Below are 72089 nucleotides of genomic sequence, written 5' to 3'. Positions count from 1 at the left end.
ATTTTCTTGGCGTTTTCTTTGCTTTTAAATTCCTTGTCATAATTTATAATTTTAAATTATTGCTTTTTTCTTCAGCTTGTGAAATGAGTATCCACAATCATTTACTATGTTTGCTGCTGTTTTACCGGAGCTACGCATAGGTGCCCTTCCTCGTGCACCCGGTCACGTCCATAGAATGAAGGATAATGAGTGAAGCTGTTATCCCTTTTCGGAAGTGGGTTTTCTAGTTCAATTGTCAATGTTACTGTAGGACGCCGAAAAAATGGTTTGTAAACTGTGAAAGTCTAGTTGGACATTTGCTGCGTACCTCAACTGTGACCAACCTCGTCGTGTTGGTGCACGGGGAATGACTCCACATTCTCAGAAACTGATAATGACCTTATCGCGTGGTCTCGGCTTCAAAGCAGCCGGTCCTATCTATGCAGAATAGGAAGGATATCATCAGCACTTGAAACGTTGCCCATCTTCCTACAGGGCGGCTAACCGAAAATGTTCGGCTTGAGCTTGATTGAGTAACGTTTCTATACCCATTAACTTTCGCCATTTTGCACTACGCAATTTTCCATATTTTGCACTACGTAAGTATTTGGAAGGTCTTAGAATCCATACCCGTTGAATCCATAGCTTAGGTCGTAGGTAGTGTCAATTTGGCAGATCTCTTGGCTCAAGCGATTTCCGCCGTGTGTCTACTGAAGCACGTTTGATAAAGTCCGGTCTCGATTCCAATACTAGCAATCTAAACCGTAATCAGAAAAAATAATTAGGAATACTTTGAAATTTAGCCATATTTTTACAGATTTGTACAGAAAAAATAATTGAATTTCATATTTAATTCATAAAAATTTGCTCAATAAACAATGGCTGAACACAGTTCTACGCTTTGTATGTCGCGACAGAAGAAATTATTCGCAGTTTGTCGCTGAACTGCGAATAATTTCTTGGGAAACCGGAAACGCATAACGAATCTCAAACCCTGAATGCTAGAACAAAGTGAATTCACAACAAAATTTCTAATTTTCACAGAATAAATAATTAACGAAGATTGCGTCTCTATCGTAATGGCGTCAATGAAAACTGGACAGACATGGAGCGGAGCACAGTGCCATGTCAAAGTGAACAGTGACGTGCTAAACGCTATATCGTGGATGTATCTCTAAACTGAAGTTATATCCGAGGAATATTGTTAGGCGGAAATGAAAATGAGCAATGGGACAGTTTTATCCCTATATGAGCTGTAAAGAATTAAATTCAGCAAAATGGAAACATCGCAGGCGCGACACTAAGAACAGAAGTTGGAAATTAGAAAGATTCAAAAAGGGTTCATAAAATCCAAGGGTCTTTACATCAGTAGCACCTATTTTACTGGGAACGAATGGAGTGAATTGGATTAAATGGTTTCCTATAGTGAGCTACTTTGTTGGTTACTGAATGGTTGTCTTCAACAATCATGGAAGTTTTTAGTTTCAGTTACTGTCGAATTCCTTTTCTTTGTTTATTTGAAATTGTACATTGCAGACGCACCAAGTTCAGCGATACTTTACCAAGTTAACTCACACTGTAGTGAGACAACTACGCTCCCTACACGACGTTGCTGGGTCTCTGCCCGCGGGCCCTAACAGACCAGGATCACTTAAAACAGATCAATGAATTTTCAAAGTCCACAAGGTATATTTTAATATAGAAAAGAATCCGCTGCAGCGACACAGGTATAAACTAACTGCATATTAGTTGACAAAAGCTCATTAATGTCAGGCATATTGAAATTTACAGTCATTACAAAGTTTGGTTAGTCAGGCAACAGCGGGCTTCCTTAATCTCGCAATCAGGTGCTTCCTGAGAGTCCTAGCCATGTACATTTTTTTTCTCTTCAGTCTTAGCCAGAGGTGGGGCGGCTGAAGAAAACTCACAGCGTTTAATGCGCGGCCAAGGCTGGCCCGCTACAACATTGTGAAATTCGAACTTTTATCGTCCATCGTCACAACGGAAAGAGTTTGTCTAATTGCTGGTAACACGATCATTTGCAGCTTGCTTCGTTTAAAAAAAATTCTGCGTTGTAAATGTCTTGCTTAAACGAACGCATGAGCAACCGCTTATCAACATGCGGCCGCGGTCGAACAGTTCGTGCCAAAGTAATGCAATTCTCTCTCGCTCATGCAATCGTAAATATTAATTGGATTACTGACTCCAATTGATAGTTTTCCAACGAATTGAATAATAATCTTCTTTGAAAGTCCCATTGCCTGCTGTGACTGATCAAATGAATCTAGTTTGTTGGCTTTAGACGAGTCGAATTCCCCCGAATGCGACGAAAATAATGTACCATTTTGCGCAACGTTTTATATTCTGTAGCGAAGCTGGCACTTGTTTCGGCTGATCGAATTGGTCAAGTTTGCTCCCTGTAGTCGGGTAAGTTGTGTCTCTTCCTAATTCAATTTACGTGCGATGTGCTGCAGCAGGCGGCCGCCTGTGCCAGGTCCACGTCAACGCGCCCCCCTGACTAACTTTCATACGTTCGACCTGACGACTTTTAGAGGTCGATTGAGTTGCTATGAGAGATGTTTTGTGGGTCTGTTCAAGATATGGGTTTCTTGTAATGTTCTTTTGCGCGTTGTTTGTGATGTGTTGATGTAACGTTTCAATTGGTGTGTTTGAGAACGGTAATATGCATTCGTCTCGTTTTAGTGGTGATTTTGTTATCGTTCCTGGCGCCATTCTTGTCGTAGTTTTTATGTCGCTTTTCGCAAAATTGCCGTTAACTTGTCGCAAAATTGCCGTTTCTGTTGCCAGTTTTATCGATCGACTTCTAAGCTAAACGAAAAATTGCTTTATGGCCGGAGCCTCTTGATGACTAGAAAAAAAGACAAAAGCTTGAATCGCGGTCGAAAATAAATTTATGAGTGTATACTCTGATGATGGATCAAGGATCTCTCGTGCTTTAGTGCGTGGAGTTGAGATAATTGCGCCGTTCATATGATCTTGATCATCAGTTTTGCAATGCACTGCATCTGTTACCAAATGAACGCATTGCCGTACGCAAGCAACAGATATTAATGCAAGCAGCAATTAAAGGTGGATAAGCGCTTGAATAATCCAGACATAATTCATTTGTCGGCCTTAAACATACAAATTTGCAAAACTATATTGTTAACTAGCAGGTTAGCCCATGAAACAAGATTTGATAGATAGATTTTAGGCAAACTTCCTCAAATTTATGATGGATTAGTTAGTATACTTGATTGTTCCTAATTTTCTTGACCAAAATATTAACATGCAATCCAATGATTTGATCGTAACATACTCGTAATTTGGTCTAGTTTGACAGTTTCAGTTTATTTCCTATTTATTTTAAATATTTATCGATATCTTTACGAAAGATGAAGGGCCAGATGATGTTGTGGTCTGAACAGCTCGTGGGTTTGTTGTCAGGTTTGCATTTAATGAGGGAATCTGGCCGCGGCAGCCATGCCTTTTGCTACAGGTTCACTCATTATGACCAAAGCAGTATGATAATTGTGTTTAATTCATCGCTTACCAATGATACTATGGCAACGCGTTGACAGCTTTACAAGAAAGATCCTGTTGTAAACGCAACCTTGGTTCAGACCCTGCCATAACGGCTCCCGTTTCCAGATCTTGCCATAATGGCTCCCGTTTCCAGACCTTGCCATAACGGCTCCCGTTTCCAGACTCTGCCATAATGGCTCCCGTTTCCAGACCTTGCCATAACGCCTCCCGTTTCCAGACCCTGCCATAACGGCTCCCGTTTCCAGACCTTGCCACAACGGCAACCGCTTCCAGGACCCTGCCATAACGGCTCCCGTTTCCAGACCCTGCCATATAACGGCTCCTGTTCTCCAGACCCTGCCATAACGGCTCCCGTTCTCCAGACCCTGCCATAACGGTCCCTGTTCTCCAGACCCTGCCATAACGACTCCCGTTCTCCAGACCCTGCCATAACGGCTCCCTGTTCTCCAGACCCTGCCATAACGACTCCCGTTCTCCAAACCCTGCCATTACGACTCCCCTTCTCCAGACCCTGCCATAACGGCTCCTCTCCTGTTCTCCAGACCCTGCCATAACGGCTCCCGTTGTCCGCAGATGAGCGCAGCATGGCTGTCATCAACTCGTGCTGTTGCTGGCGATCGCTGCGGCGAGGCAGCTATGCCTGCGCCCTCTACTCTCTGGTGAGTGTCACATCGATCTTTTCCCTTAAATCCTGCTTTTAAGTTGAGCAATAACGTTGTATTGATTTTATTTAGATATATGTGGTTTAGATATATGTTATTTATGTAGCTTTATGTATTCTCATCCCTCCGTGTGATGTACAGTCTTTTCTTATCAATCGACTTTTTTATGTTGTAATGATTCACCAGCGTCACGTTTGTCCTTAGACGGATATTATTTGTAACAGTTATACTCGTGCACATTTATTTATTTCACTTCAGTTTTACAGTTTTTTGTGTCTGCTAATAAATCCATGTATATGTCTGTACTTCCTATGTCGAAACGACCTCCTGAGATTGATGCATCGTTCGTGGCATTCGCTGAACTTGCGGTAGGCTTTTTGCGAGATTTATTACATCGCCGCCAGAACCTGCAGCTCTATCAGTCTCATGAAACCTGCTAGATTTAAAACGAGGAATTTCATGTTGCATTCGTACCTGTTCAGTATGAATTTAATGCTCATGTTGCATTCGTACCTGATCAGGTTGTGAATTTAATGCTCATGTTGCATTCGTACCTGTTCAGTATGAATTTAACGATTATAAAACACCTGCAATCTTGCGTGTTGCATTTTTGAAAAGTGTTCATGTTTGTAGCATTAGCTTGGGTTTAATTTGAGATGAATGCTTGTATTTCATGGAATGTTTACGTGAATAAATTGTTAGAAAATTGTAAATTTAGTACTTGTTTTTCAAGAAGCTGAGCATAATTTAGTGGCGCTTAATCTCGTAGGAATTGCTTGTGCGGCACCGGGAACTGCTGCTCCTTAAGACCTCGCATCAGGACGTGGGTTTTACTGGCTTATTAAGAGCGAGACGAGCATCGCTGCTGCTCTGCGTTCTATAAAAGGCCCTATTACGAGATCTTATTTATTCACCATGAAGCAACCATCTTTGTTTGCTCATCTCAGTCGAGGCTCTGAAATCCAACAACAAAAAAAGCGCACTCAAGCGCTGTCTACAAAGATCGTCTCGTGGAAACAACTTACCTACGCCTGAATATTTGCAACTTGATATAATCACTGCGAGTAAAAACAGATTAATTTAGCTCTGAGTTGCGGGTATGTAGCTAGAGTTTTGAATACGAATATTGCTTTCGAATTGGCTCTCTTAATTATATCAGTTATATTGAGGTAGCGTATTACGCTGAAAATGATTTCTGTCAATCTTGATATTTTGATTTTCTACGATACGTTCGTATTCCCTTATTGGCTGTCGGTCACATTTTTAGGTCAAAATTTGATGGAAATGACTCTGGTGGACGACAATCCTGGAATTAAAGAGGAATGAAGAAGACTATCACTTCTCTTCCTATCTTCATATTGTAATGAATGTGATGAATAAAATTACAATAATAATGTAATGCTTTAGAGTTTGAATGCGATCGAGTACGTAATTCATCCGCCTGCTGTCATTTATGAAGAGCGGGAAATGAAATGATTGCATCTTTTCAAAGATTGGCAGCCATCTGCTGTAACTGACGTGATGGTGAGACAGCCTATTCTAACAATACAAATAATCATCCGTTCACCTTCATCCAGCACGGCTTCATTTTTCTGTTCATTCTACTTGGAAATTCGACACTGCAGCTCTGCACCCGGATTCGAAATGAAGCTGCGAGCGGTCACGTCTGGCGCTCGTTATGCCGTGCATGTTCGAATATTTTGCAGCTCCTGTACACTAAACTTCGATTCTGGAAGTCTCGGCCCGAGATATTCTTCCCAACGATGCTGTTATCGTCAGGCATAAGCTTCTTCCGCTCGTCCCAATCATCAGTAATCAGGATTTGTGGCGTTGACGGTTTTTTCCTGCTTTAATTTTAAAGTATGGTGTTAACATGTTGAATAATAAATATATTTTACATGCGTTGAATAACTTATTCACTAGTTGGATGAAAATGAAACGAAATACAAATAGTTTTTCCATATATCGGTTTTGACTAAATATAACGTGTGTTAAGGTTTCGATTCATACGCGTTCTCGACAAGCGTGTAGTTCGTTCTGCAGCACGAGATCTGTGAAGAGACTTACGCTGCCCCGACATTGCTGGCATAACTGGCTTAGGGCAAGATTAAATTGCCTCTCCAGCCGCATGCCAATTTTAGCTGCCGTTGTCGTCTTTTTTTTCTCCAATTAAAGATTTTTTAGATAGATGCTTTTACATGAAACTTCGTTTGATTCACAAAATACGGTTTTTTATCTAGTGCTAAATTCTTTCTCATTGTAATTCAAATTCATGAATAAAATAATTAAGCCGCACGTCTAGGCATATGGCGGAGCGGGAAAAGGTAATTGAATTGTTCCGAATGGAGTGAAGCTTTAATCCTGTTCACTGAGCGAGCGTCAGACGCAATACTCGCATGCGAGACCCGATGGGCGTCTGGGCTCAGGACTGAAATGTATGAACGAGTTTAGGACTTATATTAACTGATTAACAAAATTCATTCAATGCAATAACAATAACATTACAGTTTAGTTGTTGACAATCCAAAGCAGAGTAATTAAGGTAATATAAGTAATTGAAATTTAAGCTTACGTTCACAACGTAAAATCTATGTAGAAGACGCAAATTTGCTTACTTGGAAATGCCAAGAAAATGTTCGGAATGGTCCACGCTACGGCACAATTGCTCGGATACTCTAAAGAGATCATTAAAATATACCGAAGTTTTACTTGCTTGGAAGTCATAGATCTTAACAATGGCCTCTGGTGAGTCGAAATTCAGATGAAATTCTTTACGAAACTCGCTAGGTTATACCGCTCTAACTTTTACAAGGTTAGCGATGTTGAGGGAATTCGGCCCTTCATCACATTTTCGATGCATCCACGAATTCATTGATCCTGGTGATGATTGGTGTATAAAAACGTATTTATGGATGATACTTCCCTGCATGATACATCCCTGCATGATAAATGCCTGCATGATACTTCCCTGCATGATACATCCCTGCATGATACATTCCTGCATGATAAATGCCTGCATGATACATCCCTGCATGATACTTCCATCGATCCTAACGTGAATAAAGATCGGTATATTGAATCGTGTATTGTATTATTATGAGGCTGTATTATCAAAAATAGTTACGAATTAGCCTTACTTAGTTAGTTAACTTCTTCAGCAATCACTGACGGCTTCTCATGCTGAACCCACCAATCACAGACGAAAAATAGACTGCTACGTTTATTTAGATCGCTTCGTGTAACTCAGCGAGTTTTCCTAGTACGGCCTCTGGGCGACATCAAGTCCTATTAATGAAAGATGTGTTGTTCTCCGTACCTTAGGGCTAATGTTGAGTCCTGCTAATGAATAATGGGCGTTTCCTTCATACATTAGGGCTCCAATCTTAAGGCTCGATACCTAAATACATTAGCGCTCAATTATCTTGCGAGTTTTAAATACCACATTACAACTTAACAACATTGCTGATTTGGTATTCATAGACAATATTTGGAATACGACAAATATTTGCAGCTGTCGTTGAAGGGTTAAAAGATTATCACCTTTCTGAGTTTGATTGTCATATGCGCAGGTAATATATGGTTCAACACCCGCGCCCGAATGCGGCCTGTCTGCTGGAATAAAATGCAATATGAATGCCATGTTTCCTTTAGGGAATTCTGGCCGAGCTGTGTTCATTAATATTCATTCACAGGGCTTAAATCAAAAATAATGTCCGTATAAAGAATTCTGTTAACGGCGGAATCGACGTGAAGCAATTACAGCAGGGAGGGCTGTAACGGGATCGAGGGAGGTCTCTTTTATGTTTAAATCGACGGTGAATAATGAGCTGTTCCGCAGTTATTAATATAAAGTTTTTTTCATGGAATACGTACGGTCCGGTACGAGGGTGGTATGCGGAACACGAATATATCATTTGGATTTACAAGTAGATGTTTTAATTGAAAGATTTGACTCACATATATTTATAACGACAAAAATTATTATACGATAAACGAGCAAGAATAATGAGGGAAAGGTAGAACTAAGATTTTGAGCTCTTATAGACAGTTGAGCGCCGCTGACCTGAAAGTGAAGTACGAATTAAGAACTCAATCAGAAATAATTCAGGTTTTTCGAGCACGATACGTATTTAATTAAAGTGACCAAATTAGGGCACAAGACGACATTAATTATGGTCCTCTTACTACGGCTCGAAGCTCGCTTTTCTTGTATGTGACAATGAAATTTACAAATCTTGTCATAAAGAGCGCAAGCTAGTAAGCCAAAAAGAAAAAAAGGTACCATGCAAGAAAGTCGGACTATTCTCCGACATCTTCTTAAAACTGTCGAGTTCCCATAAAATTGTTCTGTGCATAGTCTACCGTGCCCAGGGTGAGCTCATCAAGTTTTTAAATATTGATACTTTTATTAAATTTAGTTTCGATCTGTACGGTTTTATTGCATGCCGAAAAAAACTTTTTCTTTTACAATTCGACTCTTCTGTGACATTTAAATTGCATAATTGGCATCATTGACATGAATTTGTTCCTTCCATTTTATTTCAACAGATATTGATATTTATTAAGTATATTATCGGAACCTGAGAGACAGTACGCACGGTGCATTTTCTGCTATCATTGTGATGGAGGGGACAAAACATTTGTGTTCCTCAAAACATTGCTCTCATTTACATGAGTTTTATTCTAAAAAAATATCTAAATTTGGCGGCGTAAGTCGAATAGTGATTAGAAAATAGTGACTTGCAGCAAAAATGTTTCCAAGCGTGGATTAAACTCAATTATATGATCAACTTCCTACTAACGTAAGTCAATCCTACTTGGGTCTTGCGTATCCTGCCGCCCGGGAAAATGCGCAGGCGATCACAAGGCTTTTTGTGGACACAAAAACAACTGCAGTTATTATACGCACGGATTGCTTTTGCTTCCGGTATGATGCCGTTTTAATTGTCTGACATTAAAATAGCAATTCATCGAATGGTTTTAACGATAAACCGAGTCACGAAAGTCAAATGGTGCGGAATAGTTTTTTGTAAAGTTTGGAAGCGACTCTCATGGCATTTATATAATTTTGGACGGTCAAGCCAATGGGATTTCAAGGTTGCCTCCAGCCCTTATCTCAGTTGAGGGCTTCGCTTGCAATGGTTTCAGTGGCGTGCAATTTCTAGGCGATCCTACGCGGCTAATTTAAATTCTAAAATATCGACCTTGATTCGCGTTGGAAGGCTTGCCCAAGCTGCTGACATTCAACCTGTTTGAAAATCACGGTCGGTTTTTAAGTGGCCGTCGCTGATTCGGCTCTTATTTTCGAAAGGAACAAGTCATCATGTAATAGAATCCGGAATGATTTGGAATTTGAAGCGCGTCGTAACATTAACCAGTGCTAAAAAACTTGGGTTACGTCCTCTGCGACATTCCTGGCCTTCTTTACGATTCATTCATTGGCCGGTACAATGTGTTCCTTCCTTTGATGCTGATGACATCACTGCAGTCCGAAGCCGCCACTTTCTTGATTAAATAAATTTGTGTCCTCAGGAAAACGAAATTTTTGAAGGGTTTTCATGGTTTATTAGCATTTTTGATGCGACAATTTATATACCGAACTCAATTCGCTTACTTCAAAATAGCGTCGAATAATTTAATAAAAAATTCTATTGCAAAATCCGTAATTCAATGAATTGATTATTAAGAACGTATAATAATTAACTCATTCCTGCTAGGCATGGAATGCAGAGCTCATGATCTTCCATTTTCCTGCTCTGCATGGAATTTACCAGTGATGATCATTCCATGTCGAAGCTTGTAATTTGTTCTGCGGCGCATCACTGTCGAGTTTTGATGCCCCAGACTGCGTCGTAACTCAGACTCCATTACAGCGACGAGCTTCCTCGGCAACTTGTCTGACTTTGATTGGATGCGACATCCGAGCTCTGCTTTGTTCAGCCCTGTTACCAAGCGTCCGGCTGAGGCATATTGTTAAAAAGTGCTTACAACTTGTGTGAAAGTTTTCTCAGTTGCCGGTTGCTAAGGGAGCAACAACCTGACATGCTGCCAAAATCTTCCAATCGCAGTCTGGCAATCCGCACTTGCAATCATCGTATATCAGACGGTCGCCGTGAGACTTGCTGAGAATGCAGCTCGCTTCCTGAGCAATATTCGCGTAGTGCTGCCTTGTGCCAAATTTTTTCCTTTGTTCTGACCTGATGTGATCTAACTTCGATTTTGTTGCCACGCGGTCAGCAAAAATTACCTAAAGTAAATTATCTTGGGAATTTTGCTAATATTATCAACGTTAATTTCTTTTTCGTTGCAGTAAATTGTGCAGCTCCAATTATAATTACACTTAGTTTTATTTTGTAATAATAATTCGTTGGAGCCATGCGATTTATTTATAATTTTTTTGCATGTTAGTGATCTAAAAATTGGCTGTGACAGTACGGAGCAAAATACCGAGTCCTTTAAAAGTAGTCGTGTTAAGTAGATATTAGCATTAATGATTTATTATCCAACGTTATTTTTACATTAATGATGTATACCATTGTTTGAAGTTGTGTGAAAAAGCATTAGCATGCGTCAGTTGTAATGACTGGGCCAGTGAGTGATGGTTGTAATTGCCGGCTCTGCCGTGCTGTAAAGGGTCATTGATCACGAAGGCTTGGGAAAGCTTGGAACCTCCATATAGATTGAAGACATTACTTGATTAAATGCAAATACCGCGCTATTTTAGGGAATCGCATTAGCGTTCATGTTCATGAATGATTTCAGTATTGGAGAAGTCAGCTACTAGAGCAACATGACGTATAGAGATGAACTAAAATATTTTATAATCGGTGCCACCTTGTATTATATTAAAATTTAATTTATTCACTATTGAACTGAACTTAGAACTGAACTACGATATGAACATTAAATTATGATTCTTAGCTTTGACACGAAAATAACCTGTCGCCGCATTTTATCGGTTAAAGAAACCATGCTTGCAGAAGAGTGCATGCATGTTAAAGACATTTTTTGTGTTCAGAAGTGTTTCCATTTGAACGATGATGTTTGGCGCCAACTAAATGCTGAAATATTGAAAAATAACGTATTTAATGCGATTTTGGGATGATCTTTCGTATAACTTCCCTAACAAAATTCTGGGACGCCCATGAAGGCTTCTGCCGAATAGTCCTTATTTGTCTGCTTTATTCAAGCAAATCAATTAGTCTGTTTCTCACTCATATTTCTCTTCGGAACGCATTGCCATAGTTATATAACATGATTTTTGTACTTGGAAGTATCAGTTAAAAATCTGATTTTTATTTTGTACTTGAATAAAAATTATTATTTTTACGTTATTTTACAAATTTGACGCGCTGGCGACACCTGAAAATATTAATAATATGAGCTGAAATTTCACTCATAGTGAACTTTGAATAATTAATTTAATTAATTAATTTACTCTCGAGCATCACGCCAAGAGAGTTTCACTTATGGAAATTAATTTTAAACAACAATATCCAAACACAGATCTCATTTCCACCATCATATTTGACTGACGGTTGGCAAATAATGGTTTAGATAAGAATGTAAACAGACCTCGACAGGCATGACCAAGACAGGCATGACCAAGACAGGCATGACCAAGACGGGCATGACCAAGACAGGCATGACCAAGACAGGCATGACCAAGCCAGGCATGACCAAGACAGGCATGATCAAGACAGGCATGACCAAGACAGGCATGACCAAGACGGGCATGACCAAGACAGGCGTGACCAAGACAGGCATGACCAAGACAGGCATGACCAAGACAGACATGACTTTTTTCGTAGAAAAGCAACAAATAATCCGACTTCGTTATTGTGGATTGGGTAGATAGACGCCAACGAAATGGATAAGGGCTGCTGCAATACCAGAATCATTCCTTGCTTTACGCTATATTTTCTTATTGCTAAAAAAGGAAATGTTTCTCGGGTCGAATTTGCCAATCGGCAATTAATTAAGGTAATCATCGGAGACTTTCTTGCTAGTGCGTCACGACAAATTTACGTAATTTTAAATATTTCATTGTTTTTACATTGTTGAGAATCATTGCTGGCTAGATCAATAAGTAAAGTGGGCAAATTTTTTGCGTTTCTTTGTGTTTGTCTGGCGTGAAATACCTTACATTTGTGGCGTCACCGGTGCTTTCATGATTTCAATAAACTTTCATAGATGAAAGTTTATGAATTTCTTAAGTAAATGGCGATAAAATTTAGGGCTTAATAAGCAGCATTTATTAATGGAAGGCGACGATGTTTAGTGATGAACTCAGGTCTCTGATCCCATTCTCCGCCCACATTGAGATCGCTACTCGCAGTTATCACACGTGATATTGAACCAATAATTTCTCGTTGATGAAGTCCAGAGGCTGAGTCGTCTGAACGTTCAGCAGCACGCAAGACATCATCGCTGCAAGGCTTTGCGGTTAACGTCGACTAGCGCGCCAATGCAGCCGTTATTGCGTATGCGAATGCCCAGGACTAGCGCGCCATTGCAGCCATTATTGCGTATGCGAATGCCCAGCCTGACTGATGTTGATCCTCGTGGCAGCGTTCATGCTGCGTGACACCGCAATTTCGTGTGCTTCGCACAACGCTTAAAATGTTTCTTACGTTATGAGAAAATCTTATTTTCCTCGAGGTTTATTAAAGTAGGCGCCGACTGAATATGGAGAAGAACTTATAATATTTTCTTTTCGAACGAAACCATTTTGCCACTGGAGTAGATTTTCGCCGGAAGTCGCGGAAGAATAAATCAATTTTATTCATAAAAGTGTTACATTTAAGAATTACTAAGAATTAAATTAAGAACCTCTGAGGAGACGATATAATTGTATAAATTTTCTTCTGTTAGGAAGCACAAAACAATTTATTTAGCATTGAAAGATCGAGATGCAGTGCATGTTCTTGATGGCTTTCATTGCAGTTTGTGAGGCGACAACTCTGAGATAACATTTAATATTATTTTAGAATTAAATTAAAATGACGATATGTATTTATATAGTTTTAATAACTATAAGACGATAGGTCCATGTGCAGGGATGGATGTTTCCATGAGAACGGCACATATAGACTGAAATCGACTTACAAGTGTTACAGCCTCCTTACTTATAGTTACTGCAAAGCACCATGCCACTTATGAGTTGCGGCGTAAGTGATGCAGTCTCAACAAAAACTAGGTTAAGCCTGGAACACTCCTACAACACTTACTGTCTTACACTCCGTCTCATTAGGTGCAGGCTTCACCTAGTTGTTGTTGAGCTCCCGGCCTCCTAATGAGCATTCACGCTGCTGCTTTAATGAGCTGCTTGTCCAGCCCTAATTAGCAAATGGACAGAACAATTTTATTACTCGCCTCTTATTTATATGTTGTCTATGCAAGCTAGGATCTTCAAGGGTATTTAGATTGTAATTTGAGGCTCCGCCTAGCCAACAACACCACGTTTAATAATAAACACCGTCTATTTGTCGGATGTAAAATTAAATAATTCCAATTTGTACATTTTCTTTTAAAGTAATAATAGCGAACTTTTTCAAGTTCTGGTGATTCTGATTTGGCTCATTATAACGTGTGTGAATAATTATCGTAACTAGCATTTTTGTGATTGCAATATGTTATTGTGCGGCGGCAAGTTAGGTCTGATGAAATGTTATGCATAACCAGACTTTAGTGTTATGATTGCATAAAATATTTCAATTACTTATTCTAAGCAAACAGACGCAGACATACTAAACCTAACTTAGGAGAAAGTTTTGTTTCCGTGCATGTACCAGAGTTTACGATGAGCATTGTAATTTGTATAGAGAATTTATTTTGCCCGTAATAACGCCGAACAAATTGTTTGCACAGCTCACTGTTCGCGATGTTCATTGAATGTGCGATATTCACAGTTGTTCGCGTTTGTGTTCACGCGTTACTTTAGGAATTTGCGTGTCAGGCTGAGTTGCTCTCGACTTCAGTATGAAGCTGATCTAAACTTTTACTTCTATTAACATTTCATATTAATTGTTTGCAGCGCAACCTGTATTTGAATTTTAGAAAATTTAAACACGAAAAATTAACACTTTATGTTATCATCATTATACTGTGTTTGCTGGTGCACATTCAAATAACAAACAAATAACTCTGTCACGGGTGTGCCAAATAATAATCAGTGGCAAGTTGTTTAGACGGCAGTGCATGCAAATGAGACGAGCTTGTCACGCAGTCCCTAGCTGCACCGCGTGGGCACTGCACCTGGAGGCTGAAGGTCGTTAAGGCTTGTCATGTTTCTAGCGCTGAAGTCGTTGCTGTAGCATCCGAAGCTCCGGCTTGTAAAATTCGCCAGCTGCTTTCCTTGTTTCCTCCCCTTCCTCTCTGGCTGAATTTCAATTTTACTCAATCCCGTGTATTGCCCTAAAGGAATTCTATACCGTGCAAACTCCCGGACATCAGTGACTTGTAAATTTCATCTTATCTGTCCCTGTAAGGATCCGTCCTGACTTGAAGGGTTATTTCTTAGACTACCGCAAAGTTGGCGTAAACAGGTTCTGCCAGGATAGCAAAAAATTAAACTGAAAACAATACATTAAGAATAATTGAATTGTGTGTGGCAAACTTTCCCGTCTTTGTTTTTTTTTGTCAATTTCGATTGTTTTTTTTTATGTTTTTGTTTACGTTGTATTCAGGGTGTGGTATTGAGTTCCGTAATTCACGTAGGTAGCCGATTTAACAAGGGTCCGTAAATTTTTTAAATCGAGCTCTAAATGAACCCAGACTGCTAATCAAGACGCTATGGATTTATTGACCAGTTCTCTTGAAATGATATTGTCAATCTCAGTTATTATTTGACGAACTTCCTTCAGCTTCATTCAACACTGCAGTAGAAGTAACTCCTGTTCTATACTAATACTTCTTCCTGTTTGCCGGTTCTCTATCTTTTTGTTTGTGTGAGTGCTGGCAGTCAGTCCTTAACTTAATTTGTTATCACTTTGTAATTACTTTTTCTACGGGCCTCTCGACAAGATCACTTGATCAATTACTTAACCACGTTAAATTATTAATAAGTTGAATTTCAAATTTGCTAATTTTATATGTAGTTCAATTAAATTAGTGAGCTCATTGCCTTTGTTCTGCTGTAGTGAGCATCCGGGAGCCTGCTGAGAAACGCCTCTAAGTATATTTTTCTTCAACCGCACAATTTATTGCGGCTATAGTCTTTCAAGGTTTCAATCAATAAACTTATCGATCAATATTTGAATTATATAAATTTATTTGGATGCCTGTCACAATTTGTACCTAGCAACCTGTGCAGAACTAAGTAATTTATCGAAACGATTTAAATAAATATAATTATGTGAGGTGGTCGAAATTATTCACACATGATGGTATTTGCTGTGCGGTCACGTCAGAGCATTCACCTAAGTTAGAATAGAATAGAAGTGTCGGTACTGAAGAAATAGGCCCATGGCCTGTTGCCGATTCTTGAATTTTTCTTGGCTTGATTCACAAAGGATCCGGCCTTTGGAACCCGATCTTTCCATAACTGACGATTGATTGAGATAGCTGCTAGACTTATTGCCTGGTCCGTAATTTGCTAGGCATTTTAAGACTGAACATATGCTCCTGCATAGCTTCGTCTGGACTTATTGCCTGGTCCGTAATTTGCTAGGCATTTTAAGACTGAACATATGCTCCTGCATAGCTTCGTCTAGTCTGTTATTGAAGGCGTTCATACTCGGAGCGTCAACGATGCTACCAGGGAGGCTGTTCCACATGTCGGTGATTCGAAGCGAGAAGAAATGTTGTCGCATGGATGTGTTACATCGCAATTTTTTTAATTTATAGCCGTGGCCCCTGGTGTTAGTTCTTGTTTTAAATTCTAGTAATCCTTCTGGGACCTTGTATAAACCATGAGTATACTTGTATGCTTCAATGCGTTCCCCACGCAGACGTCGATAACTGAGGCTTGGAAGCTTCATAATCTCCAATCTCTCTTCATAGGACTTGCCTTTCAAGCCCGGAATTGTCCTTGTTGCACGTCTTTGAACACTCTCTATTAAATTTTTTCTCTTCTTCTTGTATTTCAAAACTTGTTAATTTAGAGCCGACTGGGCGCTCCTCAATAGCTGGAATACTGTTAATGTCCTCTTCAGTGAATGCGCTGCTGAAAAACTGATTAAGAACGTTAGCCTTGCCCTCATCAGAGGATATCTCTCGTTGATCTATTTTCAAATCAGAAATACCGTCCTTCATCTTGCACTTCGAGCTAGCGTACAAAAAGAATGCTTTCAGGTTCTTTTTTGCATTTTTTTAGCAATATTTTTTTCGAGGGTTTTTACTGACGTGCGATAGCTTTCTTTAGCTTGATTTCGAGCTCTTGCGTATAGGTTATAGTCAGCATTGCTACGAGTCTGTAAATAACGCTGGTAGGCTTCCTTCTTTGTTTTCAGCTTAGCTAGAACTGTACTGTTCATCCACTGAGTTTTTTGGCTCCACCAAGCTTAATTTTAGGTACACACGCATCAACTGCAGATATAACCGTGTCCTTGAGAAATGACCATGACTCTGCCACATTTATGTCCTTAATACAGTTCGAAATATTCACTACATTCACTGCTTCACGGAGTTTATCATAGTCGCCTTTCGCAAAATTCAAACGCTTACGCTTTCGAGGCGTCTTCTCTGTACAACACTTTAGACTGAAAAACAATGATTGGTGATGGATTGGTGGCTTTGTGCTAAATTACACAACTCCATTCATCTTAAACTCAGCACAAGTTGTATTGATAGAATAAGCATTTTTTGCAGCATTGTTCATACGAATCATACTGAATCTTACTCTTTCTCATTACTACCACTTACATCATTTTGCGCCATCACTCAAATCGTTTGGTCTCCCCCAAACTCAACCCTAACTACGGGGGATGGGAGCCTGCAGCAGCGTCGACATGCTCGTAAATCGTGACGCGTTGGAGTCATTAGCAGATATTCAGAGGAGCCGTCATCTCGGAACGAGCCTGAGCCCTCGACTAATTTGTAGTTGCCAAGATGCTGAATGCCTGCAATTTGTTAGCACGGCTTTTCCTGGGTATGTGATCCTGCTGCTTCTGGATCTGCTGTTAGACTTCGAGATTCCTTGTTCCTTAATGCCCATACAAGATGATCGTGTTAGAACGTGAGTACCATATAAGCTATTATTTGTTGTTGTTACATTTAGTATGTCATATCACGATCAAATATTTTTCATTGACATGAGTCCGTGCGTTCCCGGTGTTGCGAAAACTTCATCGTTGCAGTCGCGGGTCGCGGGAATGCGGGAATTCACTACGTAGAAAAATTAGGTAAAGATTGGCGTAAATATTGAACTCAATGTTCCCGAGCTAACGAACGCTACTACTTTATTAGAGCAATGGAACGGCATACGAAAATGATGAAAAATGTTTTATATTGAATGCAACGATAGATGGAAGGCATAACTAATTCATAAAGATTTCAGAAATAGTGAATAGATACGGCTGACTGCGACACATGCCTTCGTCCCTATGGCTACTGCACCCGTCCCTGTATGTAGACACGGCTGAGTGCACCGCTTGCTCAATAGGGTTAAGCGTGTAAAGAACCTTTTTTGGAAATTCGCTAATCCGACAAAGATTTTTTTTTACAACTGCCGAATAAATCTCCTAACTACTTTCCTTCAAAATACTTTTCAATATTAAGCTATTGAGTATTTGAGCCATTCAGCAAAATTTCGACTGATATAATCAATTTTTGAAAGGTTGCTGATTATCACCTAAATTGTTGAGGTGATATAGCAAAAAAAGGAGGTTCGATCTTCGAGCCTCATACACAAGTTAACCAACGCGCGAGTCTTCACCCCATCCTCCCTGTACAACTGGATTGACCGGAAGATTTTGCTGTCGTGTGTATCTTTATTATACCTGTGAAATGTTATTTGTGCATGTAGTCGATTCCTATCATTCCTATCTTTATTTTGGCCAAACGCCTGTAAATAAATATTTAGTTTCAGATTGGTTCAGATTGAGATGATATTTGTAGCCAATTATGCCAATAAAACCAATAACGATTGGTTTCAGCCTGTCCACGAGAATGACAGGTCATGATGTAAAGAGTTTTTTGGTGAACCGTTATTCGTTATTCTTAGCTATCTGTTTACCAAGCAATCCATTATAACTTGCAGTTGTGCCAAGACTTTTGTTTACCCGAAACTCGCTTTGTCATTGTATGTTTTGTTAACGCCTGCTCTGTTTTTCCACCTTGATCATGTTTCCGTGTCCTGCTCCAGCAATATGCTGGCACGAAGTGTGTTGGTTCGGAGAAATTTTCAACGTTCCCTCTGCTTACGTAAATCTTATCCTTTGTTTGTTATAAAAAAACAGTTTACTACTATGCATTATAGCAGCTGCATGATGCAATTTTAGCGCTTGGTGTTTAACGGTATGAAATTCTACAACTCTGTGGATATTAAATGTTTGTTAATTAGATATCATTGACGGGGGTTTAAATCACAGAGACTGCGAACGCGCGCTCCTCTCTCGACCACTGCATGGTCGCAACTGAACTGAGTGGACGAAAAACTTCATAGCCCGCGCACCATATTGCGCATGGCGCCACCTTCCTAGGACTAATGGCCGCCACGTGGCGCGCAATTCAAATAAGTAAGTTCCCGCGCCGCACCCTGTATATTCAGTAAACAAACGCTTATCACTTATTTCGAATGCATGCAGCCATTATGCACCATTCACTTGTAATTCAGAAAATCTTGTAGCGTAGGCAAAACAGAGTCTAAGATTTTTTAACCGCTTTTGGTCACATTAAGATTGCTCACGTACTGTTAACTTACTCATTGTACCCTCAAATAAATCCATCCGATATTTATTTTCTGGTGATTCTGTGACATCATAAAGCTCACACAATTCAGCATCCTTCCATGATGCAAATAATTAATAACCTTCTTCATTTTTTACATCATTCGTGAACATTATTTAACGTACACATTTGAACTTTAAATTTTTTGGTTGCAGTGTATGCGAGAAAGTCCGTGCAGTTGAGTTGGCTGGGTTGTTGTGAGTGGCGATGCGTTGCAAATTCCACTAATGTGTCTGGTGAACAATAATCGTCTACAATTACTGATATGAGACGGGTAACATTCAGATGAACTAGTGCGTGCGAATATTAGTGTGATGCTCAGTTCTGTTTGAAGAGGCCGCCTATAAATTATTGAGACGTTAATAGGCCTTCAGTAGACGTTAACGATGTGCGAGGCGTAAGCAATGGCAGCCATAAAGTGGCGAACTGTCCATAAACTAATCGACTATTTACAAAATATTGTATGATCTACAATATTCTAAAGACGGCTGAACTCTCTACGTTACCACCGGCTTACCCGAACACGTATAACTTACGCTAAAAAGTTGCAAATCGGAGCTATTGAGAGTCATCCGCGAAATCATTTTGCGGAGTCAATTAAAGATATAATTCTGATCACCCAAAGTTCCCTTAGGCAGCTTTAACAATAATTGTTCGTCGATTTATTTTAATTCTTCAGTTGGCCACGATATACGAATTTCCATTTCAATATCACAAAGCCCAGTAGAGCACGATTGATTGAAAATTTTAACGCGGAAAATCCTATTTATATGGTAACTTCTATTCATAATAAAATGATTTATCTGTAATTCCTTAGTAGCTATAGAATGACACGCCCACATTTCCCAGCAAAACATTGATCATTAACTAAATATCACGACATATCATATGGTCTGTGAAGAGTCTCACTGTGGTTTTTAGTTTGAGTCAACGTCACTGATCGGTCATCAAACTGACGCTTCCGTTGGCGTGACGAGCAAGGGCCAGAATATTAGGTTTATATAAGTTTAATGCGATCCTCGTCGCTCGCGTGTAACCATTCTGACGATGCAACTGATCTGTTCATGATACCAACATTGCATTGTCGGTTATTTATAAGGAATAAAGTCACTATAAATCATTACTTACATGAAATGAAGTTTAATAATTATGATTTAAATTGCTCCGTGTTTAACGTATTATTGTAATGAAGATTAGGTAGAATAATGTTACGCCAGGAATTGTTGCTGCCTCAGGAGATTGAGATCCGATTTGTTGGCTGCAATATACACTCCAATTTGCTGTTATTCCGTCTAACTGTTTACAATTAATGCGTGTTAAACAGACCTAACAAATATAATGCACAGCCTAACGTTGAAGCCCTTGAGACGCACGCTAATTCCCCTTCGTTACATTTCCGTATTTTGTGCCACTTTACTTGCTGGATCGAATCCTACTTATCCGCCCGAATTTATTGTATTCAGCGCCTTAGGTTGTTCCATGTTTGTGTTGTTGTAAACGCGTAAGTCACTAACCTTAATAACTATTAAGCCAATAAGCCAATAACCGTAACCTTTTTTTGCTACCTTTACTTGGTAGGAGTGACCTTTTTTATTCTTCGTTCTGCTCTCAACCCTTATATTAATTAAAAGATTTACCAGGCGCTTCTAAAATCATCGAACGAGAACTTTATGTAAGGTTTACAAATAAAATTAAATTGATAAATATTATGTTTGAAATCTTTCATTATATTTACCTCAATATCACTAAAGTCATTTTAACCAGTTTTAATAGTCCATCATAAGTAAAGCCCAGTTTTTAAATTTCAATTTAAATTTCTGGAATCTCGCTCAATATAAATTTCTGGAATTGACGTTACGGGGTACGCAACGTACCTTTTTGGTGGCAGATGTTTCAGATGAGGTTGGGAACTATTGCTTTGTTCCAATCTTGTGCCGATCTTATTGGAAATATTGAATGCTTGCCGCATTGCTTTTAAGAATTGGGTTGTCGGGCTTTCCAGCTACCGCAACAGCCGAGACATCGCATATAGACTTTAAGTGATCGTTTGTACTATCGTTGTATGAGTATTTGTACCTAGCACTAAATATTCGCCATAGGGCACATGTAGTCGTTCCAGTTCGACAGATCAATATCACGAAGCAGAATGACACAGATCAATACGGTACAGATTGGCACAGTTTAATACGAGTTAACAAAGATTGTTAATTATAAAGTTTGTGTATGATCATTGATTCTGGATTCACTTATCTGTCTTCAGAACTACACTTTGTAGGCAATCACTCTTGACATGGCTAAAGATTCCAGATCACAAGTGAGTTGTCATATCTTGTGGTCAATACTTACGCGTCTCTTTTCAGTGCCACTTACGTGTCTCTTTCGTAGGTGTCAGTGCCACGTACGTGTCTTTACTACTTTTCTACTTTATATGTACAAAAGTATGTGGAAACTGGCTAATGTGAATAACTTTTTTCATATAATTTTCAGCCTACATTTTCAGAAGATATCCCTGGTTCGTAAGACTTCATTTGCAATCGTGTAAAGTGGATCACTAAAAACCTAATAAGCAACGAACGACAATATTTTGTTACCTTATTACCATAATGTGTAAAAAAAATTATCGCTGATACATTCACATGGCGTAAAGCAGTAAAAATAGTTCAGACAAACTGTGACCCGTACTGCAACACGACGCATTCCGTAGCCTAATTAAGCACTGCAGCGGAGACTGCGCCCCAACTGTTTCTGCTTAAATATTCCAGAGACAATTTTTAGCGCACTTTCTCATATATGGAAGAAATGCACTATTGTGCTCGCCATGTCCGTCCGTCTGCCTGTCCGTGACTTCACGTTTTCATCGACGAGAAAATGCGCTCTCTGTCACTCACTGCAGTGAGTACTGAGTTATATATTTTTATATGAATATTTTTCACTCTAAATGCGGCGAAGAGCTTTGTCGTCTCCTTTAAAACAACACGAGAAGCGCTGATCAGTTTGCTTGTCATTGATTTTGCTATAATCAAGACGTTTTTATGTCGGGTTACCGTAATAATATTTTGAAGACTTGAATTATTTGTTACGTTCAAACTATCCAATGAGAATTCGACAGACGACAGTTTTCAGGATAACTTAAATAGGAGGGCATCATCTGTAGGATCAAGAAAATTTAGAAAAAGAATGCAAATTAAATCCTTCCTATTTAAGCAAAAAACGTTTACTTAAATGTCTTCCTGCTTCTTTATCATCAAGATTAGAAGCTCAGATGTAACTTCTATGTATAGCGCGACATTCTGTCATTCTCATTTTGTGGTTCAGTTATCAGGTGTTTGTTTCAACGGTATCGTTGTGAAAGCTTATCGATGATTTAATTACAATATTTCCTAAGATTTGCATCTTTGCGATCTGAAGGCTTAACTTGGCGGGGAGTAAATCCGATATAGGATTTACTCGGCGTGCGCAAGTCTACGGATAATCAACCAAAGATTTAAATAACTCTTCCAACTGTTTAACATGCAAGAACTTCAGAGGGTATTATCATCTAGGAAGGAGAAAATATTATTATTAATATCACGTAAGGAAGTTGTTTAGAAGTAAGCTCTAATTTTTCCACTATTTTGAGAGATTATTGCTTTTCTACACAACCTTTTTGTAGTGGCTGATATTGGGCACTCCCGATCCGACTGATAACGCATCATACAGTTCCTAAGTGCATCCAAATCTACGACACAGTAAAGCACAAATTATTGCCCTCGCACGATTTGAGTATCGTATTAGGACCCAGAAATTGTCCGCAGAGTATCTCTTATTTTTCGGACGATGTCATCGTAAGTCTTGCCGCTTCCGCAGTTCCAGGAATCTTAGAGGCGCTGGCCTCTCTCACATTCTGTTTGGGTGGACACTTTTAACCCATGAAATATTTGAATCATATTCATCTGGATACTATAGCGTCGGCAATAGATTACGGCATTTTCTAGTAACATCTAGGGTTTTTCACAAAATAAACTTTATGTATGGTCAATTAATAGGTATGCTAGTGTTTTCAATAAAACAGAAAATAAATATAAAATTCACTCTGACATCGGCTTGAATCAAACTTTATATTCGTCAGAATTTTAAGATGCGTTTTTCACCGATAAATTTGCTGCTAAGTTTGGTACTCTGCTTCCAAAAGTGATAAACTTGAGGCTTGGTGCAGCAGAATTTGTTTACTTAACGACTAAATTAAAAATTTTGGGGCTGAGAATTTTGGAGTCTCTTGCCACAAAGTTGACGCTTGACAGAGAGCTCACGTTATTAGCCGAGTGCTCGACGCACACTGCGTTTCGTCCGCATTAACATAAAATATATTGCCGTGTACCTGCCGTGCTGAATTTTGTCCTGTTAAATATTTTGCGTAGAACTCTTATAATTTCCTTGCTTCGGACATTGAACTTTATTTTTTAGGTTGAAGCTAAACAAGGTTGAAGCTTTTCTCGTTGTGAGTTGAGCGTAGATTACTGGAATTTTATACTTAGCCAACTAAATTCCAGTTGGCCTAACTTAACTAAGTATAGCCAAATACTTTTATACATATTTATTTTAGCTATACTTAGTTAATCAAATTCTGCACGTGGTGCGACACAATCAAGATGATAGAACTAGAAATACAATAATTATGGGAAGTTTTAAATATTTTTGAAAATAGTAGAAATTGAGAAATAATAATTATTGACCTATAAACATTCAACGATTTAGCTTGGTGAACATTATCTTAGATATATTTTTTTCATATAAATTCGAGCAATTGGAAACTTTAAAACTAATTTGATTATTTTTTCTTTTCACAGGCTTATTACAGTATGGTCCTGCTGGTGCTCTACTGCTTCAGTGAGGAAGAACCTGCCGGTGACTTGACTACCCGATCAGAATCTAGTTCGGAGGCTGGTAGCCATCACTTGGCGAAACGTGCTTTACTAGAACACCAAATAGTGGAACTTCAAAATAATCATTCTATTTTCAAGCCAGCTTTTCTAAGTAGCTCTAAAATAAAATTGTCTTCCCTAATTGGCATTTCAGATCAACTTTCTAGACAGCCGATCGTTGAGTTTAAAAGATCGGGATCGTTGACAGCAAGTGCGATTTTGAGGGCTGCAGAAAATTTTCACAAGGAAGATATACTTGGCAACAAAAGCAAGGGATCAAACACCTCGCCAGAAGAGCATCTTGCGAAGGTTTCCTCCACTAATACATCCTCAAATGACCGTCATTCGGCCGTAATGATCTCCAAAGAGCGTGATAACCTGCCTATTGCCGAACATGAGGCTCCTGTCTCTAACAGATTTTCCCAAAAGCCTTACTTTGAAAGTGGAGAAGCCAGGGAGCTTCTTGAAAGTCGCCACGAAATAGTACGTAAGGACACGTCATTAGAGAGTGCAGCTTCCTTTAATAATATAAAATTTGGACATGATCATGGCGGCGGAACATCCCAGTCAAGTAAATTACTTGCCAACAACTGTTACATCAATATTCGTGGTTTTAGCTTTTGTACTGAATTATTTGCGTGTTTTTGCAAAAATATTCGAACTTTTTTGTCTAACAGAGGAAGAAACTGTAATACCAACGTGGTGTTTAACATTGTAGAGCGTTCTGGTCTCAGCGACGAGTTTACTAGTATAAATGAATACCTTGTTGAAAAAGCCTCGACAACTCCTAATAAAATAAATAATAACTTGATTTATATCAAATTGAAAAATATAGTGGGAAAGTCGCCTGCTGAAATTTTTCACTTTGCTTGGTTTGTTGATAAATGCTCTCTTTGTAATTTATTTTCATTTCCGCACGCTATGCTTGCGGAAATGGTTTTTCAGTTATCTTGCAAAAATAGAAGAATGAACAATGAAAAGTTCTGGCGGAAAATTTGGAAGAAGAGAAGAAAGGACAATATTCGCTCCATGAACAGAGAATGTTCCCATTGCGCGAACAATCTTATCAAGACTCACAGGTACGATATACTGAGGACTGTCGTGCTTACGCCCGCTGATCGTAGCTCATTGTATTCTCGTCACTCGAATTCAGAAGAAAAAATTTGTGAATTATTTGAATTATTCAACAACGTCCCGGCCATGAGTGATGTATTTTGCCGACTTGGATGTAAAAAAGCACTGCAGTTTATAAATAATAACGTCCATAGGAGCGAGTTGTTCAATATTTCAATATGCAATTTTTTATTAGACGGAAAAAGGCAGAATTTTACAAAAGAATTTGAATTATTTACTGGAAAATTTAAAAGAGCAAAATTCAGTGGAAAACTTCGGACGGGCACCAAAAAATTGACTAGAGTTCCGAGGCCTTCCAGTCGTGGTGTGCTTGAGCTTTTTCCTCCGTCCGTTGCGCGGCCAACGAAGCAAAGCTCCATAACAACACAAATCCCGGCCCAAACTCCGCGGAACATTGCCCGCAATGGCGCTCAAAACTCATTTTCTAGCTCACTACTAGAACGCCGCTTGAGATCAGAAGACGTCTCCAAGCCTCTTCTTTTAGCGACAGCTCAGAAGGGGACGTTCGTTACCCAGGATTGTTGGATAAACTTCCCTCGACTGGATTGTTGGATCAACCTATGTGGTCCGAATTTGTGGATGAAATGTTTTATGCAGCCTAATTCAAATGTTGATGTGCACACTAATTTGAAAATGCCAGTACAAGGATTTCAGGAATTTACTCTTTATTTTTCTCTTGCTGAAATCATGAGGAATGGGTCCAAAGAAACATTTATTGGTCCTCTGCCGCTCCCTGAAAAACAGCATTTCCATGCAGAAAGTGACTCTACTAGAGCTCGAAATTACAAACCTAATGATAATAGGAGTAAATTATTGTTTGAAGATTGTCCTTTTATTTTACCAGCGGGTTTGCTTGGTGTCCAGAGTCAATGTTTCGAAGAAAGTGGCTATAAGGCTCCAACTTTACGCTGTGACGGTCGCAAGCGACGTGCTCACGGTGGCTGCTGCTTTATAAAAGGCAATAAACAGAGATGTTTTTAATGAAGTGTACAATAAGTGCCTCACAGAACTCTTCTGACGTCGAAAGGAGTGTACAATGAGTGCCCCACAGAACTCTTTCGTTTTTTTCGTTCACACAAGACCTGCACGTGTGAGCCTGCCTTTTTAACCTCACCGGTTAATGCTGAATTCATCTAAATCATTTTTTAGTTTCTGCAATGGTATATTAGCCTCGCAATGTCTGTAATTTTTTACTTGTTTAGAGTTTATCCTGTCCAAATTGATTGATAAATTTGCTACACCATTTTTTTTGTTTCTTCTGTGGCAGCGCTATTTTTGCGTTAATTATTAATGGTTTGTGACAAATGTTTTTGAGGTGTGCATGAAGATATTAGTATTAGATTACTGAATTAGCTTGTTTAAACAATAGTGATTAATGTCCAGAGAATTCATTGATTTAAACTTTCAGGGCCGAACAATTCTTCAGATGACATTGTGTTAGAAAGATAGGTTTAATGAAGTAATTTTAACTTTTTAACGACGTTTCGAATACAACAACGTTCATTTAGTGTTATAAGAAACGTGCTTCTAATGCTCAACATGTTTGTTATTAACACTTGTATTGACACATGACTGCTGAGTCCTAATAATTTATCAATGGAGTGAGGCTCCATTAGCTCTGTCTCGTTTTATAAGCGGTTAGATGTGATTGCCCAACAATTTCTAAGTTTCTGTTTTCTTGGGGATATTACGTTTTGTCTCGGTATTTTTCCGGATTTAATCAGAAAGTTGAAAAATATCTTGATTTTTATCGCTGATTGAGATTAAGCTCAGTACTTTGGATTGCTGAGGATCTAATTTAGTTTCTACACCATTCTAAATATCGTGTAAGTTTCTTCCCTAATTGGCATTTCAGATCAACTTTCTAGACAGCCGATCGTTGAGTTTAAAAGATCGGGATCGTTGACAGCAAGTGCGATTTTGAGGGCTGCAGAAAATTTTCACAAGGAAGATATACTTGTCAACAAAAGCAAGGGATCAAACACCTCGCCAGAAGAGCATCTTGCGAAGGTTTCCTCCGCTAATACATCCTCAAATGACCGTCATTCGGCCGTAATGATCTCCAAAGAGCGTGATAACCTGCCTATTGCCGAACATGAGGCTCCTGTCTCTAACAGATTTTCCAAAATGCCTTACTTTGAAAGTGGAGAAGCCAGGGAGCTTCTTGAAAGTCGCCACGAAATAGTACGTAAGGACACGTCATTAGAGAGTGCAGCTTCCTTTAATAATATAAAATTTGGACATGATCATGGCGGCGGAACATCCCAGTCAAGTAAATTACTTGCCAACAACTGTTACATCAATATTCGTGGTTTTAGCTTTTGTACTGAATTATTTGCGTGTTTTTGCAAAAATATTCGAACTTTTTTGTCTAACAGAGGAAGAAACTGTAATACCAACGTGGTGTTTAACATTGTAGAGCGTTCTGGTCTCAGCGACGAGTTTACTAGTATAAATGAATACCTTGTTGAAAAAGCCTCGACAACTCCTAATGAAATAAATAATAACTTGATTTATATCAAATTGAAAAATATAGTGGGAAAGTCGCCTGCTGAAATTTTTCACTTGGCTTGGTTTGTTGATAAATGCTCTCTTTGTAATTTATTTTCATTTCCGCACGCTATGCTTGCGGAAATGGTTTTTCAGTTATCTTGCAAAAATAGAAGAATTAACAATGAAAAGTTCTGGCGGAAAATTTGGAAGAAGAGAAGAAAGGACAATATTCGCTCCATGAACAGAGAATGTTCCCATTGCGCGAACAATCTTATCAAGACTCACAGGTACGATATACTGAGGACTGTCGTGCTTACGCCCGCTGATCGTAGCTCATTGTATTCTCATCACTCGAATTCAGAAGAAAAAATTTGTGAATTATTTGAATTATTCAACAGCGTCCCGGCCATAAGTGATGTATTTTGCCGACTTGGATGTAAAAAAGCACTGCAGTTTATAAATAATAACGTCCATAGGAGCGAGTTGTTCAATATTTCAATATGCAATTTTTTATTAAACAGAAAAAGACAGAATTTTACAAAAGAATTTGAATTATTTACTGGAAAATTTAAAAGAGCAAAATTCAGTGGAAAACTTCGGACGGGCACCAAAAAATTGACTAGAGTTCCGAGGCCTTCCAGTCGTGGTGTGCTTGAGCTTTTTCCTCCGTCCGTTGCGCGGCCAACGAAGCAAAGCTCCATAACAACACAAATCCCGGCCCAAACTCCGCGGAACATTGCCCGCAATGGCGTTCAAAACTCATTTTCTAGCTCACTACTAGAACGCCGCTTGAGATCAGAAGACGTCTCCAAGCCTCTTCTTTTAGCGACAGCTCAGAAGGGGACGTTCGTTACCCAGGATTGTTGGATAAACTTCCCTCGACTGGATTGTTGGATCAACCTATGTGGTCCGAATTTGTGGATGAAATGTTTTATGCAGCCTAATTCAAATGTTGATGTGCACACTAATTTGAAAATGCCAGTACAAGGATTTCAGGAATTTACTCTTTATTTTTCTCTTGCTGAAATCATGAGGAATGGGTCCAAAGAAACATTCATTGGTCCTCCGCCGCTTCATGTAAAACAGCATGTCCATGCAGAAGGCGATTTCACTGGGGCTCGAAACTACAAACCTAATGATAATAGGAGTGAATCTTTGTTTGAAGATTGTTCTTTTATTTTACCAGCGGTTTTGCTTAGTGTCCAGAGTCAATGTTTCGAAAAAAGTGGCTATAAGGCTCCAACTTTACGCTGTGACGGTCGCAAGCGACGTGCTCACGGTGGCTGCTGCTTTATAAAAGGCAATAAACAGAGATGGGGTCATGAATCTGAGATGAACGCCAAAAGACCGCTTAAGGTTAAGCCTGTGTTCATCTTATATAGTCCATGCTTGATCTCCCTTCAGAGAAGAAGAAAGTCTCTCTCAACGGTGCTGCGCAAGAGCTCAGAATTTAGCTCTTTTGTTCAATTAACCGCAAGTTTGTTCTACGATGTGACCAAAATTGGGCTTGTGATAACAGATTTATTTAAGCTCGGTAGTGATATTTTTAGGTCTCCAAATGCGTCCCAATTACCAATCAAAAGGACGAGTATATATAAGGGTTTTTGCGCTGATGCCGAGGCAAAAATTATAATCCCTCAGTTCTTCAATACAAGCTTTTTCCCGCCTAATATTTCGAATTCCGTTGAGGTAAAAATGATCCTCGCACTTCCCAATAACGCGATACAACAGACCTTTGTTGTCGATGAAGAAAAGGTTAAGATTTTGTTAACGAAAAATTGTCGAGAATTTCAGTATAATGGAGCCACTTTCCTAAGAATGTCGGCAGTATCTGGCTGTTTTTCCATCAACACTCGAAACTTCGGCTGGTTGCGAAATAAGACCAGCAGTTGCTATTTTAGAATCCCTTTACCGCAACGCTGTTTTCCGTCAAGTGGAAATATCTTTTGTCATTTACGACGACAGGAAGGAAAACAGCGGCCGCAAAGGATGAAAATTGATCGGCGGTCCTTGAACAAACATGAAGTTTTACTGGAGCTGCTGCCGCTCACGCGACTGCTCTCAAGCGACGCTTCTAATAATATGTGTGAACAGTTTCATGATGCTCTTGAGCGTGCAATTGGCTCACTTGGTATTCGCAGTGAACAGGATATGCATTTTGCTGACAATGAATTAAAGCTTGTTTTGCATAAGCAGTTCGTAATCTACTTCCTTGCTATGAAAAATGTCACGGCGACTCCGTATAACACGGAACTAATGACAGAGGATGCATCGTCTAAAAGTAAAGATAACGTTGCCGTCGATCTCACTGCCAGGAACAAGTTGGACGTGAGAAATGCGAAATTTTTACCCCTATCTTTTCCTATTGAGAGATTCTCAATTAACTTGCCTCAACCTGATGAAAACGGAAAAATTCATTCTGCATCTCTAAATAAAAGTTATGCGGTTCAAACAACACCAGCCGACAATTTGAAAGCCACTGCAACACAGGTTCAAAAAATTTCGTTTGAAAACCTTGAGCACTCAAATTCCTCTTTCCACGTCTCTCACTCGAGCCATACAACTCCTGTAACTCTCCAAAGAAAATTCCAAATTCCGTCACTATTTCATTCACCGCGCTTACGAACATCTCAGCCAGCATTTTCCCCGGTGCAACCAGCTTTGTTGAGCACATTTCGCCCTATGTCATTTCCTCAGCCTCAACCACCTGGGATGAGCGCACACACCTCCTTGTCATTCAGACAAACACCATCAGCTCTACAACAAACATCACCGTTAACTCTGGCAGTCTGGCCCGTATCGACATTATCGACTGATCCATATTCACGGCCTGCAGCTGGACGACAAACCCAGCATTTCTCCCCTTTGTCAAGGCGGAAGAGAAGCGACTTCGAGGCCATTGTCGCCACTGCCGCCACCGGACGACCTAGCATCGCCTATCCTGTCTCTCGCCACCCTTCCTTCTTATCAGGTGAGCTTTTCTTCGAAACTTCACACTATAATTATATCTTTGTTGGTGTTATGTTCGTTTCATATTTGTGGTAATGAGTATGATTGCGTATGCAGTGTTCATCAGCGTGACATCGTGAACTAATTTTATCGCAAATAAAATTTAATTATTATTCTATTAAATTATAAATCTTTAATCAACGTCTCACGTTGTCGTCACAAACACGATCCAACGGTTGACACTGGAAGATCTAAGTTTATTCATTCTTCTATCCTTCGCTCTTCGAGTTTCATAATCTTCTTGAAAATGTAAGTTGGGCACATGGTTGAACTAGTATAAGGTTGACCCATGAGAAGCTCATTTTCGCGGATGGAGCTTGTTTTTCGCCTATGACGTCACTGATCTCAATGACGTCACGGGCATTAACCAATCACCGAAATGCGTTCAAACCTGTCAACCAATTCGTCATGGGAATGACGGGTTTGTTTACGTTTCTCGATCTACGTGACGTAGCTAGAAAGCTGAACTGAAACTCGGAACTTCTCGTGGGTCTACCTTATATAGTTCAACCATTAGTTGGGCACTCAAAGCTTTAATTTTTATTCATTCCTGATTCTTATGATTTTTCTATACTTCTTCCACCTTGGAGTTTCTTAATCCTCTCAAAAATAAAAGTTGTGGACTACGAGATGTAGATAAACTTTCTGCATTCTCCTGCTCCGCTAAAGTGTGTGGGACGTCATGACCATAAAGAGGTCTGCCTTTGTCCATCACGAGCGGGCGGTCAATTTCATTAATCGAGCGGCTCCAGGAGAGAGTCTCGTTCAGGGCGGCTCGGTGTTCTTTTTCAGTCACTGCACGGGCGAGGTAATATCAACCGTCTCTCCTCTCTTCTTTTTTCACTGATTAACGTACGTCAACAATAGCTTGATAAAAAACCTAATTATAATACTTTTATAGCTGAGCGTATCGCTTTACAGTTTACCGAACATCGGTGTTTCTGTTTTCTGTTAAAAAAGAAATGGTAATTTAGAAAAAAAATTTTACTCCAGAATGAGCCCCCTGCAGCTCTGCCGTACCTGACATTGATTTGATCGTTGTCCGTGTCCCGACTAAATGTTACTTAAACAACAAATATTTGGAGTTGGGGTTCTAAATTAGCATTTTAAATGTTATTGTGTACTTTAAATTATTTCTATTGGCGTTTCACATGTATATTGAATTTTTCCTGCAATGAGGTGTTATTTCTTTGTACAGTAAAATGAAGCCCCACGTTGAAAGGAAGGCTCGGCCAGCCGTGGGTAAGGCGTTGACCTCGTGACCAGGGCTGGTGACCTCGCATGGTCCCAAATTACACTTCTTTAGCCTCACTCCCGAGATCTTATTATTGCAGTCGGGTCATTTAGTCCTTTCTTCATTACTTTTAGAGACTCTTAATTTGATCCCTCGCGATTTCGGTGGCGATTGACCCAAAGCAAAATCGATACCAGCGCCATTGTATTGATATCACTTTGCTCATGGGACCTGAACTTCTACTGTAATTTTTACAAGATTTTTCTGTATGTATTATGTAATTTTCTGTATCTCCAGTGAAAGTTTTCCTATTTGGTTCATTTGTAATCAATATATCATTTATTTTAAGGAATATTTTTCGGTAATTCTCATTTAAAATTTCCTTTGATTTTCTTTATCGCATATTTATAGAATTCGCATAGAGGACGAATATCGGTAATATGGTTCGATTACAACTTCGTTTAATATTATATTATTTAAAAACCTAATTTAAATGTAATAATTTGTATCATGGAATTTTTTCAACGTCATATTTGTCAGTTCTGAATCAGAGTTATGGGACGCGCACTATCGTCGTATCTGTAGCCATTATATTTGAATTAACATCTACCCACCTTTGATAAACAAATCTCAATATAGATATTCATATATTGCTTAAACGCTCGATATTTTGTGTTCTTGATAGACTTTACCTAAAGACTTGCAGTAAATTTTACCCCAGGTTGGTCGTGTTCTGAACTAAAAAGATTAGGGTAACATGGGGCAGCGAGCCCACTGCGGGTCATGGGCCCATAGCGGGTTTCTCGCTAAGTATGGCAGATATTGATCCGTGTTCTCTACCGCCGGTCGACAGTTTCACTGGAATGAAGTGTACGGATTTACGTATTGCTAAGGGTTTGCGTCTGTTTTAGCCCAGATAAAATTTTTTGCTGCTAAATAAAACTGTTTTCGATTACTGTAGATGAAGCTTTTGAAATTACTGTGAATTATATTTTGAAAATAATATTTATAGGGATAATTTTGAGATCAAGTTTAGACTATCAGCTTTTAAAATAAAATGTTGACACGATATAAATTGAAATGATACCTAGTGGGGCAACGGGCCCACGCGTGTTACGGGGCAAAGCGCCCATGGTGAAGTCTTGTGTTATACATCATTAGATTTGTCTCAATGACCTTTTCAAAATTATTACTATCTTTTGAATTACAAATTACACTTCATATTGCTTTATTTTTTATTTGCCGCCTCAAGGCAGCAGGTTTAGTTTCTAGTTATGCGTATTTATGACCCCTTATCGAGTTATTGACTCTTGCCTTGCCAAAAGTTGATTTCAGTCAACACCAATGAACCAAAAATTGATGAGTTTTTATGGTGTTGGCTGAAATCACGATTATAGGTACGAATTCTCTGCACATAATATCGGGATTATGGACGAAACTGGAAAGAAGTTTTGTTTGGTCAACTAAATATATTTTTTCTAGTGGATACATTTTTTCATGTCAAGGACGAATTTTTCAAGTCAAGGATATATTTTTCAAGTCAAGGATAGATATTTTTATTTCAATGAAATATTTTTCTTCGCGTCATTTTTTGAGTTGTTAATAAATGAATGAATGTCATATTTTTTATTACATTTTCCTTTTTTTAACTGTAATGTGTTGTTTTATCATTTTTAAACGAAAAATATGCAATTGTGGGAAAGGGACCAAGGGTGGGCGCCTTGCCCCAGGCCCATTGGCCCATTGCCCCAGGGGTGGGGCAATGGGCCCATTTTGACACTTTTTACAAAATAGTGTTTCATTAAAAATTAAATAACTCTATAAGCGTCTAATTCACATCATACATTCCTCATTAGTTGTACCTTTAAACAAAACAAAGAACCACCTCGTATCAATTAAAACTTCCTCAAAAATTTAGTTTACAAAAGTGGGGTGCTGCCCATGTTGCCCTACTTTTCATCTCCCTCGGATTTTACTAACCTAGTTTTAGTTTTTCAGGACCTGCAGGAGTCCAATTTTGCATGGCCTCTCATCTGTTCCTTTGTTCTCTGCCCTACTGTCAATAAATGTAATTTATTTTGTAAGGCCATAAATGAAAGCGCTGAAAATATCGCCATCCTTCATTGTTCATTCGCTGAAAATATCGCTACGTTTTGACACTCACAAACAGGCAAATATATAGGGCTGCTTTGGGTTCCCAGTGCCGAGGAAACGCTTAACGTTAGACTTTTTGGTGTAATGAACCTGCATTGGTTTTTAATTACTGAGCAACTGTGCTGTACGCACTACTACATATATAAATAATTTGCTGAGTAGCTAAATACTGAATATTATGTGTGCCCACCGAGCAATGACTTGTTGAATCCTGGTCCTCATTTCTATCGTTGTAAACTCTGAACTTAAATGACAGTCTGGAAGTACAAATAAATAATAAATTTTCAAGTCACAAATACTATTTTTTCATCATGCGACATCGAAAATACTTTTGCGATATTTGTCTTAATAAATAATAATACCTGCAGTTTTTCTGAGTGTAACTGCGTCTTGCGCTCCATGAGTGGCCGGGTAGGAGTAGGTTTCACTGCGTCTCTAGCTCAATGAGTGGCCGAGTAGGAGTAGGTTTCACTGCGTCTTGAGCTCAATGAGTGGCCGAGTAGGAGTAGGTTTCACTGCGTCTTGAGCTCAATGAGTGGCCGAGTAGGAGTAGGTTTCACTGCGTCTTGAGCTGCATGAGTGGCCGAGTAGGAGTAGGTTTCACTGCGTCTTGAGCTCCATGAGTGGCCGAGTAGGAGTAGGTTTCACTGCGTCTTGAGCTTCATGAGTGGCCGAGTAGGAGTAGGTTTCACTGCGTCTTGAGCTGCATGAGTGGCCGAGTAGGAGTAGGTTTCACTGCGTCTTGAGCTCCATGAGTGGCCGAGTAGGAGTAGGTTTCACTGCGTCTTGAGCTGCATGAGTGGCCGAGTAGGAGTAGGTGTAACTGCATCTTGAGCTCAATTAACGAGTGGTCGGGTAGGAGAAGACTCGTTGTCCCAAGGAAATTCTAGCACGCGATGGATCAGGTAGCGTTAAACTTATTGCTTTATTGACTCGTCGTATTGATTCATGGAAGCTCTATGACGCTATCACGTATAATTAATTACCTTCAGTGGTAAAGCTGCACGCTGAAAACATCGGGTGTACAACATTTATATCCTGTCGTCAACATTCGAAAATTAGATGATTTCTGCCCTAATTCTGCTAAAATTATCTTATTAGGCATCAGTATGGATAACTTAATGCATGAATTGATATTTAATTAGTGAATTAATAGTATTTTGGATGGGAGAATGAAATGATCGTATTTCCCATCTCAATCACTCTGGCGTCCACTTCGCAACGTTAAACGAAAGTGAAATTACCTATAATGCTGCTAAAATTCTTGACGTTACGTCTTCTAAAAATCGAAAAGGCAAAATCGGTATCTCAAATACCCATTCTGAAAGTTAAGTCAAGAAGTTAGCGAGGAACTGATTACGTATGCTATGCAGCATTCGAATCATGCTGCTGCATGCGTTGCAGCTGAAAATTGGCAGAAAATAAATTTAAATTGCATACCTTATTATTATTATTGTACACAACTAGAATGCTGTATTTCAGGACCAATAATTGATTTTAGCTGTAGAGTATCTTGACCGACAAGCCTGCGAGATTTTTCATTAATTTTCTATCGACATTTATTTATCTTGTAGGACATTTTTGTCCCATCTGAAAACAAAAGCTGCCTTTAACAGTCTTGGCAAGAATCCATTGCATCTCGTCGCAACGCTCGTAACGTCTCACGACACAACAGCGGACTGAATGACTGGCCCTGACGGGGAATATAACTGTTCTGCGAACGCCTCGGATGCTAGCGAGACAAGCAATCCTTTACATCCCACAGCACTCGTAACAGCTCACGACACAACAGGGCCTGATTGCCAGTCTGTGTTGAGACGAAGCCTTCTTTGTGCTTCTGCAGGCATAACCAGCAGGAGTGCGAGCCTGGGGCCCGTTTATCATGTTTGTATGGCCCTCTGCGAACTATACATTATACCCGGGCAGGTTGTCTCGGTCTGGACCTTGCGCGCAACAACAATCATCCTGAACAGTTGAAAGATATTATGCATATTCCAACTACAATATTTCTAGTCCAAGCTGAAAGAAAGTATAAGTGTTTAACAGCCTTCTCAGCAGTCACTTATGTTCCTAAGATCTTCAACGAATTCTTTCGTTCGCATGACTGATAAATCGTAATTTCTATATCATCAACCTTCGAATGATGTTGTATCATTTATTTAACATGTTTTCATCCTCATCAATGTTTAATTATATATTATTTTTTTGTGTGTTTCATGAACGAGTTGTACTTTTCATATTCTAACTATTTGTGACCTATCGTCGTCTGTGTCTGACTGCGCAGTCAAGTGCCTGCATGGTCTCACGGCTCGTCATGGCTGGCCATTCTAATTGTCGTATCATTAATTTACTTCCTCTCCATGCTCACGACCCAATTCAAAGCTTTTGAAATGCTTTGGCGATTTTTTTCGTGCAGTGAAGTAATTTTTCCTACCGTATTGCTGAACAAAACATTACCATCTCCCTACTCTTCCACTTTTATCCGCGAAGTCAAGACTGCCAGCAAGCTGTCCGAAGTAACTTTGCGAAGTGTGCGTAATTGCTAAGCAATTTTAGAACCGTTTTGAAAATTACCTACACTATAAAAATTAGATTTTATTTCTAATTCCGTTATTCCATGCGGACCATGCCATTGTTTTCTGAATGTTAGGGTCACTGGTCGCTACGCGTAGTTTTCAAAGTAGAACATGCACCTGACAGCAGATCACGTACGTGATGCCATACAATGAAGACCTGATCACTCTCGGCTGCTCACTTCTCGCCTCCAGCAGCTAATAGCGCAGCACATCACTTCTGATCATGGTTCCGCTTCCTTTCATGCGATTGTTCGCATAGCTTTTCTTCTTGCTCTGAGTGTATTTTACACCACGGAGACGCGCAGCGCCTCTCGTAGGCTAGCTTACCTTGCCTTGCGGTTGGTTTAGTACGATATGTAGTGTGGCCCTCGTTCTTTGCACTGATGGTCATATAAGACGAAACGTGGCGCTAGTGTGGAAGATACTTTCAAGAGACTTAAGTCATTTCAGTCAATAGTGTTCATTATACTTTATTTTACTCAATAATTAGTGCATTAAATTTTGTCCTTGGAACAGAGTTCTATTATTTTTTATTCAGTTCAGAAATGATCTAGTTATATAAATTGCTTTTAAAACTCAGTTGGGTTGTGTTTTATTTATTACCGATTGCGAAAAAATTCTATTGGTATAGCATGATATCATTTTATCATTAGTCAGTGCACTGGCAATAGCAATTGTGTGCTGGATGTCTTTGATGAAAGTCATAAATGTCCTCGAGGGTTTTATTTCAGGTCGTAAAAGACTCATTGATGCACTATGCAAATCTCGGTTATTTGATATCGCCACGAACACAAGCAGTCCTTCGCTGCTCCTTTCAGAAGTAACTGCACATGATACCCGCAATGAAGTTTGCAATTAAATCCTCTTCTGTTCCATAAACTCGCGATGTCTTGACCACAGGACGCTCTAGCATATTCTGCATGACTTCGATTAAACCAGATTCTTGGTCGTGGATGTTGATATGTTTTTGCATGCATTTTTCGTTATTTCGTCGCCTTTGTGCTAAACATTGAAATTTTCAAACGACTGTCGTGCTTTTGTATGTAGAGTATGATTAGGGTTTAATTACCTCGTCTGAAGACCAGCTTCGCATTATAATTAGTTGGCTGATGTGTGTGTGCAGGCTACGGTCAGAGAGCTTGGGAAAGAGATGATTTATTAGACTTCTAGTGGAGTACATTATTATGCCATTACAGAACTTTTCGGATTTGTAGTGAGCTGAAATAAGTCCTCACGGAATTTCTCGGATCTGCATAGGAGTGAAATAAGTCTTTCCAGAGCTCTTTGGCCTTTTAATGAAGTGTACAATAAGTGCCTCACAGAACTCTTCTGACGTAGACACCATTTTTTTTTGTTTCTTCTGTGACAGCGCTATTTTTGCGTTAATTGTTAATGGTTTGTGACAAAAGTTTCTGAGGTGTGCATGAAGATAATTAGTATTAGATTACTGAATTAGCTTGTTTAAACTAGAGTGATTAATGTCCAGAGAATTCATTGATTTAAACTTTCAGGGTCGAACAATTCTTCAGATGACATTGGTTGTTAGAAAGATAGGTTTAATGAAGTAATTTTAACTTTTTAATGACGTTTCGAATACAACAACGTTCATTTTAGTGTTATAAGAAACGTCCTTAATAAATTTAAATTACTTCCTTAAACCTATATACCTTTCTATCAACCTAGGTCATTTGAAGAATTGTTCGACCCTAAAAATTTGAATCGATAAATTATCTTCTCATTAATCGCTCGTGTTTAAACATGAAAATAATTCTCTACTATTCAAAAACTATGAAACAATCTTAAACTTCTTTCAACGAAATTTTATTTCTCTTTTGTCTGCTTCAGGAATAATTTTTCAACGACGCGGCCTTTATCCCAATTCCAGTGTTGCTTTAATGCCTGAATTTTAGAATATAGCAAACTATAATGCCTCTCATGCTTAACATGTTTGTTTTTAACACTTGTATCAACACATGACTGCTGCGTCCTAATAATTTATCAATGGAGTGAGGCTCCATTATAACTGTCTCGTTATATAAGCGGTTAGATGTGATTGCCCAACAATTCTTAAGCTCCTATTTTGTCGTCTCGTCTCGGTATCGTTCCGGATTTCCTCAGAAAGTTGGAAAATATCTCGATTTTTGTCGCTGATTGGGATTAAGCTCAGTACTTTGGATTGCTGAGGATCTAATTTAGTTTCTACACCATTCTAAATATCGTGTAAGTTTCCGTTTCCCTTCATGAACTTGTATGCATTGCTCATGGAAAAGGAATAATATCTTGTACTATAATCTGGCAGTCTCAATTTGTTATGCTCGCTTGCCTATTAAATTTCTCGTTAAAATTAATCACGCGAGTCACGGACTGTTTGATCAGCCGTCTTTGATTGCTTGATGGCGCAATTAAGTGGGATGATTGCTTGCAGCTCGCATTTTAAGCTTCGTTAAGCTAACATTTACACGGAGGTTCAAAATACACGAATGCAATGAATGTGCTAGATTTTGTTCAATAATACAATGACGTGCGGCAACGGTTGCAAATATATGCGACGTTACCATTTTTGGGCATTAGCATTTTGTGAAGGAGAAAATTTCTTACTTAAAATCGTTCATGATCCCTTGAAAGCCAAAGACATTTCCGCATTCCTAACACACCAAGTCTTTGAACCTCCTGCGGGCAATTAGAAGAAGGTTGGGATTTAAAAGGTTGCGCAGGCTGTGGAAAAGTGTCTTTAAGCAGACTTACTTAAAAGCTATACTATGAATTGTAGACAGCTGGCCTACGTAAAGAACTAAAAAGTATTTGTGAAGTTAGGCATTTCTGGTCTACAACACGTAGCCTATGAGATTTTCATGAGAATAACAAAATTAGAGAGTATTACAGCAATATGATTCGAAAGACATAACTTTTTACCAGAGACATTGATATTTTACCAGACACACAGTAACTCTGGTCAATTCGAGGTCAACTAAAGGATCATGAAAATTGTGCTCAACGTCCGTGAGTATCGGCAAGGATATTTTAGTGGAACCACGACGCATGGGACCTTATCTGCTGTTGTCTTGTCTGTGCTACGGAAAGGATATACTGAATGACTGGCCGATCCGATGTGGCATGCACAGCATGAACGATTGCCTGCTCTGATATTGATTGTTATTCCCCATAATAAGTGAAGCGTAATTGTACAATGTTGAGATCATACAGGTACCTTTTTTAGTAAATTTTCCGCTTGGAGCGTATGTGTCGTACGCAAGTTAGATATAATCGATTTTAATTTACATGTTTGATTTATTTCGATGCTGGCTCTCGACTTGCCTGGCTGAAGGGAATATTTGATATGTGTTTTAATTAAGAGTCTCGTTCTGAATATTTACACTCGTTTTAAGTTTTTAATGTGCTAATGTTCGAAATAAAGTATTTTAGTTCTTTTATTTACGCTATGTGCAATACCGAATTATAAGCAAATACTTTTACCATTGTATGTTTATTTTGCAGAAACCGATTTCAAAAAGAAGTTCGAGGAAACTCACGTTTTCAAACCATTCGTGAACGAATAAACCATACAGTAATAATTTGCCTAATAATTCCTGTCGTCTACATTTTGTGATATTTCATGGTTGTTTTCAGAACGCATAGATTATGCGAAACGAGGTCAATAGGAGTGTAACGAAGACTCAATTAGAATGAACGCGCAAGACAAGAAGCGTTTAGTGTGATCCTGATATCAGGATCACACTGATCATGCAGTCCGTGTGTTAGGAGTAGAATCCTGTGTCTCGGAATATTTTTTTCGAGATGAAACAAGGCAAAAAAGCGAGACGAGAAATTTCTCGGAATTCCCTGGAAAAAGTCCCGGAATCAAGTTAATATCGGGCCAATGATTGCGTCGCAGATATCAAAAATTGTATCCCGGGTGTTAAATAACTTGGAGGAAAAAATATCAAACAAGACGTAACGTAACATACGAAACATTCTAGTGATGTAGTGCAAAATAAAACAAGGCATTCAGAAAACGAATAGTATGGATTAAAATAAAAAACCTTGATTAGTAATGGGCAGTTGGGCAGCTTTGGTGACGGCTGACTGACAACACAATTTGGCAGTTACATTGATGGACAGACTTGACAATAAATGGTAGGTAGAACAATATAACTGAGAAGTCCTGTTTAATACTAAATCATATTCGATTCGCTTTAAATTATCGCTCCTAACGCGGGCCGTACGCGTTTTAAACTTCGTAATGGGATCCGTGCTGGTACTTGACACCGTCCATGAGGTGACTGAAACGGTGAGCATTTGTGGCAACCACTAGTGAAGGCCACAATTCTGAATGTCAGGAGTTTCATCGATCACAGTAAGCATACATGAAGCCAATATTGGCTTAAAACATTGTCCAACGTCAGGCTGCTGGTGTATGTCTTTAGGTGTCGTAGAAAGACTGGTTAGGTGAAAATTCTTGTCTGTCATTATCATTCCGCAAGCCATCCGCATTAGCTGAAACAATTTATTCCTGAAGATCATCAATCAATCAATAAGCAGTAAATTAGCAAATTACTATAAACGATTCTCAGTAATTGATAGCAATGCAAATTGATAAAGGTTATAGTTAGAAACTCGTCTTGCCATAACTTTCTGTTGAATGCTTAACTCTTTGTTTTAATGCGGATTCATTAAGGGTCATCAGTGCTATTCATACGCATGGAAACCGTGGCCGGTCTTATGATCAGCTGCTGTCCAATCGCTAATAGCTCCCAAAGCAGCCAGTGCTGACAGCTACACGACACCACAGGCTGGACTGCTAGTCGAGCTAGTGGTCGACGCAAGAAAACTAACCATAGAAAGTGGATGCAACAAAGGGCCCTCCGTGTAAATGCCATTTATAAGTCATCCGCTTTGGCCCTTGCGTTTAAAGTACTTGCAAATTTTTAGCGCTGAAAAATGTATCATTTAAATTTCAAATCGGACATTGGCATGTCTCGTTATGTCCCGTTCAGCAGATGTGATTTCCGGAAATTTGTAAGTTCCTATTTTGTTCGGGATATCACGTCTCGTCTCGGTACCGTTCCGGATTTCATCAGAAAGTTGAAAAATTAATCGCTGATCGGGATTAGGCTCATAGGACTGTCTCGTCTCGAATAAAAAAAGAATCAAACATTGAAATATAGTTTGGAGCACGTAGTAGGATTTATTCGTTATGTTATGTGAATGTTCACACTTATTTACCTAATATATCCAAATGTAATGTATTCATAATATTGTATAAAATATAATATTGTGTATTAGCACTCGTTAACAATTAAACCAGAGTTTTCTGAATTAGTGTTATACGTGCGAATATAATTTATGCATGCGTCGCATTACTCTACAAGTACCATCAGGGTTGTTATTTTTTCACAATTAGCGATATGGCCGCATTCATACCACTGCCAAAACGGTGCTCATTCGGTACTCGCAGGCAGTCGAGAAGCTGCACCAACCCTAACAAAATTTAGAGTCGCCCCAGCTTCTGGTAACCCAAAGCGAAGTTGCCGCGCCTGTAGACTTTCACTGGGAATGTGGCGGCTCATCAACGCAGCGCCCTAATAACGGCGCCGAAGTGGATTTTCCGGCTATAAAGCGGCGCTGCGGCGGCGCAACTACACTGAACATTGGTTTGTGCCCTCATAAGTCATGTCGGAGCAAATCTTTGCTACGATATGCTCCAGCACCACTTTGGTAATCGTTTCTTACTTTTAATAGCCGCCTATTCAGGTTTTCGAAACCTTGTCTGCTTAAATGAGTTTTGTTTGACTCTGGAAGACAAAAAAATCACAATTTTTACAAGACCCAAGGTATATAGTCTACAAATAACCCTCATTGATGTTCTAAGAAAACACGCATGCAACAAGATTACTGTCTTGCAGCCTCGCGCCGTTTGAGAAGCGTTCCTGTGAGTATTACACCTAAGAACTGAAAATGTTTTGCCCCCAGTATCAAAGTGCTTTATAAGAGCAATTAAAGCGTGCACGTTATCTGTATTATTAGCGCAGCCTGTGAATGCTCTCACTGAATTAACAATCGCTTTATATAAATCTCGCAGTAATGGTATTAGTAAATTATTGGCCGGTTCTTGGACGCTTAATTGAAGCTGAGCAACCGCCGTTAGTTAATGCAATTGCCTCATTTATTTATGTATTGAACACATTCGATACGATGCCAGGAAATTGAATGGATAATTGATCTTCTGAGCCGGAATGTCTGGTTAAAGAGGCAGAATTATTCACTTCGATCGGTTACATTGGGATTTGTATCGTTGAAATAATATTTGGTTAATTTAAAAGAGCTTATTTGTTGATGAAAGTTTCACTAATTATTATTTAATTCGCTTGCGCATAAACAAATTACAATTTTATGATGAATTAAGTCAATTCTAAATAATCAACAACCTCAACATATCTTTATTACGAACGTCTACGCTTGACGTTCCAAGGTTCCACGAAAGTAGAAACAGCGGTTCCAGCGTTTATTATAGCCGTTGACCTTGCTGATTTTTAACATCGCAGAACATTTACAGCCCGTTGCGTATCTCGAACACCCAACTCAATGTTCCAACTCAGCTGTGCTTAACCGCCCATCCTAATAGCCGATTATGACCAAAAACTCGCGTATTTCTCGTTTGCCCAAATTTTATTTCCAGCATTTTTTCCGATCACCTGAAGCTTTACCTTTGTTTATTTCATGAATTTCAGAAAGGTTTCCTGTTGCGAAGGCTTCAGTTGTTTGCTGGAAGAGATTTCATATCGCCACGTGGCTGTCATCAGCAACGTGTGGCCGAGTCCTTGTATTAATCCAATTATGGACGCCCACGCCTGATCCTGTCACTCACAGTTCGTTACCTGGTGATTGTCAATCAGGAATTATGGCGGACTTGGATGTCTCTTAATTTCACGGAGCTTTTTCACAATCAATCAAGTGTCACAATGACATTCCAGTCATCCCGCTTATGCGCACTATCAACTGCATTCCCGAATTATTCATGTAATTATACAGCAGTGATAAAATACTTCTTCAATATTACATGTGTACTTCTTCAATAATTATGTCTATACTTCTTGTCCTGCTTCAATTTTACTTACTATACTTTTTGTACTTCTTCAATATTACTTACTATATTTCTTGTACATCTTCAATATTACTTACTATACTTCTTGAACTGCTTCAACATTTCTTACTATATTTCTTGCGCTGCTTCAATATTACATCTTTTACTGACCGTTATAATATATATCAAAATTTCAATTTCCACGGGCATAAGTTCTCACATTTTTATGCATGATTTTTAGTATTTAAATCTGAAGTGAATCAACTTATATTTATAATTAAACTTCATTCGTCTAGGGGAAATGGGCCAAGAACCTTATCGTGGTTATTGCTCAATTGCCCAAAATGCTAAATTTTTATTCATTAAATTGTTATTATTACTGTATTGTTATTTTCAAAAGTTTCGAGCATGTTTCTTGTCCTACAATTGCACAGACGACGATTTTTTTCGAGCTCGTATCCATAACGCATTTTTTCTCCCCTCACTTTTCGACGAGTGAACGATCTGAAGTTTCCGTTCTTACTTCCGCTCTATGCAGCGCGCGAGGAAGATTTACTTGCCGGCATTTTGGCGAGTCGTTCCCATTCGTCTCTCTCCGCGTAAGGGCTGATGCAAATATCTCGCTGGTGGTTCTGCACTATTTATTTGATATTTTTGGGTACTTCATCTATGACGAATGTCCACGCGTTATATAAGGGTTGCTCGGCGGTGCGTGCGTTTGCTCAATTCTTCGAAGATGCTTAAACTAATTATCACTGGAAATCGTTAAAAAAATTATTTGAAGAAATTTTTTGACCTGAGTTTGCTGCTTGCATTGTATTGATGGATGAAACTTGAATCCGGCTAAAGCAAAACTGTAAACATGTAATGTAAGAGTAAATATAATTATTATTGAAAATGTAAGTCGGTTTAGCAAGAGTCGCCGAGGAGTTGCGATATGCAAAGAGTTGTACATTAAAAAAAAAACAAATGAAAGTTAACGTAACGTAATTTCTATGAACGTAATTTAGATACACAATTTACATTCTTCGTTCGATCCAGTGGTCTGAAAACGCTACTCAACTAAATCACTCAACACTTTCGACATCAAATTGTTAGTTAATTTGCTGCAGAGTTCGACATGACGAAATAAATTGCTATATTTGAACAGAGAACACTCGTTTTCTCAATTCTTGTCGACTTCCTTTTGCAATTCATCAAATAGATCCAGATCTCAGCCAGTGACTGATGTTGGTTTGTAGTAGGCTTGTTCACGTCGCCGGTCATATACTACCTCAGTTACCCATGACTCAGTTACACAACAAATACGGCATAATCGCCGACCGAATGTCGGCCTGCTGTTGACCACCAATTCGGCATTCGTGATCTTGGATCTGAAATCCTGCTTGGAGTATTAAATTTGCTGAATCATGAAACATACATTTAAGCATTGTGCTTAGTTTACTGAATTTGATAGGTCTAAACACAGGGTCTTTAGTTTCAGTTTCATACTTTTGTCTCCATGAGAAATCGGTTGAAAGTTTTTTCATTCAAACGCTCTCGAGTTTACGCTATTCTAAAACCATATGGAATCACAACCACACCGCGAAAGTTACACACCCACTTCTTGGTCTCGTTTTTTGGAGCAGAAACTCCTAAATTATCCTCAATTTTTGGTTGATCGCCCATCCAATTGCGGCTCAGATAACCAGCGAGTCTCCTTACTTGAAAATCGCCTACAACTTGCGAACTCGAGCGCCACTGTCACTGCCTCGGCCCGATGTTATCTTTATGGCTGATCTTTTCAGGGCAAGCCCCACAAATAGACTCGTGATGGTCGTCAAACAGAATCTAGATAAAGTTTATCTTTCATCGAGAACTAGAAAGAACTAGCTTTTAAAGCAGTGCAAAAATTCCGAAGAAATTTCAATCTGATTATAAAGTATAGGGAGAACATTATAAAAGATTGAAGGGACACCCAGAGTGGCGGTTAATCAAAGATTAAAATGGAAGCCTGTATAGAATTATGATCAAAATAGTCCCCTTCTATTGGCATCTAATCTTCACAAATTCTAAGACTCCCCTCAGCCTGGAGAAGAGTTCCGAGGGAGCTGCTCGTTCGTTAGAGGGGGAACAATTCTTGAGCTTGGCGAAGAAACCGTGTCGCGGAGCGCGCGCTGCTAATGGACGAACTAACAACGCTATTGTGGTGACACAATGGCGTCCATATTTATTGTCGCTTTCACACAGGAACTCCATTGCAGGTTTTCTCGCTAAACCAAGTCTCCATGGTGAATTTTTCCGCCAAAGCCAGTCTCTGTTGCAGGTTTTTCCGCTAAACGGAGCATTGAATGCAATAGTCCTCCTCCCCTCACGACATTCACGCTGAAGTTAGTGTGACGAGCGAGCTTCTTTATCAAGATAAATTGTCATAGGAAAAACCCGACATAAATGGAAATGTTTGGTCACAACCGAATCGCCACGTAAATATTCTCGATATCAACACTCTCACTTGTGTCAGAAATTGTCAACGCAATTTTTTCTGATTATTTTCTGCCTCAATGGAGATTAGGTTTTTAGACAAAATTTAGTCTTGAAACTGATTATCATTCATTTTCCCAATAACATTCCTGAACCTCGCGTATTGATTAGAGACCATGTTATCTGACAGTGATGTCAGCCTCATAAATCCACCAGCCTGTCAGGATGCGTTTTCATCAAACTCCCATAAATCTCGGATGGTAAGCATTTTTCTCAATAAATGTTCTCCCTATAGTTTGCAACTATCCATATTCAATCTTCATACTGGAATATGAACAGATCGCTCAAGGTCGGCATGTCGTGCAAAGCCTGCTGATGATATGCCAATAGGTTACCGTGTGCTCTCACAATCAATGCCGATTTGATGTAAAAAAAAAAGCGTGCAGCGTTTGTAACTGGTGGAATTTACTTAATTAATCCGTTAACCTGCCCAGAGAGCAGGAGAACAAAATACAACGACGAAAACAATAGACTGATTCAGTAAAATTTTGATAAATGACTAATCACGAACACAAAGCTAATTGAAACGCATAGGAATAGACGGAACAATAGGTACACGGTTTAAATGGCTTAGCAGCTGAACGTAACTTACGTTGGTTTTCGAGGGGTGTTAAACGAAACAAAATTGCGAGAGACTACGGACACGATGATAGTTCATCTGTCTAAGGTGGCTACGAGGTGAACGAATTCCAATAATACGACAGGCCTAGACGCCGCTAAACCGCCGAGTCAATGGTTCTCGGCACACTCACTAATGTGTGTATTAATAAAGATATATACAACAACTACGCCCATGCATGGTCTCCATGCGCGGGACTGGGCCCTAATATTAAAATGAAACTGGGCCCGATCAAAACTGAAATCAACGACGAACGCATTGAAGGTGAGAACGCATCAAAGTAGTGTTGGATAATTATCTGGCATAGTGTTATGACTTCATAGAACAATCATCAGGTTCTGAAGCCTCGTAATTGTAGTTAATAATGGGTAGTTTTGCGAATAATAATTTGGGTCATGAAGCCAAAATCATGTATTATTTTCGTATAAAGTAAGGCAATCCAAGTTTTGTTTTACCGTGTTAGTTATCAAGATAAGATAAATCAACAGTTGCTTTAATCGAATAGCGACTTTGAAGCTAAGGGAGTCGATGGAACTAGGATTAAATTCTGTAAATTCTCTAAAATCACAGCAAATCATGGATAATTTAGAGAAATTTTGTACGAGTATTCTAGATTGTCCAATGCCCTCACAGAATCCCACTTAATATCGAGAGTGACATCAAATGATTGGATTCATCTCAGCAACAACCAACGTAAAGAGTTCTATACAACTTAGACGAAGATCGTCGAATATCGTACGGTCGTGTGCATACCTTAAGTGTCGTGTAGAAGCGTCGTAATAGCCCGTGTTGTTCAACAGTGCCGAAACTGCGAAAGCTGTTAGGCTTGTGACAACTCGAAACTTCATAACACCTGCACTCGCTTCACCGATGCTCCAGAGCCCATCAAGTAGAATGGGAATGTTGAAATGCTCCCATTCACAACCCTAAAATGAGAGCTCGTGCTAGCAGACAAGAAAAGATACCTGAATACCCGACACCAAAATATCTTTCAGCACGAATATAAGTTAATATTACTCTGCAGGCATAAGAATTCGAGCTTCTTACCACAAATGCTGGTATAGATTGTGAGTTTAGATATCCAGTAAATGGTAATGGAATTTATATTTTATACCATTTTAATCATTATTAATAGGACTGAAATTGACCCATTCTTGAAACCTTGACGAAAATGTTCAACGACAATATTCCAGTATAATTTGAAGCAACCAAATGCTACTACCGAACTCATCATCCGCACGAGAGAAAACGCATGATAATCTTACATGAAAATTTCATATAAGGCCGGAGAGACAATGTCAACATGTAAAACTTGATCAAGATTTTAAAATTTGTCCAGAAGTTCAAGTTTTTTTTTAGATTTATGTATGCAAGTATTGCAGTTCACACCAGAGACCAAACCTTCACCAATTTTAATTACAGCAGCAGAGCAAATCCCATTTTACTCGCTGATATATCCAGTTGAGTGCAGTCAAAATGACATACTGCTTGAAAGAGAGTTGAGTCAGCTTTTGAAGCTTGTCCACTAAAATTTCGTGATAAATCGACTCGATAAAATTCCTCATCTTCAAGTCTCCTAACTCGTCAACAGTGTCCTGAATTTCAACAGTTCGAGAAAGCAAGGCGGATCGGCATAAAAAAAAATAAAATCAAATACTTCGACTCCAAGACTGGGAATTCAACAGAAATAGCAACAAATGAGTCTGTAAGAATCAAATGAGGTACCAAAAAAGTTACCCAAAAATTTCCTTTGTGGATGTAAGATCACAGGAAAAAAGATTGATTCTATTATCACACAGAAGAGCACTCACGCTGGCGGTTTCATATGTTTCATGTTTTTCATTATGAGCCTCCGTGCCACGTTGTGTACTAGTCAGATCAATCTTTTCTGCAGCCATGATCAATGTTTCTTGCATTTTACTGGACGATATTATCATAAATACTCATGCCGCTTTTTACAACATGATGCATTCGCTGTGTCTAATTTTCCTCGTCTCAATAACCTGTCTAGGTTCCTTATAGATACTTGTCTCACAAATCAGAATGATGCCCACGCGATGTCAATTGTTCCTACTTCCAATTATTGACTATGATCCCATATAATACTCATTTCAAACACTATAGAATAATGCATGTGCGATGTCAATATTGTTCGAGCGGCTGAGGAGATCTTGTGATCTCGAAGCTTGTGTAGAAGACCGTGTGTCTCCGTAACAGCCAAATAATATTCTGCTATTCGAAAATCCTACGCACAATGAGCGTCATGTAACACATGCCTAAAATATAACCAAGATCACACCTATAATATACCCAGAAATAGCCAGATATTGTGGGAATGGATGTCTTGTAACAAAGCTCACGACGTTATTGCTGGGTAGGCGGTGAGCTGGGCCAGCTCGCGTTATTCACGACGGGTTATTTTCATTCAAATGATCTGGCTCACGAAGGCATCAGGAGCTGCACGCAAGGCCCGACAACAACTTGACTATTCATGAATCGTTCATATATTCAGCGTGAGATACACTCGACGCTGAAGTATGGCCAGGAATAACCATATATCTAGGAGACACATCCTCGAAAATCTTTAGTGGGTTTATATGTTAAACTATTGGGTTAAAAATGTCGGAATAAAACTTTTTTACACGAGTGATGAATTTTGAACAGAGAAATAATGGAATATACTTATTACAAATAAAAAATTGTAAAAAAAACTTTTCATATTTATTCGAAATGCTCTGAATTATCGACGCTCAAAAAGTTAACCAGCTTCCTAGCTTCGCATGTCATGCTCTATGTGCATTAAATTGAGATCTTCTGTAGAAGCAACATAGTTTTCGCTTACCTCTTATTTTAAGAATTTTTATTCCAGCAATTAAATGAGCTAAATGATCACATGAGAACTGTTTCAAATTTCCTCTTCGTATGAATTAACCGAAATGTCACGTTGAAATTGAAGTGAATTCATGTTCAGATTTGGAATTTACGGTTAAAATCAATTGTAAATTTTCACATATTTTTCAGTGATGTTTCATTTCTGACCATATAGAACTATTACTATTAAAAAAATTGAGTTACTTTTCTTTGTTCTGCTGACTTTCAACACTTTTTTATGGTTAAATTATCATTATTTTTTTCCAGTTTGTAGAGAGATTGTTGTGTCTACCCTCACTAGCAACGTATAACAGAATGACTAAGATGAAGCGAGCTCATCCAGAGACTGAATGGATGCTCCCGTTCATCCATACACAATTTTCTGTTCTGGGGACTTATTGCCTCTTGATTTTATTGCACATAAAGCCTTTGTTTGTTCAGAGACTCGCTGCAGTTGCAAAACATCTCCATTTTATGTTGCTCGTAAAACAAATATATTTATTGTGAGCGTGCCCTGCTAAACTTCCTCGCCCGGCCGCCTCACTCGTGTTACCCGTAATTCTCGCCATGAATTCGAGTCGACAAAACGACGGAGAAGAAACATCCTAAATTTTACTTATTAACTTCATGGACCTGCTGTGAGAGTGACTGCTATTCGAATTTTCTTTATTGTTTNTCGCATTAATTTATAACTCATACGTTGTTGTCACATTAATTTATAACTCATATGTTTTTGTCGCAGTAATTTATAACTCATACGTTCTTGTCACATTAAGTTATAACTCATACGTTGTTGTCACATTAATTTATAACTCATACGTTGTTGTCACATTAATTATTTATAACTCATAAGTTGTTGTCGCACTAATTTATACCTCATACGTTGTTGTTGCATTAATTTATAACTCACACGTTGTTGTCGCATTAATTTATAACTCACACGTTGCTGTCGCATCAATTTATAACTCACACGTTGCTGTCGCATCAATTTATAACTCACACGTTGTTGTCGCATTAATTTATAACTCACACGTTGTTGTCGCACTCATTTACAACTCACACGTTGTTGTCGCACTCATTTACAACTCATACATTGTTATTGCACTCATTTACAGCTCACACGTTGTTGTCGCACTAATTTACAACTCACACGTTGTTGTCGCACTAATTTACAACTCATACGTTGTTGTCGCACTAATTTACAACTCACACGTTACTGTTGTAAGCGCGACGGCTATACCTGCCGCTCTTACTTCAGCGCCAGTCAGACAACCAAACTTTAACCGTGCAGGAAAGTGAACGTGGAGAATTTCTGACACTTTATTGGTAACGAAGGCAATAGTGGCTACGGGAAAACGTGGTAAAGGGAACAGTGAAAACTCAAACTGAACCCAAAATAAACTCGGAATGAAGTCAAAAAAACACAAAATAAACCCAAAAACCCAGCGGATGGCTGGTACTGAACCTATTGCTCGTGGTTAACCAATAAGATTCTGCAAACAAAGAATAACAAATTTAAGATGTAGCAATAACGGTTAATCCTAGTTATTCCTAACAAAATTACTATTAATAAATATCAAAACTCGAATTTATGTATCACAATATAACTATTCACAATCATCACGCACTAATTTACATGTCACAATAAATGAGGTCACAGAATTAAGGTTCACCAGCAGTGAAGTGCAAAGTTCTTCACGACTAATAGAATGAAAGTGACGCGCTTCGGATAATCAGGATGAACAGACTTTTTCTCTAAATGAAAATTCTAGTAAAGATCGAAAGACAAAAACATTAATGAAAAAATGAGTACAAATTCAAGACCAAAAATATAAGAAATAACTGTTTCAATGATCGCCAAAAAATGACAAGGAAAATCGCGGTACAAAAATTAGAGACGCATGAGGCGCGGCTACATTGTCGCACTAATTTACAACTCACACGTTATTGTCGCACTAATTTACAACTCACACGTCATTGTCACACTAATTTATAACTCATACGTTGTTGTCGCACTAATTTACAACTCACACGTTGTTGTCGCACTAATTTACAACTCTATTTACAACTCATACGTTGTTGTCGCACTCATTTACAACTCATACGTTGTTGTCGCAGTGGTGGAGACGATGGTGCAGGTTTGCGCGGCCGTAGGCCTGCTCGCCTGCTGTCTCCTCATACTCGGCCTCTGCCTTGTGAGTTACTTTCTATGGGAGTCTATAATTAACATCCACTTATTTTGCATGTAATTTATTAAGCTTATTATGCAAATTTCATCCTCAAGATATATTTATTGGCCCTTAATTAAATCAACATCACGGCCCGAGACTCTCAAATTGCGCCGCCGCTGATGAGATGAACGTCTTGAGCGTAGCTGCTCTACCTCACCGTGCCTTGGCTACTATGATAATCTGATCCTGACTAATAATACGATATATACCATCGTCATCTATGGGTAGTTTCATTAGAAAAATGATTTGAGACTACAATTCTTTGATATTTTATGTTTCATATTACAACGAGATTTCTGCCTCCATCATCGATTCTTTTCAAGCATTTTGCTCACAACTGAGCTCCATCTATTACGTTAACTATACAGTACCCGTTTCCCGTTGTCAATAAGATCTTCATTATTAACCTATCAAAATCGATACAATAAATGATCTTATCAGAATTTATTATGCATGCAACTTGGCAACGTTAGCTTGCCACTTGGTACGTGACACTTGCAAGTACACGGAGTAATTCTAAATTTTTTAACATTTATATGCAAATGTGTGCTTTAGAAGTTATGTTAGATACCCAATGACATCACAATGAGGTTGTAATACTGCCTCTCGGCTGTTGCAGGATCAGAAGTACTTTTTGCTGCCCTGGATCATCGATACGTCGGTGTTTATCGTCGTTGACTTCGTCTACGTCATGGGCTCCATAATCAACGCACACGTCAATCTGGAGTACGATCCAGAGGTGAGACAAAATATTGATCATCTACAGTAAAAACAACAAGCTCGCTATTATGAAGAGGAAATCGCAACATAAAAAGTAAAATGATAACCAGTTCTGGATTAACATCATGCATGCTACGAAAGTGCACAAAAAGCTTCCTGTTGCTAATTTTAGCCCATTACCAATTTGACTATTATACGGTAAGAATTTTTGGAGTCGCAGCTTTTTTTTGAATTCTCGTAGAACGAAAAATTCAAAATTTTTGACTCGCGTGATTGCGAATGACGAACTCTCATCCTTATTTGCGTTACGCGAATCGGGTTGTAATTTTACTAGTTTATAATATGCGTTTAGTTGTAGAATTTTATAGCAGACCTTCTTTGCAGAATCGTAAACTGCTGCTCACACACCGTACCAAATGCTTCATTTTGTTATAGACATTTTTTTTACAGGGCGAGGCGAATCACGCTTTGCTGACGTGGCGGTCAAGCTGACGTGTCAAGAATGAATATATAAGCCATATAATCACGAGCCAAAAGCTCGTCATTCCTCAGCCACCCTAACTCAGTTGTGATTCTGGACTTAGCACAAATTTCCGAAATAATGTTTTTGTGTGTAGGATTTACTTTGCATAATTGGCTAAAAAAATAATCGCAAAATCATTTGCTTTTCTGCAGACTCACTCGGACATCGAATTCTCTATGCTCCACACTGTGGTCTTCTTCAGTCTTGCTCTCAATGTGAGTTCACAGTCAAGCTTCAATACCAAATTCAACTCGCCTCCTCTAATTTGCTCATATTCCTAGCATTAACAACTTTAACTTTCCTGCTGACAAGTTAAGTGCACTATGTTCACTAGAATTCATTCCTCGATATTTATTTGTAATACTCATGGTTTAATTTCAGTGCTGTATTGATAATATGTATAGTTTGCAGCCTATAATATTATTAGTGTTTAGAACTACAAGCATCTCCTCCATCTGCATGAAACTCTCACAGAAAAATGTAAATTAGCTGCATTAGTTAGGGAATTACATTTGAAATTATCTCGCTAGAATTTATCTCCCAGATTACCTTCGCAGGCCTTGCACTGCTGTGCTTGCACGCTTTTTGCGCACTGAATTTCTTGAGTTTTTTGGCGAGTGAACTCTACATGTGTTTAATGGCTTGAGCACACATGTTATCTATTAGCAGAACTTTTCTACTTCTACTTATATCTCCTTGTGACAATTCTGGGTTTATATTATTGCTATTTTAATTTAAACATTTTTCATTTACTATGAGAACTGATTTTTAAATAAATTATCCAGATAATCCACAATAGCAAATTAAAGTAGTCGTCGAAAAAATATATAATTGATATTTTTCCTGTGAAAGTGATGGATTTTAACTTACATTATGCACGGCTCTGCGTAGATTAATCTACATATAAACCACGTAGATACGCATAATTTATATTGTTTTCCTTATTCATTTATATATATATTCATATGTAATATATTTATGTATAATATTTTTTTTTATTTATGCAGGTTTGATTGAAAATCAGAGCATGCTTTTTATTAGCAATTTTCTTATTTTTTCAATAAGTCGAACCAAATTTATTGCTGGTGCTGGGAGATAAAAAGCTGGTTACCAAATGACATTTTACTGTCACACTACGTTTTGAATATTCAATATTCATTCTCTAGTAGCTGAAGAGTTCTACAACACTTGGATTCTGGAAATTACATAAATTACGTACAAAAGGTATCTTGTTTAAACGCGGGTGATTAATGGCCAGAGAATTTATTGATTTAATTTTTCAGGATACAAAATAGTATACTGATGAGCGGTTGTACAGGTTTTAAGAGCGTTGAATACTCGATGTATGAGGGCGTTGTGCGCCCCAATACATCGAGTGTCCAAAACCTGCTCGTTTCCTGAAAACTGAACTCCGGACCTGCAAGCAAATTCTTGTAAACAACAGCTATATGCACAAAACTATCGACACCAAAATTTCAAATTTTCGATCTCGGCAAAACCGTATAGATGAATCAACATCAAAAGACTGCGTCACCAAAATTTAATATCAAAATCAAATGAACTTACTTTAATATCAAAATAGGACAGATGAAAGAGTCCTCAATTCGATTGTGCACAATAACATCAGCTGCACAACAGTACCTGACCAAAATAATTAAAGTTCCTGATTCGCTATAAAAACAAGAAAATGAGGAAAAATAACCCGTGTAAAAATCCCGGACCACGGAATAAAACCAATGTTATTTACAAATTATCCTGCACGAAAGAAGGTTGTGGATTTCTCCAGCATGTAAATTACATCGGTGTGACCAGCACGACCCTGAGCCGCAGACTCACATGCCACCTACAAACTGGAGGACCAATGAACCATATACGGGTGGCTCTTAACGAAACTATCGTGCTGGCACGACAAACCGCTTCCTTTGTCGAAACATTTCCAGTTTTTTCACGCCATGATGGCAAGTCTCCAATATCCACAATCGTTAGAAGGCACGTATTTCCCTTACAATAATCTGGCCTTTGCGACTAGCGTATTTGCTTTGGCAAACTTCGTACTGAGTTGTTCGTTCGTAATTTAAGCTGACGAGAAATGTCTGTTCCTGACATCGTCTGTCCCTAAAATGTGGCTTTTGATGTCACTGCGGCGTCATCGGATGCAAAACGAAAAATGGTTCCGATCAAGTGCCAGTCTCGCGCAAAAGTTATCATTGCGAGCAGGAGTTTGAAGTGCTCCATGATAAGGTGGAGTGGATGAACTGACGACGACGGATTCAATGCAAGAATTCTCAGTGACTCGGGTATTGAAATGATGAAAATAACGGTGGGGATTTCAAATGTATCTTAGTTGAATCTCAGATTTGATTTGATTTAGCGGTAACTACAATTTCTGGACGCTCAGGAATATTTTTTATCCCGGTAGTGCAGGTGATCTCATATGAATAGTTACATAATTCGGTTTGGGATTGCTGAAATATTCTACTATGTGGATTATTTTTATATTGGGCAGGGTGGCCTAGTGGTTAAAGTTCAGAGTACCAAGATTGGCGCAGAGAGGCGCGGGTTCGATCCCAGCTCTGTGCGCCAGTTTCTGGTCAGAATCGGCAAGGAGGCCGGGCGGTTAAGCACAGCAGAATTGTAGCAGTGAGTTGCGAGTTCGAGACCGCAAAATGCTACGAATGTTCTGCGATGCTCAGAATCGGCGACAGGCCTACGGCCTAATAAACGCTGAAACCGCTATTATTATTATCTAGATTATAAACGCAGACCTCGAACTGCATCACGTTTAGTGTCGCGCGCAGACGAGTGTCTCACTTTTGGCATCTTAGCACGGCATTGCAATGAAAAATAAGAATGCTAAACGTCGTTCAGTTTTCCCTCGAGGAAGAGGAAATTACTCGCCCTCTCGGGACTAGGGTGGCAATTTTCTGTCCAGGCTAATGACGCAATTTATAACAGGAACAGCTTCGCTTTTTCTTTTGCCAGACGCGTTGTCTCTGCGCGTCTATTACATTGTGCTTTTTTAATACTGGCGTAATTCAATTTTAAAGGCAATGCTTGGCTGATTTAACAATTTTTTTGAACGAACGGTACTTGAGGTTCGTCTCAAAACATTTCGCATAATTTTTTTGTTTATCGAACCATTGTTTTACTTAGTGAGAAAGATCTGATGTCTAAATTTGAAACCAAAGAAGTTTATTTCTATCTTCATAGTTTTGGCTTGGTCCGTAATTTATAAAACGTGAAATATGGTAGTATGCCATTTGTTTTACTTAGTCAGAACTTCGAGGAGGATGTGTTATTCTCAAAGGGTGTGAAGCAAGCAGTTGTTTTCCTCATTGTAGGCCATCACTAAAGCTACCCTATGCATGACTCTGATCAAAACAAGCTCTTGCTGATGAAGGCTCGCCTCACAACGGCATGCATTGTTTAAATGTTGCTTGCAAACTGCTATGGGCTACTGCAGATAAGATAACATGATTCAAGATATTCTCAATTCGAATTTCCACGATAATTTTATGACAATATTTTTTGGTTCTAAAGCGATTTTTTGTGTCATTATTTTTAAAATGTACTGTACTGTTGTAATTCGTACGGTAAAGACATTTAAAATCATAAGTTCCTAAAATTTAAAACAAGTTCCATAAAATTCCTGCCATTTATGTAATTTTCATCAATGTATCGGAAATCGCTTTTAATGACTGAATGTTTGATGGCCTCTGAGAAGCAATCACTCATAGAAATAACTATTGTATTTTTTCAGGACCTTACAAAGATATATAAGTTGAAATTATAACACTGATTTCGTGAAAAGTCTTTAGAATTATTTTAAAACTCTTCTTACTGAAGTTACTGAAAGGTTGTGACAGGTTTCCATCAACGCATCGATTTTGACTGTCATCGACTGAAGCAACGACGTAATGTTTTTTTACTTTATTTTGAGATAGGCATATTAAAAGTTGCTCACGTCGTATCTCTAAAAAGTTTCGGGCTAAATGCCTCTGGGTATTTTTTGTGAAGTTGAGGAATTTGAGGTCATTTGGCACGAGTGGCAGGCGCGTTAAAAACAAGTCTGGGACAAGATTTACGGGAGTTCGTGGCGTTCATTAATCAGAGCGTCTATGAGACGAGCGCGGACGGGTCTTTTGTGCTCGACTGTCCCAGCCACCGTCTATTTCATGGAGACAAGCAAGCAATTTTCTTGATCATGAGGATCCTCTGCCAAGCGCTTGCGAGCTCGTGATTAATTTTTGCCGTTTTCCATTGCTCAATACGTGTAATTTTTGTTACGTCTTGAAAAAATTAGGCTACTAATCGTAAATAGGCAAGGTAGGCAAAATTTTCATAGGTAGGCAAAATTTTTTAACGACTTATTTGTTGAAAACCCTTAAAATAGATTTCAGCTTAATTTTTTGAGCTACGTTAGCATTAAACTTGGACTTTGTATGCACGTGGAAACAGAAAATTTTGATATCACGAAAAACGACGACGATAAGACGTTGCAGTTGCTTTGTTTTTAAATCGTACTTTTTTCTTCGACAATGTGCTTGCGAAGTTCTTCAGGTATTACAATTTTGATATCTGGTCATTTAAAGTCGGGCCGCATAGAATTAAGCAGCTCTCTATATAATGCATGAGGTTGCCCGAACTCTCATCCATCACAAAGATCAAGAAACATTCTATTGAAAAATGAAGCGTATTTTTCCAGAATAACATAATTAATTTACCTTCTGAATAAATTTAAAAAGTATCCCCTTGTTCCTGCATACAAAAAGCCGGTCATGATCTCATAGTCGCAGTATGATAACGTTACAAAAATATATTTTCTATGCGCTCAAAAACGCATTTCAATGCACCAAGCTGCAGTGCAAGATAATATGATTCAGATTGCATTGTAATGCTCTGGTATGCCAGCGCAAGAAGGATGATCGAGAACGCATTTCAATGCCCCATGGAGCAATTAAATGAGCTATGTTCGAGCTAGCATTTATGCATTTACGTGCATAATATAATGCATTTATATGCCTTATATAATGTAATTGTATGCTCTGAAGTGTAATTTAAAGATAGATGCTTTAAAAACATTTTGTTGTTTTGAAGTGTAAACTAAATTAAGAATGGTGATTGATAACTTATTTAATGTTATGAAAGGCAATCTTAAGAATACTTATCGTGAATGCTAGTTAAATTTTGTTCAAATTTTCTTTTCTGTAAACTGTGTAAATGTTACAAAAATTTATTCAACACGTATAAATTCAGTTTAGATGAAAATCACAACGAAAATATGATTGGAACTTATGATTAGTTTGTTTATATTTGACATGCTCGGCTCCCTTGATAAATCCATCAAAATGCTCAGAAATCATGCGCAAATGATCCAAGTCTAGCAAACAAATTTAAGGTCCTTATCAATGTTTCCCATGTCATAACTTTTTTTAAATTCATGCTTATGCTGTGTCGAGAAATTGCACCTGAAGAATTAACTTTATTGAAATCAGCGGATGAATATGATATAGGTATAGGTATAAACCCCTTGAAATTTGAAAACGGGCATAAAATTTTAAAAAGAATCGAAATGATCGCTAGCCACGGAACGCTTGGGCAGTTGCTGTAACATCCTGACTCCAACAAGAAGTAGCCCATTAAAAAATGCAAAGGTTCGTAAAATAAGCCATGCAAGACAATAGTCTGAGTACGTTTCTAGACATGAAACGGAAGGTGCATGACATTGAAGAGGTTGGGTACGTAATAATTTGTTGCATTTGATTTAAATCGTGTAATAACAGATGGAATATTTTTGCTGTCACATTCTGTGAAGGATGGCAGTAAAAATGGGGCAGTTAGTAAAAAATTTAGTAATTCTTTGGAGCGTCTTTCGAATAGGTTGTTTTGTAACGGAAATAAATGACACGTGTTAGATTTTTTTACTGAATTACTACTTTGATTTTATTACTTTGATTTTTCTTACTACTGTTGAAAAAACATTCATTAAAAGTTTGTACATCATGGTCCTCATATACACAAAGTTATTGCTCAGGTGACTTGGAGAAGGACGGGGCATATATGTATATACATTGCCTGCAATTTATTTCCCCGCTAACGACCTCATTAAATTTATATACCAAGGACACTGGATTGCCAGAAAATCTCATTAACTGCCTATTTTCACTTCAAATATTTGTTAGTTGAAGTAAAATAATTATTGTTGTGTGATTACATAAAGCAGATTTATCGAAATATATTTGAGATATCGAAACATATTTTTTCGTATTTTGAAACGAGACAAAAGGGAGTTATATTTGTTCTACGTAAAATATGTGCATGATCGGGTTTTATTTTAGTAGTGCGCCTTGACCTTTATTATCACTGAGATTCAGAATAACGTTAATCTAAAATTACAGAGATTATTTTTCTAAGGCTGATAATAACAAATTCCTATTTATAATTGATTCTCAAGTAAAGTTCAAATTATTTCCATAGAAAAAGAAATTTAAGCTTATTTGAAGTTAACTGATGCTTGCAGTTCGTGACTAATAATTGTGCGTGAGGCGTGACTCGTAGCCACGCGTGCTTGCCAGTCCCACTGCATTAGTCTCCACGCTTGCGTGCGTCGTCCAGTCGTGTCGCCTGCTTTACCATGAATAGGTAAATCCTTTCACTGCAGACATGGTAATAGTTATTCCTACTCACATTATAAGGCAGTTTAGTGTATTTTGTCAATAGGAGCTAGTGCTTTCTTTCATTTAAAACAAATTCAAATACTGGGATAGGTTTGTGTTCTCGTTGTGTCGAAGCGTGTTGCAAGCTCGTTTGTCTTACCCCACTCCGCTCCTATGCCTTCCTCGACAAAACCTTGAATTGTTCGAACCACTTTCACCATTTTGCTTAAGGATTTCTTGTGTCTTTTTCGGCCTTAGTTTTGTTACCTGCATTTTATTGTAACTTACGTTTGTTTGCTTGTCTCGCCAAAACATGGCGCACAAATTTCTGCATGTGAATTTTCTTTCTTAAAGAACTGTGGAAAAATTCGAGTTTTCGCAGAGTAGTTCGACCGAATTATTCGTTAGAAAACGCTGTAATATTTTTTCAGACAGAGTGTTTGATTTTTGCTAACTCTCTTCTAGATTTGAATGCATTCAATCAACGAATGTTTGCAGGTACCCAGCAGGAGTTCTTTATTTGTAGTCTAGAACTCTTCGTCATTTCTGTGATCGGGAAGCGCTTTTTTGCGCTGCTGAGGACAAGTTTGTAGAGCATGCTCAGCTGTTCAGCAGTCATGCTAGTCATATGCAAGGCAATATTATATCAAAAATCAAATCATTTCATATTTAAAATACTATACTTAAAGTCTTAAAATACTACACACGAAACAATAGTAATAGTATATCAATAATCAAGTACTTCGAACCTTAAAATGCTAAATATGAAGTGAAAACTGCAGTTAGACCCCTTACCTAAACTACAGTACCAGAAGTTTTGACCCCAGCGGCTGGTTAAGCGGTTAAATTACCTAAAACGACCTTCAGTTGACAATGACGTGACCCCGTACCATCTTACAAATTCAAACTCACACCTATGTGACCTTGAGATCGTTCCTCATTTGACCTTGAACCCAAGTTTAAATAGCACACGAAGTTCGTTCTCAAGTTTGGGAGAGCCCAGGGGAGTGGGGAGGCGTAAATTGTGTGGTACTTGAATCTATCTTCATTGGCGATGACCGATTTGAACATGGCTCGCTCAGCAGTTTCACGACGTTAAGTTCGGTCGTCCGTCTTACGCGTTATCTTCTGCCGCCTCGTCGACCCTCCCGACCATCTTTTCGGTCATTATTTGCCAGTCGGACTCGACCATTGATCACGGAGTAGAATTTCAATGCCTCAGCGCTCTTTCAGCGCCAGTAGAACTCAGTTCAATTTGCAGTTCTGGCATCCCGCTGAGCAGTAATATTTTACGAGCCCCAGCTTTAAAACCTGTCAGGAACATCGCCAGGGTATCAAAAATAAAATTTGAGTTACTTCGCGAATATATTTGTATGAATTCAAATTGCAGGCATTTTTACTCACACCTGCCTCCGCCTCGTTGCAGGGCAAGTTCGAATTTTTTTTGCTTGTTCTCTAATTGTGCAAATATATTGGGAATCATTGTGCTCGTTAATGCACACAATTTATACTCATCAAAAATTACTGTAATTTTGTGATGAATTTGGATTTCCACACACAATTGGACATGTAAAGCCAGGTGTGATATTAATATTAATTTATTCAAAATTATTTAAATATGTGCGTTGTAATATGTTGTGCCGAGCTGTTCTCTTAAATAAAGTCCCCCAAGTATCCATATAAGTTCATTTGCTTCAGTTTATATTGATATCGATGGATCTTGACAGATGATGGCTGTTGTAAATGGCACGGATGAGAAAACATTTCCTTCAAGTAATTACCCCGATACTGTAAACTAAAAATAATTTTGTTCACTGATTGATGAGATAATTTACCTAAAAATGGCTATGATGAGAATCTGAATACAATGAACACAAACACATTAATTATGTAAGTGAACTTAAGGTTTTGATGCATCTTCGTGCTGAAACTAATAGTAAGATGGTAAACCTAGAATGTAGGACGAAGGAAGATACTCTATAGACGGAAAATAGGAAACTACAGTTGAAGTAAACGTTAGAAGGCAAGAAAAAAACGAAACGTTTGTCACTGTAATGAAAACAGGCTCCACTAAAAAATATAAGAGACAAGAGACCCCACCCGTAAAATGGAGTTTAATTTTGGAGGTTTGATATATTAATTTAGTAATTGGTTTTATTTATAAGTAACGTATAGGGAAAAATAATTACAGAGTAACATCAAAATAAGAAATAACTAGCATCAATCACACAAAAAATTAGACAGTGAAACGGCGAACAGGAAGAAAATATGAACTCTAGGAATTCCTACTAATATATTGATTGAAACTGATGAATAATTATTCGTTGCAACAATGAAAAGTGAAATTTAAAATTTTATATGAGACACTAGTGCTGCTTGGAGCTGAAATCAAGATTGGCAGTGCGAGTTGAATTAATGCTCGTTAATGAATGATGGTTGATGAATGAAGGAAGCCTGACTGAATCTACTTCTTATTACGGAACTGAACACAATGACACTTTTGATAAAACCTAAACGAAAAGACAAAAAAAACGAATAACTAACATAGAACAAAAAATTAAGTAAGGGAAAAATTCCCCATAAGTTTTTTATGTCGAGCCGAAAAAAAGACAGACGACGAAGTATTTATAACCATCTGTAAATAAAATGTATCTCGGATGATCTCCCACGACTTAAACTTCACTACGCATTTTCAGTGTTGCAGCTACGTAATTTATATGTAGCTCCCACGCTTGCAACGGTAGCGCGGAGCGATTCACAGAGTCCAGCCTCGGCGCTCGTCAAGATTGATGATCGGTCTCGGGACTCCAAAGGAGCGTTACAGATGATGCGATTCGCGTTCTATGCATCATTTCTCAACGCGATGCTTTCGAGGGGCTTCTTTCTAAGTCAGAATATCGCTGCATAGCAGCGCTTCGGCAAATTGTTGCTGCAACATCTCGCTGAAAATTGCAAGATGAAGCCTTGACTTTCCGGTTGACTGCTTGATAAATAGAAAGCTTGGGCTGTTGCCTCTTATGATACGAATTTCGTTTAATATATTTGTCTCTGTATCTATCCAACCAATTTTGATCCTTACTTTCAACAGACAAATTTACTATAAATTCCTAATATCCTGTATAAGATCATTTCTGCAATTAATGAATGCCATCACTCCGAATCGCAGGTGACACTCTCGCAGTACGTTTATTATTTAAGTAAGACCTGTTCAGATCCCAAATGAAGCACTGAATAATTCACGACAAAGTAAAAAACATAAAGTGTACTCTTACTTTTTTAATATAATTTAAACTTTCCGAAGTAGAAATCATATTTCAAATTTTAAACTAACTAAATTTTAAACCGCCACTAAAATTTTTTAAATTTTTAGTTTAAAATTTTTAAACTAAAATTTAAACCGCCACTAAATTTACATTTTTAAACTAAAATTTAAACCGCCACTAAAATTTTTTAAATTATTAGTTTACATTTTTTAAACTAAATTTTAAACCGCCACTAAAATTTTTTTAATTTTTAGTTTAAAATTTTTAAACTAAAATTTTAAGACGCCACTAAAATCAATCGGTTAATATCCTGACACAATCCCCGGTACGCGCTCGATCAACGCTTTATGTCTAGTGCGCGGCTTCAAGCACATACACATGCTCTGACAATTATATCATAGATTATTTCACTTGTCTCAGATTCGAATATTTGACTTTAAATGTCGAATTAAACTTTGATTGTTTTCTCATCTAATTTTGTTTTACCTTAAATTTTTATGTCTACCACAACTCATACTGTTGATCGCCCTTAAAACTGTAAATGTATTTTTTTTGTTCATTCAATTGCCCTCATTAGAATGTATATGCATTGATACATTGTTCATATTTTACGAGTAAATGCTCCTGTAAAAAGAAGACATCGTCGATAATTTTCGCCTCACTGCCATTACTGCTGTGTCGTCTTTAAAAATTGCAATATCTGTAAAATTTCTGCTGTAGAATTAATTTCTACTTTTGGATAATTTTCAGATGTGTGTTCACACTTTTTTCGCCAATTTTTAAACCCTTCTCTCAAATATTCATGCATCATGACCGTGGTCCATGTCTACTATTATTATCTTCATTACTTAGTCCCATGCAATCCTTCATTACTACTGCCCTTATCTCTTATTGTTATCACACATGCGGAGTTTCAAGTCGATCGTGTCATGTCCCCCGCAGGTGTACGCAGTGCTGTGCGTCACGGCGCAGTTCCAGGAGTACATGGCAGGGGGCGGCACGGCACAGGCACGCGAGCTGCCTGTCAGGGTCAGTACGAGCAGCGCCTGATCTTACTGTCTGCTAACTCCTACCCAGTGAAAATTTACAGACGCGGCAGCTTCTGATTTGGATTACCAGAAGCTGGGGCGAATCTAAATTTTGTTAGGGTACTGACGTCCATGCCTGGCAACTCCCTGTTCATTGCTGCGTGTATTGCTTATTGTTGTGTCCATGAATTGCACTCATTGCTTTTTGCCGTCTGTATTGCTTCCTGTTGCAACCATGCATGGTATCTCCCTCTCACTGCTGTGAGTAACAAGCATTCGATGTAGAATATTGTGCCCATGTTTCCCACACATGATACAATATCGTAGTTAACTCATTATTACAACTCTCTGCTCATTGCTGTGTGTGCGTTGTTTGGTGTTGTGCCTTGCATATTAGCACTCCGCACGGTGCTGGATGTTGTTTATTATGCATTGCATGGTTTTTGCTGTTCATGTCAATGCTAAATTTCCGTTCATTGCTGCCTGTTTTTTTGCACTTAAAATAAATAAAAATCATCAATTGCACTCCTGCATCAATTACAGCTTCTTCATATATTTCTTAAATGAATTAATTATTCGTTCTTCTCAGCTACTACTCATCCCTATGACGGTACGGTTATAACATATGGAAAATCGTCAACCTAATTTGTATATGAGTCTGAGCGACTTGATTTCTTTTGCTTATATGTACTGAGGAACTTTTTCCTTTTATTGTGATTTGCTTATCCTGGATATTTGTTCATTATCAAGTTTATCTAATCAATACTTATGATAGGACTACGGCTAGGCTGCGGCGATACTCTTTTGCATTTGACCCTATTTATTTTTCGATAGGTATTTTTTTTAACAAAACCTCATCATCTCTCCTCAGCCTCATCTTGACATGGCCTCCTCAAGTAATTTATGGTAATTGTACCCATAAACCAAACTTCTGGAAACCTCGAGGCGAAAAAATTCAGACTCCTTCCTTAGTCAAGAGAGCAAGTTAACTTCATTTTCATTAATTGTTGATCTTACCTTCGCTGCAATATGATAATTAAGTTGCTATGGTTAAGTAAATAAATCTTTTTGCTTGCTTCGCAGTTGCTTAATTTTTTACAGTCACGTGAAATAATTACATTTGCAAACATCCGCACCTTACGATCTTCTCGTGACCCGTATTGCACGTCTCAAATTAAAATCGTATTGTTTCCGTAACTGATTAAAGAAAACGCGCCTGAATCCTTCGTGTATCTAAAATTCAGCGCGATACGTAAAATTGTAAAATTTTATCGAGTTGTCGGTGACGACTTGTCAGCGTGTTATTGTCATCTCGGTGTCGCTAGAGCGTTTCTTCTTGACAGAGACAAAGTGTCAGTTCTTTATGTATAGGCTTTTGGTAGAATAAATCTGGATACCTCTTTCGATTTGAGTTCCTTGAAAAAAGCTTGAATTTTATTGATTTTTTCTGATCTCACCGTGCGCAGATCCAAGATAGGTTTCATCTCTATTCACAAGTTATAATAATTAATAAATTTGAATTCAATTATTCTTGTGTGTCAATATGCGACAATTCAGGCGAATTATTTGCATCGATAAACTTTGTGATTATCGCGACAACGTGTGATGCTCATGGAGGTATTGCCTCCACGATCACATGGCTTCAATTATTAAATGCGCGGCGCCTGCATGAATACCGCCCCATTCACGCGACAGTGGAGCCGCGAACATGAACATATTTCGTATTATTTCCATTGCCGAAAAATGAGGCAAGATTTTATTATCAATGTTGAATAAGGCGAGAATTTATTATCAATGCCGAAAATGAGGCGAGATTTTATTATCAATGCCGAACATAAGGCGAGATTTTATTTTTCAATGCAGAACATGAGGCGAGATTCTATTTCCTTTGCCCAATTTGAGGCGAGATTTTATTATTAATGCCGAACATAAGGCGAGATTCTATTTCCATTGCCCAACATGAGGCGAGATTTTATTTGCAACACCGAAATACGGTTGGTCACTTTTTAAATGAGTCAGAGACTGGCCTGGCCACTGAACGAGCTGTCCAGTTTGGTACCAAATTTTTAATTCTTTGCTTGCGAATTGCTTGTTAGAATCTCACAGGAAACTTTTTCAATAATCTTAATTGGTTTTAGATTTCGATTTATCGAAGATTTACATTCCCAGTGGATTGCCAGACAATAATATTTTTTCTTAGTTAATCAACAGCAATCCGAAATATTTCCGAGGCAAATAATGTTGACAGCCATGGAGTTACATCCTTCCTTTGCCCCCTTGCTTTGAATATCTTGCTTGCTTCTACAGACTACCATGCCCGCCTGCTTCTAATGTCTTGTTCGCTTCTGTGTACGTCAGTTACGAGACTAAAAATTGCTTCAATTTGTTCAAAGATTTCAGTTTTGTGTATCGAGCGCGAGTGCCTGGCCTGTGTCCAAGAAACTTAACTGCCCCTGAGATGGGAAAATTTCCCACTAGTGTAGCTGCTGACCTCTGCGTCGCAAGGCGCTGGCTTTACGAGTTTTTTAGTGCGTTACTGCAAAGATCTGCATGAGCGTTAGCTTAGGTGTTGGAGAACGAACGATCTGGTCTGACTTTTTCCTTCAGTAAATGTTCTTGACCAGTATATCATTCCTGATCAGATATGTATATGTAATGCAAAATGGTCGCATGTTATTTCGTATATTATACTTATCATTACCTCAGGTTAGACTACTCGTGCTTGTAATTTTATTAAATATTTGTGGTGTATTGCACCCGCTCAATTTCTGTGTTAAGTTTTGCTAAGTAAGAAAACGAAACCAAATGCTTTGTTGAAGCACTTGGTTTCGCTTTCGTTCAAAGCTTTGCTCAATAGTCCCCACGCTCTACTCACTATACGACTTACAGTATAGTTGCTATTCGAAGTGTCTTATGAGTCAGTATTCAATTATTTTAACTCAGAGGCTGTGTATATTTCATTAAATTTCAGTTCCACAATAGGTTTTTTTCAATTTATTGAATTATAATTCCAAATCCGTTTGGCAGGTGTTCCGTTTACAGTAGTCAGAAGTTAACGTAAGTGCATCACATTTGCTGTTGTTTTTCATCTACAAATAATGCTTCATATTCCATTAATAACTTACCTTACTTCTTTCCCGTAAAAAAGCTCTAGCATCTCAAATAATTATTGTTCTGTAAGCCTCTGAAAGTTCAATAAAGGCGCATTAACATAAGAAATAAAGTTAGCATGATCTCATATTCCATAAATACGCTCGACCCTAAGAGATGTTGACGCATATATTTCACTCAAATGTTAGATTATATTTCTGGCTAAATCATGCAGTAAGTTTTGATAATATTAATATATGAACAATGAAATAACACTCAATGTTGTTTCTAGACGTCGTCGGTCCGCTTTGCACGCAAGTCATCGACGCACGTTTTGGCGACCTGCAGGGAGGACGTCGAGCTAGTCGAAGCTGGGGTCCATTGTTCAAATTCGACGCGTTCTGAGCGCAGAACGCGGGAACCGAAAGTCCCTCAACTGCCGCGACGTACGGTCTCCTTCCACAGGCATCCCAGCGACAAGAGGGTGCATAGAATAGCCCGGAAATATTCAGCTGTTTCTGCAGCAGGCCTAGCAATACAAAACGAATTGCCAACCATTCATGACAATGACATGTCGAACAACACTTGCAACGGAGCAGCTCCCGATGAAGGATCTGGTGGCGCAATGAACTTTATTGCTGGATACTTCAATGCCTCCGAACCCACTGGCAGTAGCGTCTTATCGAGCAGTTCTTGTGAACTGGACGGACCTAGCGTGGACAATAACGCTATCAGTATTGACATGAGGTCTTCCGATGACATGCTTGCGGGTAGTGGGAAAACTTCGTCTTGCAACACGGAGGTCATTATGAACATCGAAGTACTGCATGATTCTACAAAGCAGCCTAAATTGCCTCGGCCTGTAGGATTGAAGAGACAAAACACCTTGCCCATCACTCACCGAGATCGTGATGCGTTGAACTTCCCAGTCTCCACACACACGCCCAATATTAGAGATTCTTTATGTTCTCCGCCCATGAGGCGCGGATCTCAGTTTTATTATTCAAATACTCAACCTTTGCCTGTGTTCACTAACCTCTTATCTAACTCACCACAGCTTGCGTCAATGACGCCTGAGCATGCTGTGCCTCTGCAGCTATTGACAGATGCATCTGAATTGTTAGATCCACCTCACAGATCCCTGCAGCTTTTGACTGGTCCATCTGAACACCTGAAGCTCATGGAAAATTCATCCAAACACCTGCCCCGTCTGACAGATTTTCCAGAACCTTCAACCATGTTGGGAAATCGCTCTGAACCTCAACCATCTTCAGTATGTATAATTGAACCTGTATCTTTACCTTCATTTTCATATCTTTCTGAACCTGCATTGCGTTTACCTGAACCATATGTACCCGTGCAAATGTCCCAATTAGAATCAGACCCGACTGAATGCCTATTGTCGTTAGTGACTGCCTCGCAACCTAATGTACCAGTGTTATTGGATCCGTCGCAATCAAACTATCCGAACATGTCACAATTCATATCAATCCTGTCCGAATCTTCACCTTTACTGTCAGACCAATCCAGAGCGACGAATTTCTCATCAGACCCTGCAGAATCAGTGCCACAGTTTCATAATAATTACCGACCTGCAACATTATCGGCAATTTCATCACACGGGCTACAGTCGCCAAGATCCTCGACAAGCAACTTGTCGACGGAGGCCATCGGTGGTGTCCAAGAAGGAAGGCATCAACATTCGAATGATCGACAGTGTCTTGATTCTGGGAACGATTTGGTTGAAAATCATAGACTATGTGAGGTAAGCAATAATTTCGCACTACCTCGCGAAATTGAAAAAGTCAGAATTAATGCAAATCTTGATATAGTGTGATCCTGCTGCTGAATAACGATGAAAATTTTCACTTGACTGGTTTTCTTAATTAATGAGATAAATATTTTAACAAATTCAAAGGGGTCTAATCTAATCCTAAAATGAATTTGTTTACAAAAGTATTGGTTACCATTTCTAAACAAATGTTGTAAACAAATGTATATTTTTTAATTAGTTTTGTACATTGGTCTCTAAGCAAACACGAAATGTCTCTCGATTTCCAATTTACGCTTTCGATTATTTATGGGCTAATAATTAAATTCATCTGTAGTAATTATGGCAACACACTTAGCAGATTTAATTTTCTTCGTTTGCAATATCCGGACCATTGAACTGCCGTCCCTTAATGGTACTTAAATTTCATATTTTTCCTCAGCATGAATTTTTTGTCCTTGAACTAAGCTAAATTGAGGCTCCGTCTGTGTAAGCCTTACCGATTCATCTCATTGCATTGAAATAATAATGATATACACCATAGATGTGCGCTGATTGAGCCTATTCTTATCGATTACGCCAAATAACTGTTGTCAAAGCAAGTATCAAGGAGAGACTGGAGGTCAGACATCCCAATCTTTGATTAATTTTTGATATTTCGGTCGTGTTTGAAGGAATTATTTTATTTCGTCATGAAAGCAGACTTGTCTCGTTCGCGATTCTGTCTAACTAGAGCAGGACTCTCAGCCCGACGCTTGTGTTGCAAACTCGCTTTGATTGAGCAATAAGATTCATAGAATGAAATCAACGAATATTCATTTTGGGACTCATGAACAAAGCAAATGTCAGCCACACAAAACAGTGTCAAGCACTCTTCATCCAATTGGCGGAAAATTTCTAACAAAGAATTCATTTATGAATTGATTTATGCTCTAAATTCTTCTTTTAACGAGGTTGTTGGCTATTATTTGCATACAATTTAAACTTTATATTAATATTCTTCACCATTTTCGTTGAATAATTTTTTTTAATATTATTGTGTTTTGGTAAATTTTGTGGGATAATTTATTCAATTAATTCATGATTTAACGTTCAATTTTCGAGAAAAAAATTTGCTTTGATAACGAGGAAAGGAGTGTTTTTGTTTGAGAGCGTTTCCAACATAACGAACATCCGCTTTCATTTTCATAAATTTATTCTTTGTGTCATTGAGCGACTGGAAGTCGATCATAGAATGACCGGCATTCATTCATTTAATGACTGAAAGTCGTTTCCACAATGTTGTCTAGTCAATAGACTGAAATTTCTTCTCTGAAGGTAAGCCGCATTACATTTGTTAGAGCCAACTAAGGCTTTTTTGTTCATACATAGAATTGTTATTCATAACACACAAATTTAGTTCAAACTACGTTAGATTCTCGCTGCCTGTCCCTCCTCAGCCCAGTTCTGTTCAGCCATTCAACACCAAACGCACATCGAGAAGCTCGAGTGTCGCATTGAAACTTTATTAACAATCATGGACAGCTTTTCAGCCGCCATCAAACGGGCGACCATGGGGCGGCGCTAATATCGTGCCAATTTTCCGAGCTCATTAACTGGTAAAACTTCTGGAATTCTAATGAATTTGATCTGCTCTCTTAATTCCTAACTGAGCGTTGGTCGTGTGCGTTCAGGTAATCGATTGGCTTCATAAATTTTACGTTCAACATTTAAGTTCAGAATTTTGATGGCACGGAAATGTAATCGAATTCAAAGTTTCGCTGTCAGTCATTGAGTGATCATAGTTACGTGATTTCGAACTGCAACTATTGAGTTAAATTAAAAAATGAGTTAGTTAAATGTCGAATGGTCATTAATATTAATTCTACTAATGCAATATACATCCTTCAGAGATTAAGGAACATGACTTTCCGTTGTGCCATGTGACTTCACATGAGCGCAAGGGGCGGATATTTGGTGCGAAATTTTTACTCGAGCGTTCACATAATAGCTGCGCTCGCATTTTCGCAGGCTTTATATTTAATTATTTGTTTTGATTACTTTAAATCCTCTTAAAATTTTTATTTTCAGTCTTGTAAGATAATCGCTGGATTTGAGTGGCTTTCCTGCATTTTATGAAGTGAAAATCTTAACAAATTATATATTTTGAAGTCATCGCCGACGTTACGACAATGTCAAGCTGATAATTAGAAAACAAGCATTGCTGGCGTCCAGCTGTACCAGCATAATATAGAATTATATTAATAATAATTGAATTATAATAATATAATTATTTATTCAGCCATTTTGGCATGCGGATAATTAGATGAAGCTCTAGCACCTCACTAGCATGCTAAACCTAAGAAATGTACCGCATCAATTATATTGACGATCAAAGTTATTTGTACTCTTGAAAGTGTTATGTTCAACCATGCACGCAGTTAATCTTGCATCTGTTGACATTATCGTTAGTCTTCGGTTGGTTTCAAATTTGTTGCTCGAATGCCGTGATAATTTTTCGTTTACACATGGTATGTATAGCATGAAGGGCCAGTAGCATTGAGAAATGTAACTTTTTATCAATTTAAACCATAACGTTATCAACGGGAGGAGTAAATAAAGGGCTGGGAGAGAATTTTTTGCGTATTTCATATTTCTCACGTTTCAGATAAGTTTGTTATTGTTAGCGAAGAAAGGTGGAAAACTTTTCTTGTTTCTCGCGCTCGTTTTCAACACGCACTTGACTGCCTTGCTCGAAAATAGCAGTGGTGTTCGCGGTGCCGTTTAGTTTTGCTAATTGTCCAGTACCTGCGACCTCTAAACCTGCAACTATGCCTTCAATGAACGTGAAATTTAGATAAATAGGTATACATAAGTAGCATATGGGGGATAAACCTTGGTCTCAATAGCGTAAGATCCTTATGAATACTTTTTGCAAGGAATCTTTTCGCATGCTGATTGACGACAAATTAAACGTTGTAAATCGAGCATACTACTATTTCAAGATTACCTCTCATCACTTCGTTTTTCTGATCAATGATTGTAATCCTCTATTTCCAAATCTATATTACAGTTAAGAGAAGTGTATCATTCTATGTAGATGTAAGAACTCGTAACTATGTCTCTTCTATGCGCACGTCTTAGTTTTGCGCAAACGCCC

The 72089-nt window shown here is 38.5% G+C and overlaps 1 protein-coding gene across 1 annotated transcript; it reads left to right on the top strand.

Annotated features, from left to right (window-relative positions):
* Nucleotides 1–29887: 29887 nt before the first annotated feature.
* On the top strand, nt 29888–69944 carry LOC125178327. The gene is made up of 6 exons (XM_047881823.1): nt 29888–30575; nt 51787–51863; nt 52519–52638; nt 53295–53357; nt 64004–64090; nt 67472–69944. Exons 1-6 carry the CDS (start codon nt 30287–30289, stop codon nt 69014–69016), a joined length of 2181 nt encoding a protein of 726 aa, XP_047737779.1. The 5' UTR covers nt 29888–30286; the 3' UTR covers nt 69017–69944.
* The last annotated feature ends 2145 nt before the right edge of the window (nt 69945–72089 follow it).

Source organism: Hyalella azteca, unplaced genomic scaffold, assembly GCF_000764305.2.
Source record: "Hyalella azteca isolate HAZT.00-mixed unplaced genomic scaffold, Hazt_2.0.2 contig8896, whole genome shotgun sequence".
Classification (NCBI taxonomy): domain Eukaryota; kingdom Metazoa; phylum Arthropoda; class Malacostraca; order Amphipoda; family Hyalellidae; genus Hyalella; species Hyalella azteca.
This window is presented reverse-complemented; position numbering and strand designations above follow the sequence as displayed.

Bases quoted from the DNA above. Each gene is read 5' to 3' on its own strand.
- LOC125178327 (XM_047881823.1), top strand. From the start codon at position 30,287: ATGTCATTTCCTCAGCCTCAACCACCTGGGATGAGCGCACACACCTCC. The intron at 30,576-51,786 runs GTGAGCTTTTCT...TTGTTGTCGCAG, and splicing joins CCACCCTTCCTTCTTATCAG to TGGTGGAGACGATGGTGCAG. The intron at 52,639-53,294 runs GTGAGACAAAAT...GCTTTTCTGCAG, and splicing joins ATCTGGAGTACGATCCAGAG to ACTCACTCGGACATCGAATT.